General features: G+C 38.7%; 3 protein-coding genes across 3 annotated transcripts in view; all 3 read right to left on the bottom strand.

Moving 5' to 3' along the window:
- Window positions 1–1,289: 1,289 nt before the first annotated feature.
- gnb5a (guanine nucleotide binding protein (G protein), beta 5a) lies at window positions 1,290–7,886 on the bottom strand. Its single transcript, XM_027163879.2, has 11 exons — window positions 7,569–7,886; window positions 5,721–5,857; window positions 5,374–5,415; window positions 5,028–5,104; window positions 4,724–4,856; window positions 4,240–4,383; window positions 3,785–3,876; window positions 3,652–3,700; window positions 3,010–3,106; window positions 2,409–2,575; window positions 1,290–2,051 (listed from the first exon to the last, which is right to left on the bottom strand). The coding sequence occupies exons 1-11, from the start codon at window positions 7,678–7,680 to the stop codon at window positions 2,040–2,042; spliced, it is 1,062 nt and encodes a 353-aa protein (XP_027019680.1). The 5' UTR covers window positions 7,681–7,886; the 3' UTR covers window positions 1,290–2,039.
- A 232-nt stretch (window positions 7,887–8,118) lies between these two features.
- On the bottom strand, window positions 8,119–27,890 carry myo5c (myosin VC). The gene is made up of 41 exons (XM_027163878.2): window positions 27,584–27,890; window positions 27,106–27,216; window positions 25,693–25,861; window positions 24,822–24,966; window positions 24,297–24,453; window positions 24,060–24,203; window positions 23,389–23,470; window positions 23,103–23,210; window positions 22,909–23,015; window positions 22,543–22,808; window positions 22,300–22,381; window positions 22,034–22,174; window positions 21,823–21,945; window positions 21,633–21,716; window positions 21,062–21,196; window positions 20,051–20,148; window positions 19,880–19,966; window positions 19,121–19,232; window positions 17,848–18,059; window positions 17,498–17,663; window positions 17,256–17,402; window positions 16,310–16,474; window positions 16,036–16,129; window positions 15,877–15,940; window positions 15,580–15,760; window positions 15,400–15,493; window positions 15,199–15,262; window positions 14,755–14,835; window positions 13,800–13,980; window positions 13,424–13,517; window positions 13,269–13,332; window positions 12,979–13,147; window positions 12,807–12,891; window positions 12,631–12,729; window positions 11,513–11,667; window positions 10,529–10,618; window positions 10,304–10,454; window positions 9,836–10,139; window positions 9,372–9,546; window positions 9,215–9,295; window positions 8,119–9,042 (listed from the first exon to the last, which is right to left on the bottom strand). Exons 1-41 carry the CDS (start codon window positions 27,608–27,610, stop codon window positions 8,890–8,892), a joined length of 5,247 nt encoding a protein of 1,748 aa, XP_027019679.2. The 5' UTR covers window positions 27,611–27,890; the 3' UTR covers window positions 8,119–8,889.
- A 6,272-nt stretch (window positions 27,891–34,162) lies between these two features.
- The window catches only part of myo5ab (myosin VAb), a 22,386-nt gene continuing 4,387 nt past the window's right edge, over window positions 34,163–52,161 (bottom strand). Inside the window, exons 9-40 of the mRNA XM_027163877.2 lie at window positions 52,148–52,161; window positions 51,250–51,515; window positions 51,034–51,115; window positions 50,787–50,927; window positions 50,007–50,132; window positions 49,808–49,891; window positions 49,554–49,679; window positions 49,309–49,406; window positions 49,026–49,112; window positions 48,196–48,304; window positions 47,908–48,119; window positions 47,658–47,814; window positions 46,889–47,128; window positions 46,530–46,724; window positions 46,235–46,328; window positions 43,403–43,551; window positions 43,175–43,288; window positions 41,526–41,663; window positions 40,952–41,008; window positions 40,406–40,618; window positions 39,812–39,852; window positions 39,540–39,620; window positions 39,264–39,453; window positions 39,042–39,135; window positions 38,766–38,912; window positions 38,174–38,328; window positions 37,914–38,003; window positions 37,298–37,448; window positions 36,399–36,666; window positions 36,118–36,292; window positions 35,936–36,016; window positions 34,163–35,322 (exon numbers count right to left, since the gene is read on the bottom strand). The exon at window positions 52,148–52,161 is cut by the window's right edge and continues 93 nt beyond it. Coding sequence (XP_027019678.2) covers window positions 35,170–35,322; window positions 35,936–36,016; window positions 36,118–36,292; window positions 36,399–36,666; window positions 37,298–37,448; window positions 37,914–38,003; window positions 38,174–38,328; window positions 38,766–38,912; window positions 39,042–39,135; window positions 39,264–39,453; window positions 39,540–39,620; window positions 39,812–39,852; window positions 40,406–40,618; window positions 40,952–41,008; window positions 41,526–41,663; window positions 43,175–43,288; window positions 43,403–43,551; window positions 46,235–46,328; window positions 46,530–46,724; window positions 46,889–47,128; window positions 47,658–47,814; window positions 47,908–48,119; window positions 48,196–48,304; window positions 49,026–49,112; window positions 49,309–49,406; window positions 49,554–49,679; window positions 49,808–49,891; window positions 50,007–50,132; window positions 50,787–50,927; window positions 51,034–51,115; window positions 51,250–51,515; window positions 52,148–52,161 — 4,328 coding nt within the window. The 3' untranslated portion in view covers window positions 34,163–35,169. The remainder of the gene's footprint in view (window positions 35,323–35,935; window positions 36,017–36,117; window positions 36,293–36,398; window positions 36,667–37,297; window positions 37,449–37,913; window positions 38,004–38,173; window positions 38,329–38,765; window positions 38,913–39,041; window positions 39,136–39,263; window positions 39,454–39,539; window positions 39,621–39,811; window positions 39,853–40,405; window positions 40,619–40,951; window positions 41,009–41,525; window positions 41,664–43,174; window positions 43,289–43,402; window positions 43,552–46,234; window positions 46,329–46,529; window positions 46,725–46,888; window positions 47,129–47,657; window positions 47,815–47,907; window positions 48,120–48,195; window positions 48,305–49,025; window positions 49,113–49,308; window positions 49,407–49,553; window positions 49,680–49,807; window positions 49,892–50,006; window positions 50,133–50,786; window positions 50,928–51,033; window positions 51,116–51,249; window positions 51,516–52,147) is intronic.

Below are 52,161 nucleotides of genomic sequence, written 5' to 3'. Positions count from 1 at the left end.
TGTAAAATTGTCATGAGTAATATATTTAAGTTTGTGGACTTCACACTGATCTTCACACCCATGTGTATTCCAAATGTACACGATGTCCTGGTATGAAACCAAAAGGGTCACGATAGGTTCCAGCATAACAATGAGCACCATGACGTCATGGTGTGTTAAGCTCTGAGTGGAAGAACTCGAGTGTCCTGCACTGAACCCTGACTCTGAGTCTGGAACACCAACTGAACCTCAGACCTTCTCACTCTTACATCATCAGTGTCTGGTCCAACATCTAGTGAAAAGCCTTCCCAGAAGAGTGGGTTATTATAACAGAAAAGACAGGACAAAGAAGATGGTGTATGTTTGTAATTCTGTCTCAAAATACACTGGAGTAAAGAGAGGATGAAGAGTATAAGATATATGAATGTATACATGAAACATGCTGTAACTATTTACATTGATAGATTTTATGTGTATTAAATGGTGCTTTTTTAAGTGAATAAAGCATCTTAATAATCATGGGAGTAAAATATTCTGAAAAAAAAACTACCTTTACTTTTTGTTAATGTGATAATTCTAAAGATGTTCTTTATATCCTTAAATGAATCCTGCTACTGAACAAAGCTATTAGACCAACACAAATTAATAATCGTACTTAACATTGGTCAGATAATGATCAGATTCTCAGTTCTTGGATTTTGGACAATAATTCCTTTCATATTTCCTTTCACATTTAGATATCCAAGACCTTGATATATAAATGTTCCCCCCTCTAAATCCACTGTAAATGTTATTTGGAAAGAAAGCTTAGACAAGAAGTTCCATAAATACAGTATATAAATTCTCCCTATCTTCAGTAACATTACAAATCAATAGAAATAAAAGGAAAACTCAGATACATCAGACATGTTTTGACATGTAAAACACATTTATTTATCTATAATGATGACACTATTATTATTATTATTATTAATATTAATATTATTGTGGACAAATATATATATATATATATATATATATATATATATATATATATATATACACATTTCTACAGTAGTAACTGTTCTTCTAGTGCAATATGATTATTCATATGAATAAATGTTAAAGAGCACATTATAACTGAGAAGGGATTTTTTGCATATTATATGAAATCAAAAATCTGCACTTCCAGCTGGTTGCTTTTGCTGTTATAAACTAGCATCTAAAATTGTAAATGAACACACGAGTCTCCTACAAAGAGCCACACAGTGGTAAGTGCAGCTCATCTCACATCACATCAATGTTTTATAGACATTATCACAAGACAGAGATACATTTGCAATTTAGATATGTTTAATGACTTATGTTATATCTGTCTAGACATAAAGGTAACAAAAAAAAAGGTCAGTTACAGGAGTGTGTACGAGGGCTGGTTATTAATATAGTGATGAAGTATAGAAGAAAGAAGAATACAGTTCTAGCTGAAATCCATGTATTCCAATTCCATGTAACGTCCATGTACGATCTTGCTATTTTAAATATGTACAATTAAAAAATTACAATAAAATAAAAACAAAAATTAAAAATAAGGCAACTGCCGCTTTAAATTATAAATAAGACAAAACTTCTTCACAATTGTTGACGTCGATATATTAACTTATTCTCTTCAAGCTCTAGCTGTTTATTTCACTGGTAGTTGAAGATAGCAGGTGACAGGTATAAACACAGACAGTGTGAAGTGATAGCGCATTATTTATAGTGTTGTTTAGAAATTGCATGCACTTCATGAATTAGTGAGAAGTATTTACTTTGATAATCTGCCCATAGTATAAGATTTCAGATAAAGCTAGTGTTTCTGGCCAAGATTTGGTCCTGTATTTATCAAAAAAACAAAAAAAAACAAACAATAACAACTAATAAACATTGTGCTCTTGTCTGTAGACTACAGTCTTTCTTTAATCCTGTTCTAATCTACTGTGCATTTCTTATAAATCCAACACGTTAAGTTAATAGTTGTTCTAGTGAATGTTGCTGTTGATGTCAATGCCAGTGAGAATCTAGCAGGCAAAGCAAGCTGCTGTTCAAGCCCAGACCTGCGAAGGCAGAGGAAGAGTGTGAAATCTCACTGATGTTGCTGTGGCACACATTCAAATAGATCAGAAGTTAAAACGGCAACTTTGCTCATGTTGTAGCAGTAATAACGTCCATGCAATAACTGCTCTTTCAGCCTGATTCAGAGACTGAATTACAGTCCAATTCAACCACAGTGAGAAGATTTAGAGAACAAATACATTTTAATCATGTAAATGCTCAAAAACTAGAAAAGGGTATTTTCCTATTCTTGGAGGCTTGTACTCTGTATTAAAGCACTTTATATACAAGCCTCCATTCATTGTTTGCTTACAGTTAAATATTAAATAAAAAATCTGGAATATACTATACTCCTTTACCCGTAAAGTGTGGTCCCAGGACCCTGAGCAGAAGGATGTCCCATCTGGAGAGATGCGAAGAGTACTGACTCGGTTCTCGTGTCCGAACAAAATGGATACTCGGGTCCCCTTCAGAACGTCCCACACGTTGATGGTGTAATCGTTGTAGCCACCAAACAGTAGTCTGCCTGCAAGACACAATACGCATCAATGCTAGATTGTAGATTGTGTAAATGTAAGTCACTGTGAGGAAACGTTCATTTTAGTGACTCTTGATTTAATACATGTTTATTTTGTTATACCAAGGATATAAAATTAGATCACATTTCTATTTCTGGCATTTAGCAGACACCCTGAGTGACACTATCCAGAGTGACTTACTTTTTTTTTTTTTCCAATTTATACAACTGAGCAATTGAGGGTTAGGGGCCTTGCTCAGGGGCCCAGCAGTGGTAGCTTGGTGGACCAGGGATTTGAACTCATGACATTTAAACACCTTTACCACTGAGCTACCACATCCCCACTACGGTGTTCTTTTTCTTTAAAAAGGTTGCTGTGCGTGTGATATCTGTGTAATAGTGAACATGTTGTTTAGCGCACAAGTGTTAAACACAGCACTTACCACTGAGAGAGAAATCTACACTGGAAGCTCCAAATATGATGCTCTCCTTGGAATAAATGGCCACTTCTCTGTCGGCCCTCAGATCGTACAAACGGCACTGATGACAGTAAATCAGAATGATCATAGTCCTTACAATCAGAATGACTGCTTTTATAGATCAGTTTGTTAGGCAGTGTTAGGTCAGTTTTTCTGCAAAGCACCGTTTTGAATGAATATTTATTCTTTTTTAATTCAGAACACAGAACACGTCATATGGTCAGATTCGGTTTCTGTGTTGATTTGATGTATATTTGTCATCATATTCTTGTTGATATGTTTGTCTACAGACTAATCTGAACGTTCTGGCAGATGCAGCCAGATTTCAGGACACAAAAACAGCCACTAAGATCAATGATCAATGAATCAATAAGCTGCCATTCTAGTGGGATTCTCTGTTTATCACCTAACAGTGAAAACAGTCTCAGTGTTGTTCATGGCCAAAAAGATGAATACAACATTAGCATAACACAAGCTCAGGAGATCCTGCTTTTTTGCATGTGTCTTCTTTGTCATGTGGGTGATGTCTACTAGATGATATCACACTGAAAAAAATACACTGTAATGTTTTAGTTTTTTTTTTTTTTTAAAAAGGAGAAAACTCACAGTAGCATCATCTGAACCAGAGGCAAATGCGTCTCCACTTGGATAGTATCTATTGTAAAAAATAAAAGCTTTTCTTTAGAAGCAGTGCGAATACTGTACCTTTTTTAAGTGGAGAGAAAGAAGGTGAACTCACCGCACACTGTTAATATCTGACTCATGGGTTTCAAATGACTGGATGCATTGTCCTGTGCGCATGTCCCATACATTTGCCTTCTTATCACAGCCCTGAGATATTGGTAGAAAAATGAAAAAAGGCCATTACACAATCACAATAGTACTTACTGAGAGGGGGAGAGAGGGGGGAGAGGGAGAGAGAGAGAGAGAGGAGGAGAGGGGGGGGAGAGAGATAGAGAGAGAGAGAGAGAGAGAGAGAGAAGGAAAGGAGGGGGATGGATATCTAGATCGCATGAATTATTGGAGGAGCGAGGACGATCGAGCGCTATCGAGAGATCTAGTCTAACGATCCTTCTTTTGTCTCTCTATCCCTCTTCTCTCGTCTCTCTCTCTATCTCTCTCTCTCTCTCTTCTCTCGAGAGAGATAACAGTAAGAGTGATGAACGTGTTTCTGATGTAATTTGGTAATCTAACCCCAGAGACAAAGGTGTTGCCAGTCTCAGACGGAGCGAGGTCCAGGCAAAGCACATCAGCTGCATGACCATGAAAACTCTGGAGCAGCTGCCCACTTTCTACATCCCACAATGCACATGTTCCATCACCACTCGATGTCAGGATCTGAAATTAAAAAAAAGCCATAGCAATTACTTACATGCAGAAAATTTTATAGCAGAGCTCTTACAGGTTCATATCTCATAATGTTTAAGATGCAGCATTATAGAAGTATTATGAATTATATAAATTCATATATATATATATATATATATATATATATATATACATATATATATATATATATATATATATATATATATATATATATATATATATATATTTTTTTTACAGTTTTGGCTGTATAGGATTCTTATATTATTATAAATGCTGCTTAAACTAGGATCAGATTCATTTTATTCAGTGCCAATTTAAAAAACAAAGGAAAAAGACAATTATTTTGGACCTGCATGTCTGAGTTGGTGAAGCTGCAGGCAGACAAGTAATTGGTGTGCATTGCTACGGACTTCTTCTTCGCTGCCAGGTTCTCGTTCTTATCCAGAGATAGTGGGTACACAGAACACTTGTTGTCAAGTCCACTGCAATACACAAACAACTTGCTTTAGAAGGTTTTCCAACTTAACAATTAGAAAATTGCTCAGCTAATTATCTTCACAGCTGGAACAACTGGCCCTACTGGAACACTTTAAATTAGTTAAGTAAATCATTGAGTTGTTTACAAAAAGCCCTAAAGGGGTCCAGGTCCTTACCCACATGCTACTGCACATCCAGAAGGGGCATATGCACAGGCCATCACCCATGTACATGGCATGGTCACCGCATGCTCCTATGAAAAATAAAAGAGAAGTAATCTGCTAAATATCTGCTGAGAAATTCTTCTAGCATTGAATCACGATAGTGAGTAGGAAAGCCTAAAATTAGTATTAAACTAAAGAAACAAGAATAAAGATTAAAGATTAGGAGTAGATCAGCCTTAAATTACTGTAAATCAGGCAGATTTAATCATTGTTAAAATATTTTTACATCAGTCTCTAATGGAACAAACAAATGAATTATTGAGGAGTTGAAAGACTTGCTGTAATTCATGTACTGTACCTTGTTGGTTGTAAATGCATCCCACACAATCACCTTTCCATCCTAGAAGATAAGAAGTGTACATAACGTATAGACTTCCTAAAAGCATAAAACATGATCATGTAATCTATTAATAATAAGTCTAATATGTGGTAATAGGCCTTTTTGTTTGCAGAAAAGATTGAGGGATCACAGACAGCTCTTGCAGTCAGCCTGCAGCAATTAGCCTGCTGATAATGACACTTCCTGTGGAGCAAGAATCCGAAATGGCTTCCTGTAGGACCCTATAGTGCACTATATATGATGTAGAAGCCATTTATTCCTGCCATATGGAGAGTTAAATGCTGGACTAGGATTTATTTTTGTACCTGGGACGAGCTCACAATTCTCCTCTTGTCTTTACACCAGTCCATGCAAAGCACTTTATTGCCGTGTCCTTTCAGAGTTCTCCTTGTCTTCATGACGAATTGGCCCAGAGACTCCACCTTCTCTGCCACCTGGTGCACTGGGTAAGGAAGCAGGTGTTAAATGCACTGTAGTTTATGCTTCCCTTAATTGATGTGAGCTTGAAAACCTGCTGTCCAAATATACTTATGCTCCACTCAGACTCAGCATGCTTACTCCTAAGCTTAGGAAAATAATATAATGTATAAAAAGGGTAAAGGAATATCTTGTGTGACTTTAATGTCACAAAGCTATTGCCAATGGCTGGGACATTCTACCATTACAGCAGCATGATTAGCTGTATTTACAGGTTAATTCTTTATTTTTTACAGAGCTGACTAGTTGTTTGTTTCTTGTTTGTGTTTTTCCATCAGTGTTTAATTGTTTTACAAGGTTACATGGTTGTTTGTTACAGGGTTGTTTAGTTGATTGTTAAAGAGCTTTTAGGCTAATATTGGACATTATTGATTAAATGATGTCGTAGAATGTAGGAAACCATGTATCACTTTCAGCATCGTGACAAACACATTATTATAATAAAGAAATGATTTTTATTTAATTATTATTCTTAGCTAGAATCTTACAAACAATGTACCAGCTGAACCAAGTCAAAGAAAGCTGACAGTATTTCGACATTATTGCAAATAGATGAGAGGACATATGTTTTGATTTGGTCATGCTTTTAGAAAGGATCTAGAGGATGAAACATCCTGTTTATCTTTTGATATACAGTTTTTACATTTAACTGAGTAAATGGGTTTCAGTATCAGGATTGCACAAATACGGTGAGATATAAGAAATGCAGAATCATTATTTGCAAACTAATGTACTGTCCCTTAATGGCAATGTTACTGTACTTTAAAGCTACAGCTAAAGCTCAATCTGACTATACATTTTTTTATTTTATTTGGCATGCAGAATGACAAAACAGCCTGTTTGAGGGGAACCGTAATGTCATTGATATTAAAGATTTGTGCAAAAAATGCTGTAATAAATTAATATTTGGTCTTAAATTTTCTTTGGGAATTTTGCAAATTGTGTTTTACGTTTCTGCATTATGTCTGAGCAGCTGTCTGTTATTTAAAATGTCTCTTTATTTACTAACATTTTCAGTAACATAGTGTTTAATAGAAAAAGAACGGCATTGTATATATATTTAAAACCATGTTTTTGTTAATTTATTTGTATTTTGCAATAGGATCGCAGTTGCATTATATATAAACAGTGCATGCATAATATATATATATATTATGTGCATGCATTCATGATGGGACAAAAAAGCTTTTAAGACAAATCCGTTTCATTAATACGTAAACATTAAAACATCTAAACTAGTAATCTGAACATTACTCATCACTCCTTACTCATGATAGCACTTTAGTGCCAACTAAACACTGCACTAACATGCAGCAGAGTTCTAGTAGCTAGTTTATATAATAAATACCCCCCCCCCCCATCACACACACACACACACACACACACACACACACACACACACACACACACCATAATGCACAGTATTAGACGCGTTATTACGTGTAGCTCATGTTCACAGTGCTGATGCTCTTCAGGCGCTATAAATAACACCCAGGCTCAGTAATGTGGCCTATAAAGAGACGATTTTCTTCCCATCAAAACATTTTTGACACAAATTAATGTTCCTTCATCTGTTATGGATATATTAGACCAGGGACGTGATCGAGTGCATGTGTGCTGATGGTCTCATGATCGAGTGCATGTGTGTGCTGATGGTCTCATGGTCTCGTACTCACACTCCACATCATGCAACTTGGCCCGCTCCTCTTCCAGCTTCGACTTCAGCGTCTCCGACTCAGATTTCAGCTTCGCTACGGTTTCATTCGGCTGCATATCCTGAGCAGCCATATTTACCTCCTGGATGAGAGGTTTACCTCCTGGATAAAACGTTGACCTGAGCAAAGCGCGTTATTTTCACTAGTTGTAGTATTATATTTAATATATATCCCGAACACGACCTGATGGAGCTTTGACAGGATGCAATAGAGCGCGAGAGGCGGATGCAGCTGATGTGACGTCATGGGAAAGATAACCTGTTTCCAGCATCCTGTGAGGCGCTCGCGCTCGCCATAACACCCGGAATACATCAGTATACTAAGAGCATTTATATTTAAACAGCCATCCTTCCTGCACCATGACTCCTGATTCACCCACTTTAGAATACGTGTGCTTTACTGTATATACGTTGTTATTGTTTAATAATATACACAATAACTACGTCTTCAGAGGCTTGACTGAGATGTGATGAATATTTATGGCTTGTAATGGCGGAAGGTAGTAAAGGGATTCAAGCAGAAGCAACATCTGATTTATTTTATACAGTGTGCAAGTTATTTTATTAGCCAAAACGTTTAAAATGCTTTATAAATAATGTAACACAAGTCGAAGTATCTAACACTTTCATGTAGTTAAAAATGGTTCAAGTGACTACGTTAAATCATAATAATATATCATAATCCATAATACACAATATGGACAATACTATGTGGACAACTTAGCATACAATTTCCCTTCACTGGAAATAAGAGGCTCAATCCCTGTTCCAGCATGACAGTTCATCTGTGCACAAAGCGAGAACCATTGTTCAGGAAGATTGGAGTGGAAGAACTCGAGTGACCTGAGCTTACCAACAGCTCCTTTAGCTGAATGAGCACGGATCCCCACAGCCACACTCCAACATCTAGTGGAAAGCCTTCCCAAGAAGAAAGGAGCTTATAACACAAACAGGGGACTAAATCTGGTATGAGAACTTCAGCAAGCATGTATGGGTGTGATGCCCAGGTGTCCACAAAGTGTTGCCTATATAGCATACATATATTTTGTTCATTTATAGCAATTTGCTGCTGGAAATGTTCCATAAAATACCTTTTTTATTTTTTAAATATATATAAATCACATAATTCACAAATATACTTTGAAAAGTCAGCATTTTGTATATGACAGTCTAAAGTCTAAAATAGCAGGAAGAATAACCAACATTTTCATGTATTAATCAAAAATAGTGATTATTTCATAAAAAGCATGTTGATAGCTGGAAAGTTAGTGCAATGTCAGGGCTCATACACGGGTGACAAAGCTCAGGTGAAGGCTGTTGGGCACCTGCAGGAGCTCCAGAGCTTGTGTGGATGGGCAGAATGGGAAAGTAACTTGGAAGCGATACTGTGTGTCCATCATCAACTGATTCGAGCCCTCACGCTCCTGTAGCAGTGCCTGTTAATAAAGCAAAATAAAAAAGAAAGTTGGACCAAATAGCCAAGGCTCTCTATCACATTGATGATCAGTACTGACCAATGACACGTTTAATAAAACAAAAAACAAACAAACAACAATAACTGTAAAATGTCTTCACGTGGTCAGCTAAAATTGGGTATGAGAAACTTACCTGAACTTTCCGCACAAAAGACGGCGCAACTCGCTTTTCAAAGTCATCAATGGGAGTGTACGAGTTGAGGATCTTCACAATCTGAAAATGCGTAGAGGAAAAGTGAGTGAGTATAAGCAGACTTGGCAAATCAACAGTGATGAAAGTGTGAGGATACCTGAACTGGTGAGAGCTCGTGGCATCTCTGCTGAATCTCAGCTGCATCATCGTCTGTGGATTTGTTCACCTGCAGAAGCCAGGCGGATTGTGACAGCGGTGCCAGAGTGTCCATAATGTTGTAGCCCTGAAGGCCTTTATCCCTCAGCCACTCTTCTAAGTAACTGATATTACATCTGTTAGGGGTTGGATTAAGAATATATTAGGCTTATATTGGCTTATAAATGTTTCTTTTTCATATAATGGCATCGGAACACTATCCTAAAGAGTCACAAAGTACTCTGTAATATATTGTGCATTGTCCAAGAACGGTACAGGATTACAATAAAAAATACTTCAGAGTGTTTCATACACATTACAAACACAGCAGTTTTGAACGATGCACTACAAATGCAAAACATACAATTATTAATATTTTTCACTCTAATACTACGTAGTTATTATCTCCTTCCTAATCCCACTCACCTGATCTGCATGCCCTTGCGGCAGGAGCAGAGGTCCTTGCGGAGGAGGATGCTGTTGAGTGAGGTAGCGCCGATCAGGTAGAAGAGCTGGCGAAGGGCCTGACTCTGCAGCTGCTGATCCATGCCCTGCTGTGCTATGCAGCTGTGGAAGTCACTCAGCAGCTCTAGGATTGCGGAGATGCTGTAGCTGTGGCCCTCGCCTTCTCGGAGCCCATCTCCCAGTATGCTGTTGGAGCGCTTACGGAAACCTGTGGGCTTCATGCTTGAGATGCCCTGAAGGCTCTCATGCTCCAGCATCCCAGAGACTGGAGTAAAAAAGTAAGGCACCAACATCACTGAACATTCATAATTGGGCATTTAACATTTAGATTAATAACAGATCTGTTTGTCTTTATGTTGCTGAAAAAGAACATCCTCAAAAGAAAACTAATCTGAGGTCAGAGAAAAAAAAAGACATCCATTAACGTACCAATCATAGGGAAGAGGGCATCTTCCATCACACTGATAAACTGGTGATAGATCTGAATGGCAAGATCACTGAAGATCTGTCTGTGATCTGACAGGTCAAAGTTCTGAAGGCAGTTCTTATTCTGACGAGGTGTATTGTGCTTCATAAACTCCTATGGATAAGAGAATAAGATTTTTGATTTCTAATAATGCTTCTGATAGAACTTATAATAGAAATTGCACTCACTTCTTCTCCACTGTACTGTTTGAGGCAGTTGAGCAGGTAGTATGTGTTGGAGAGCCAGAAGGACAACATCTCAAAGTTTTCTTGATGGTTCTAGGAAGAGGAGGACAAGCTGACATTATGTCCTTAACTACTTCACTACTATATTGGGATTACAGGGTACATCTAATCAGAGTCAAAGTGTCCTTCAGAATTATTAATAATAAGAAGGCCTGCAAGACGAGAACACAATGTGTTCTAAGAAATCTAAGCAGATAAAACTCAGTTTAGCAAACAGGGCAATAAAGTTTTTAGATTGTACTAGGAAACGGACCCATGAGAACACTGAAGGAAGAGAAAAAAACCCAAATGTTACAATTTTTATGATTTTTTTCCTTGCAGCAGCTCACAAAATGCAATAACTGAACTTAAAGTGTTAATAGAACAACTGTTGGCAATGTGTTGTGTGGTCACAAAAAACAAACCTCTCACAAAGGCTACTGCAGATGAGGAAAAAAAACCCAAGATAGCCACTTTAAAATATGGTTATAGATAATAATATATAGTCTTTAGGGCTGTTTTGTGATGATCAATGTGAAGAAATATCAGGACAATTCTGCTCTGGTTGCCTCTGCCAGAATATTCACACTTCCATACTGTATAGATCCATAGACACTCCCAGTCAATAGAAACAAAATGCATGTTATGCAGTGTATTGTTTTTTTTTTTTTGCTCCCTAATGAAAACATGTGGTCTAAAACTAAGAATATATAAGAATATTTTAAATATAAGAATATAAAAGGAGATTAAAATGTTCTGCATGAGGGAGTGGATCATGATTTATGACCCTGTTAGGCATTACAGGAAGAGACTCTGTGCCGTTATGCTCTCTTGGGTATGTGTCATAAAATATAAAATTTAAGCATACCATTTTTATACTTCTTTTTTGTTCATTTTAAAAGAAGCATACCAGTGCTTCTGGATGAAAGAGCAATCCGGAGGTCTTACCGTGGTGACTTGTTTGATTCCAGAGATGATGGCATGCATGAGGGACTTGAGCTTTGCTCCATCATTCAGATAGTCAGCATGCCGAATGCACATAAAGAGAAGATGGGCTGCCAAACCAGGGATCATATTCACCACCACACCCCTCGGCTTCAGCTCTGCAAACCACACATATTCAAGCTTCAGGCCATTTAACTCACAATCAATCATCATTGTTTCTTCATTTTTTGTTATTAATTGTATGTATAGCATTATATTTAGTGTGGACACAGTCAAACGTGTAACATTATGTTAGTATTAAGGACACAATAAGGAATCGGGACACTGAATGCCTCTAGAACAGAATAATTAGTGGCAGTATGTAGGACAATTCTTCTGTTCATATTGAAGATTTTTCTCACCGTGCTTTTCATCCTCCACTGTAATTAACAACTGGTATTTGTTAATTACATTAATAAAAACAATATGGGAGTAGGCTCCAAAAATAATGCATCCCCAATGCAGAAAATACGGCGAATGCTGACTTAAACTATATTACATTTTTTCATTGCTCGGGGGTTTAGGTTTTGTACTTCTCACCCCTATTGTTAGACATTGGCCATTGATACAAAAATTTCCATATGTAAGCCATGCCATGAATTTCAGCTTTGTTAAGCTCATGACAATTGGGACTGGGAAAAGGCAGCTCAGAGGTTAAGAGGTAATTTGGACTACTGATCAGAAGGGTGTCACTGCTGGGCCCTTGAACAAGGCTCTTAACCCTCAACGGCTCAGTTGTATAAATGAGATAAACCTGGGTCGTTTTGGATAAAGGCGTTTGCCAAATGTCATAAAGTGTATTACGTTTCTTCTTTTACTGTAGTGAGAGTTTCTCTTTTTTCTGTTTTTGTGACTTTTGAGACGGTTCCCTACCTTTTCCAGGTATCATGACTGATATACTTACAGTTCAGGCCTGCACTATTTAGCACTATTAAAAATCTCACATATGAATCGGTTCAAGCCTCCTTTACAACTAGCTAACACATGCTGTTGGTTGGCAATCAATCTAATATAACATGAATGTTGTGAAGTATAAAAATGTCACCTGTATAGAGACAGGAATGAGCAGAAGTGGAAATTACCATGTATTAATGTTTGCACAATCCGACCTTCATGCTCTTTCTTATACTCCAGCATGCCAAGGTATTCTTTTGGAACAGCTGGTCCATCTTTCTCACTGACTGTTGAGAAAATAGTGGACACATTATAAATGTAAACCCAGGTCAGCAGATCACAGCCTGACAGATCGGCATCTTACCTTTCACTGGTGCCTGAAGAGCTTTGATTTGGTCCTGCAGCCTCTTTATGGTTCTGTCTTTCATATCTGATTGCTCTTCAAAGTCCTGTGAACAAAAGATATATCTAAAAAACCTAACCTTACCACTGACAAAATGAGCTGGGAAAGCTCTCAGGAAGGCGTAAACACACACCATGTTCTCAGCCGTAAGGCGTGAAGTCTCTAGTCTGAGTTTGGTCTTGGCTTCGTTGTCTGTTTGCTGGTGTCTCTTCAGCTGCCCGATCTTCTCCTCTAGCTCCTCTAGCCTCTTCTCCATCTCCTCCCTTTCCCTCCCATTATCTCTGTTCCTCTCTTCCAAAAGCCTGTGTGTAGAAATCCAAACGTAACATACTTGCACACACGTACAGTAATACACATACTGTACATGCATATGAATTCAGTAACAGGTTTTATGGATTAAAAAGATGGAGGCATGGCGGTTACCTTTTTTGGGAGCTTTCCTCTTCAAGCTTACGCTGAAGCTCATTAGATACTCTTATATTATTTTCTGTCAAACAAAATGAAAAGAAATGCAATATATTAACAGGTAGTAATGACAAGATTGTAAGGAAGCAGTACTTTCCCTGTGAAGAGCTCACCAGTCATCTCAGTGCGTTGTTGTTCTAGCTGTGTTTCCAGCTCCTGTCTGTGACGCCGTAACTCTGTTACCTGTTGCTTCAGTTCGGGAATAACCTACATGCAACACAGAAATGGTCAACACAATCTTAACTAAATTATTTAACAAGCTTACATTTTCACAGAACAGGATATATTTATACAAAAATTATAATTTATTCTGTAATTTGAATGATGTTTGCCAGAAATTCTGGGCTCATTCTTCCACAATCTCTAAGGGTTTTGGCACTGCTTTGCTTTCCTTGCTCCAACACCTTCCAATAATTCACCTCACTTCACCTTTTAAATCTTTCTACAGCTACACCAGAGGTGAGAATAAAGAACACTGATATACAGTACCATGTTTTCAGCAGTGAGCCTGGCCACCTCCTGTCCAATGCTGTGGTTCACATCACTCTTCTCCTGAAAGAGGGCTTGTAGCTGCTGGTTCTCTCTCATCAGGTGATCGTTTTTAAAAACCAGTGTCTCCAGTTTACTTTTGTAATCTTCCCTTTGCTCACGTAAATGATTCTCCACGAGCCTGACCCAGGAAGAGACACAGAGCATTCACAGTTAAAAACAAAACAGTTAAAGAAACTATGAACTTTCAGCAAGTTCTTTATCATGATCAAGGTCACAGTGAATCTGAAGCCTTTTCCTGGAACTCTTGGCATAATGCAGGAATACACCCAGTATTGTACTGCACGCACACACATTCAGTTTAGCATATAGAATTTACCTATTAGCCTGTTTTTGGATAGTGGGAAAATGAAGAACCGGATAAAACCCACACGGACACTAACCCTGAACTGACAAAGTACAAAGTATCCTGAAGTGATGAGGTGGCAACAATGACTGCTGCAACACCAAGGTGCAATAACATTTACCTGATCTCCAATCTACCATACCTGGAGATTATAGTTCCACAAATCAAAATTTGGATGATTTCCTCTACTTTTAAATGAGCTCCATAAAATGTTTTCTGTCATTTATAAGAATAGAGTTAAAGAATCTGAAGGTAGATGTTTATCTAGTGAATCTAGTAGTTTATCTGTAAATATTTATGTGCAATATATATTTTTGTAGAACAAATTATTTAGTCAAAAGGTCCTAACCTGGACCATCAATCTGATTCAGCATGGATGCTAACAAAGTCTTACAATCTTTATCTTAATTATTGTATGGTAAATGTTCCAAAATCAGTCATTCAGTCACATTCCTAATTTAGATGTTTAATGAAATGTGTTTAAACTATTAGTGGTAAGCACAAGCACACTACAAAAGTTCCACATTAAGATGTTTATGTTTCTCAAACCTGGTGGTGTTCTGCAGCTCATTAAATGCAAACAGTAGATCTCCTTCATCATCAGCAGGTTCTGTGGCCTCTTTACTCAACCTGTAATAAAGCCAACTTTCAACATGTGTTCACGCACTGGAACATTCATTTACGTTTCAATTGCAATGAGCGGCATCAGAGGACAGAAACAACTCATACAGTAGACCACAGTTCATAAGGCCTAATGGGCCTGGGATGTTTCGAGTCTAGTTTTTTCTAAATGAACCTGCTTTGATCATGAGCTAATGAACAAGATAGAGATCCATAAGAGAGATCAGGTACGTTACAGCAGTCGGAAAAACCTGAAATTCTGCAGCACTGAAAGACTTGCAGTGTTTATTTACAGTGTATAATAAGGAGACAGGCATCTCAATCAGAATCCTCAAAAAAAAAAAAAAAAACATAAAAAAAGTTGATCATGACCTGAGAATGAGCTCCTCTTCGTTTGTGTCACCAATGAGCTGTCTGGTAATCATATTAATTTTTGCTGAGAAAAAGAAAAACAGTCTGTAATAATTGGACTTTGACACAGTTTTTCATAGTTTTCTCATGTGTTTTATTACGCTGAGTAAATCATATTTAGAGAAAACTACTCATCCAGATACTGTATGTATCAGACACTACCTCTGGTCTGTGCCGTTTTCTCCCTGATCATTCTCTCTGCTTCAGTTTTTTCATTTTGGAGACTGTTAATCTCTTTATGCAACTCTGGTATCACCTACACAAATAACACATTAAGAAAAAAAATGCATTTTTCTAATAATGACATACAGACATCTTTCACTTGTCAGTGACGGAATCTACCTTGACATGTTTGGCGAATTGACCGAGCTGCTCCTCGAGTTCTTTTTTGATCTGTGTGTCCTCTTCAGCCTTTGCCTCCAGCTGGATCTTTTCTTCTCTCAGCCTGCGATTCTCCTCCTTCAATGCTGCAATCTCTTTATCCAAGTCCTCCTTCTGCAGCTCACTGTTGTGTTCTGCAACCCTGTCATTCCAGGTAAAGAAAGCTTTTCTCAGTGTCAACATATAATAAGAACTGAAGGAAATTTAAAGCTTCATTATGCTACTGTACATGTGTTTTGTAAACGTGCTTGTCTTTACTTTCTCAGTCTCTCTTCTCTCCCCAAGTCCTCTATGAGCTTTTTCTTCAGTCCTTCAAAATTGCCTGTGGGAAAAAAAAGATTTTTTTGGTCATTGAGTTTAAAGTGAAATGTAGATATTATTATGAATGAAAGTAGATCTATGTTAATCTACAGGTACCTGTCATTTGTTGTATGGAATCTTTGAGTTTGGTTTGGAGAGCCTGATTCTCCAGACTGACTTTATCCCTTTCATCCCGAAGCTGAGCGATCACCTTACAGAATACAATATTGGTTACTATATTAATTCATCACATACACTGAATGATGTACCTTTTTTATAATTAAAGAATATATGTTCTGAATGAAGTATCTCTCATATAATTTAAAACCGTTTCACAGAAATCCATCCAGACAATATTTAGTGAATTACATAATCTGTAGCTGTCAGGTACCTGACCGCTTTCCTCTTCCCTCTTCTTCTCTCTCTCTTCAATAGATAGCCTCTCATTGGCTGCTTTGCTAAGCTCCACCTCCAGGGACTGCACCTTGTCCAATTGCTGAGCATGAGCATTGGCCAGTCTGGTCAGTCTCTCCATCAGACCACGATTCTCTTTACTCTGGGGGAAAAAAAAGAAGAAAAATAGATAACAGAAGTATATATGTATATACAGTATCTTTCCACGGATGGTTAACTAGCATTTCTGTTCATGCTTCTCTAGGATTAAATCCGCAGTTACATCATTGGTTAAATCATACAGCTGGTTTGCTTTCTTCCCATAGTGCATTCTGGTGCCATTTCTACCCCTTGATTAGTGACACATAAGCACCATACATAACCACATTAAGTTATTCAGCAGTGCAGCAGTCTCTTTTGTGTAGCATTGGACCAGACAGGCTAGTAGCCATGGGCATCAGAGACACCGAGTTCACAGAGTCCTTCCCTGGACCACATTTGTTTTGTGGCACCAATCACTGAATAAACGGAACGCTCCTCAAGACCTGCTGTTTTGGAGATACTCTGACCCGGTCATCTAGACATCACAATTTGGCTCTTGTTAAAGCCACTCAGATCCTTACACTTGTCCGTTTTTCCTGCTTCCAACACACCAAGTTCGAAATCTGACTGTTCTTGCTGTCTAACATATCCCACTAGTTGGCAGGTGCCACTGTAGAGAGATATTCAATGTTGTACACTCAGCCATAACATTACACCACTGACAGGGAAAGTGAACAAGTTGTTCAAAATTCTACTTTTCCTTGATGAAAAAATGAATCTTATGTGAGTTACACACGAATCCTGGGTTTATTCAAATACATTTTTATGCAGTGTATATTTATATGTATCCTGTAATAAATGTTTGTAAATGCAGTTTCTAAAACTCAGGATCATGAGCTCACCTGTTCCTCCAATTTCTTCCGCAGCTGCTGGACTCTGTAAGAGAGTTGCACGTTCAGGACGAGTCGGCGCATGGTCTGGAAGCGGCGACGCACCAGCCAGGCCCGAGCATACTTCTGTAGAATCAGAGCCTTATGCTCCTCTACCATCTACATGAGTAACAAAGACATAAACACACAAACTTTAACATTCAATATTAGACAAATATCAAACATTTTGGTGAAATCAGACTTTTCTAAGAAACCTTTTTGTAGCGCTTGCGGGCAATCCATCCCCTTGTATATGCCTGAATAGTGACTGCAGCCACCAGTAAAAGCTGGTAAAGCCGGCGTACGAGATAGCCACGACAATGCCTCTGGATGACCACAGCTGCCCAGCCCTGCTTCAGAGCTGCTGCTGTAACCATGTGTCTGGAAGAAACGCATATGACACATATCTCTAAACACACAAACACTGAAATTCTGGTGCTGTCTAATTCATTGTAAAAGAAATCCTGTTTGACAATTCAGTATTGCATCTAATATAAGTCAAAGGTACTGATGTGTATCTTTTAACAATCTGCAATGTCAAGTTAAAGAATCCAGAATAGCTCACCTGATCTGCCTCTTGCCATGGATGTACTGCTGGATGATGATGGCAGCTTGTCTCATGCGTAGATATCTGCGTCTCTGAGCCCAGCCCCTCACATGCTTCTGGATGGTAACACATGCAGCGCGCAGATAATCTAAACGCAGCTTCTCCAGATATGCCACCTGTCCTGCCCGGAAGAAGATTTTGGTCCGTCCAAACTTGTACTGATTAGAGTCCTGTTGCAAATAACACATCAATGTCAGACTGCGAGATTCTGACTCCAATTTTTCTTGTGTAATATTAGCTGAAATGAGTTGCATAATTAAAGGCCAGTGCCACTGTCTGACAATCTGTTATAACCATAATATGTCATGCTGAAATGTACCGAATATTTTACACTCAAAATCTCTTTTATTCTAATGCAATTCATTTTTATAGTGCTTTTAACAATTCCCAAAGCTTTACAGAAGTATAGAAACAGAAGAGAGGGAAAAAAAAGAAATAAGTATATAATAATAACAACATGAAAAAAATAAGATTAAATAAATGAATACATACAATTAAAGTTTAAAATTAATTTGTAAATATTAATTTAAAATTTAAAAAACTATATCTCTATCCCTAATGAGCAAGCCGGAGGCGATGCTGCAAGGAAAAACTCCCTGAGATGATATGAGGAAGAAACCTTGAGAGGAACCAGGCTCAGAAGGCATCCTCCTTTGGGTGACACTGGACGGGAAATAATGTAAATGTAAATAATGTCCTTTCTACAAGTTTATAATAGTGCAACTGAGAGCTCCTGAGGAACTAATGGGTCAGTGCAAACTGAGTTCACCACAGACCCAACACTTATTCCTTCCTGTCAAAGTCTTCAAATTATTGCTGATAGTCCAGACCATACAGCTGACTGAAGCAACATTGCTTAAAAAGAAGGCATGACAGTCTCTGTGTCACTGGTTGACCATACAGATCAATCCCTGGGAGCATGACCACCGGGCCACAAGACTCCAACCAGGGCTAGAACATCAGGATTGACGATTGATCTTATGCCATTTGAGGCCAGAAGTAAAGACATTAGACATCTGTTTCAGGTCCATGTTTTGACTTAGATGACATTTACGAGATCATTATATTACATTTGAAGACATAGGAAAAAATGTCATTTGTTTCTTCAGTCTGAATTGTCTATCACCCAATTATTTATTTTTATAGCAAATTGAAAACAGATGAAAGGTGAAATCAAAGCGAATGGTGAATAATTGGGAAAAAGGAGCAATGTAAATGAAGGGCTTCTTACAGGAATGAGCCTCTGCAGCACTGTTTTACATGTCTGCTTTTTCTCCCCCAGTCTGAGCTCGGCCTGGCTCATCAGAATACTGTAACGGCTGTAGAACTCAATGTAGGTCCACCTGTGATACAAGGGCAAATTCAAACAAGTGCACACTTGATGCATCCATATCGAATTACTCAGCATTTGGAAAGTAATGTTCTAATATTCATAAATTATATAAATTTCTATATAAATAATAAATAAATAAAATAAATATATAAATATTAATAAATATATAATGTTATACAAATGATGTTTTTCTTTCCAAAACAAAGGTTTTGAGACTTTCAGGCTACCAAACATAAATTTTACAAAAGGTGTAATGTAGTGGTCCCAGTGTAGATGTCTACTGGTCCCACCATCTCTCAGGGTAAGAGAGAAGGTACTGTATACAGCAAGACTCTTTTCTGTTCTGGCAACAAGGTGGTGGAAATAACGTCCCCTAGATGTCGAACAGCTGAGTCACTGGGTGTCTTCAAACGACAGGGGAAGACCTACCTCTTCCTGAAACACTTAAACTAGCACTAGTAGCCTTATTGTTTTATATGTTTATTACAAACAACAAACCTGAACATAGATTTAGGTTGATAGTATCTTAAGTCTGTAACCTAGTGAATCCGTGTTAATGTATTTATTGATAGACTTGAAAGCACTTTTGTACGTCGCTCTGCTTACCATAAATGTAAATGTGGTGATGCAGTGATTAAGAGTGATTAATGTGTGTACCTAGATGGGTAGCTCTTAGCACTAATCCGAACAGTCTCTAGTACTCCACAAGCCCGCAGCTGCTGCACCACACGCACAGAGTCGTATCTGTGGCCACACACACACATCAGGAACATGAAACAAGTCAGGAATAAAAGAAAAATGTTTCATACTATATCAGAATTTACTCACTCAAAGGGCAGCTTTTCTTCATTAGGCTTAATGCAGCGGACATAATGCGGTGTTGTGGCATTAAGAGTTTCCATTAACAGATACAATGAACTTCGAAACTGAAAATATAAACAGATAAAGAGAGGAAGATTTCATTTAAATTAGAGTTTCTTTCAGAACAGTACAAATACTTTGTTACTCTATTTAAGTAGAAATTTCATGTATTTGTACTTTACTTCGCTAGTTAAACTTATGTCAACTTTCACTTTTACTCCACTACATTTCCTAGATAAAATGTATACTTTTACTCCGTTATATTTCCACTAAGCATCTCCGTTACTGGTTACTACATAAAGTTAATCGGCTGAAAGCTGCAAAGAGGCAACCAAAAGCAGTGAAATTTCACTATTCTTATTACCAGAGTTGATAGCACAAAAAAAATATAAATGCAAATAATCCATTCAATACTTAATAAAAATAACATTTATTAATTTGGTCTTTGTCTTGTGAATATTTTTTTTTTATTAATTACTGGATTCATAGGACACACTGTTTGCAGAGAATGCACATGAACTGATTTGATTCAAGACTGGCATCATTACATCATGCATAAAATTTTGGTGTCCACTTTTGCCATTTAATAACACCATAACTTTTGGCTTACTATGTAGTCATATAATATATAACATAAAACTCTTCTTGTTTTAAATTCTCACTGAGGGCTAAAACCCCTAAAGAGATGAACCACCCATAAAGATGAAATCCTAGAACGGCCCCTGCTCTTATGCCTACGAAAAATTTTACTTTTCACTTTTACTTCAAATACTTAAGTACATTAAATATCAGAAAATTACTTTTGATACTTAAGTATTCTTAAGTATCTTAATTTGTCATTAATATATCAGATACTTTAATACTTTTACTTGAGTAATATTCTAAAAGGTAACTTTCACTTCTACCAAAGTCTTTTTCTAGTACGATACTTGTACTTTTACTCAAGTATTGCTTTCTAATGCTTTATACAACACTGACCTTATCTCCTACAGTGGTTCTGAGTTGCTTATTGGTTGGTTTGACTCCAGGTCGAGCTGCTTTCACTTTGACACCCTTCACTGTATGCACAGAATTGTGGTCCTCTTCAGTAAAGAAACCTGCCAAGAGAAGAAACTGACAGCAAAAGGTTTCAAACATCTTCAGCTGTATAAATTTGAGACAGTTTAAGAGCAAAAGGCATGAAAAATCTCTCATATTTGTACTCTGTACATTCAGATGCTTCTCTTTTTTCCTAGTCTTAGAACTTGATACATTTGGTTTCATGGAATTCAGCTTTAAAGATTTAGAATTTTGACACATTTTTAGGTGTATGGGTCTTAGAAAATGAGTCCAGAAAGAAAATGCACAAATAACCAAAAACAGGATAAAAGACTGATATAAAAAAGCTAAATGCAAAGCTCAGTAAAGGTTTTATGCTAAATACAGTTATATGTGTTTACATTAAATTATTTAAATTCTACTCTGAACAAAATATTGCTCTTTTAAACTCTGAGATCATCCAAGTTATTAATTCATACAAAATTGTTGTGGGGCAAGTAACAGTTTGTACCTTGCTGGCTCTCATTATGTCCACCAACTCTTCGTAGAGTGTATCTCTATTCTTCTCCAAGAAACCTTTACTCTGATATTCTACCTGGGAATTGAACAGTCACTTTAACAGCAGCTTCATCAACTCATACAACTGATGAAAATGTAGCAACTGCAGGATCAACAGACAGAGGTACAGTATGTCTTCTCACCCGGTCTGCAAAGTGATGGATCACAAATGCCTCATTGGACAGACGAGGTTTCTCAAACATAGGCTTTGAGCTCAGATAATTATAGAGCTTTTGCAACCAGTTGTTATCTGTACCCTGAGGAAACTGTTAAGCAAGACAAAACTGAATAAAAATGTGTATTTGTATCAAACTGCTGTCAAAGCCTGATAAGTGTTTTTATAGATTTCTTCACCAGACACTCCTCATCCAGCAAGTCCAGGATGCCCATTTTGGCCTCAATAAGATCAATGACCGGTTGGTTGTCAGAGAAATCAATCAGCGTCCAGGGGATGTCCTCCTTCATGTACTCCTCTTGCTCTAGTTTAAACACGTGCTAAAATTAAGCAGCCAGAGAAAAATGAAAAGTCAAATGCCCGATTCCCTTCTGCATCCCTACTTCAGTGCACAACCTGAGGTGGGATTTAAAACAAAGCGCACAGAAAGAGGTGGGAAACATACCAAATTAAACTGTTGTTGGAGTTTCTCATTGGCATAGTTGATGCAAAACTGCTCAAAGCTATTCACATCAAAGGTTTCAAACCTGTTCTCAAAAATCAGAAAAAGATCCATTTCACACAACCTAAATTACGTAGGCTATGAAAGTAAAGAAGGGATTAGTGCATAATTAGGATCTTTAAAAGTGTTTAAAAATTGTAAAATATACAAAACTAATCCCGACAGTAAAAAGGAACTATATCTTGCCCATAGATATCCAGCACACCGATAAAAGAGTGCTGTTTTCCAGGCACACGCAGGGCCTGGTTGATCCTGTGGATGATACAGTCAAAGAGATAAGCATAAAGATGCTTGGCCAGTGCATCGCGAGCATTTATGGCACGTTCCATTGGCTGTGGTTTGATCACAGTCTCAGATGCCAGGACAATACGCCGAGAACATAACCAGCGACACATATCTTCTACTCTGACTTGAAGCAGGTCACAGAACACAACCAGGTGAGAGTCAGTTGACTGGAAAACAGAGAACAATTTGATACTTCGATGGTGAATATCCAGACAGGAAGAACATTCACTGTATACTAAGTCTTAAGATACACGTCATGTCCCTTACATTGATGGATGACTGGTCTGAGCCGACTGCTTGGATCACCACGTTTCCCAAGTGCAAAATTCCTGCCACCATCTTGAACACATCACTCTGAAAGTCACTCTTTAGTCCTAAAGAAGAAAACAGAACTTCAGAGTGCGATGCGATGAATGTGCAACACATCATTAATCATTACGAAACGTATCATATGAAGTCACCCAGCAGATTGAAAGTACGGCAGGTTTCAGCCATGTCAGCACGATCGTCAACTCCCTCGATCTCCGTCTGCCCTCCCATGCAGATGTAATTAAACTTGTCTGCACTCACTTGAATATTAACAAAATAGTATATATATATATATATTTATTATACATATTATGTATATATTATGTATAATATATATAAATATATTATATATATTATGTGAACATCACATACATAATTACTGTTTTAACAAGATAACAAATAAGAGCAAAAAGAGACTTAAACAGCATAAAGACTCACACAGTCTCAGGCTCTTAAACTGTGGTTGGTCTGCACAAGCACACATCTGATAGAAGATGTGATAGTTTCTTTCATTCTCTGACTGGAGGCAGACCAAAAAATAATAGGCTATTAAGAAAATCTCAGTATGACCATTCAGTGTAATTCAAATAATGACATGTAAAATATAATGCATCAATAGGGCTGGTAGTGATATTAGATGGGGTTCAACAGGGTTTATGCCAAGTTTACTCCGGCTTCAAAGTATAGTAATAAAAATGCTGTAACACATTTGTTCGAATAAAACGACACTATATTACTGATTGCTCAGTGGTGAATGCATTAGCCTACTAAATGGAAGCTTCTGAGTTCAAAACCACCACTTAACTCTCAACTACTGTAAGGTGCTCTGGACAAGTGCATCTGTCAAATTCTGTAAAAGTCGCATACGGCATCGGCTATTATTTCCTTTGTAATAATTTATATATCTCTTATGACTATTTGTGGTTCTTTTATGCTGAGTTTCACAAAAGTCTAAAATAATCCACCTTAAAAAAAATTTAATAGCAAATAATTTGGTGCAGATCCCAAAAAGGACACCTTAGACTGATATCTTTTTATTGTTGAGAGTAATGTGGCGCTTAGCTCTGCAATTCAAGCTACCCATGAGCACAATTTGTAAACATATTTACCTGAAAAACAACCCTAGACTTTTCTAGAAGGTATGTCCTCATGTTAGCACCGATGATCTGGTATCTCCGGTCGAAGCTGATTTCAGTGTATTTCCCAAAGCGGCTACTGTTGTCATTCCTGGTGGTCTTTGCATTACCGATTGCCTGCAAATATACAGCAAAAGTAAACAACTTAGCTTTAGTATTAACTTTATCTAACAATATATAATAACTGTTATTGATAATGCACCACAGTACTTCAGTGATGGGGTTCGATGCCAAAACTTTGTCCTCCACCTGCGTGTTGCTGCTAGATTTGCTGACCATTGCAAAGTATCTCATAGCATAGCGAGCAGACACAGTCTTCCCAGCTCCAGACTCCCCACTGACTATGATGGACTGATTCTTGTTGTTCCTGTATTAATATAAGAATTAACAGAAAAGAACCCTGTATTTGTTTTATAGACAGTAGTAGATACAATGAATACAAATCAGTATTCATTGCATATGCAATCAGAATTGAAGTCATTTAAAGCAACTGTGTAATGACTTCGGTGTGTAGTGTAGTTTGCAGGGTGCTAAAAGTTGTGCCTTATGTGGCAAAACTTTAGTACATCTGAGATACATGATTAGAAATGTTAACTATCCCCAGACTAACTAAACTGTTCATGTGTTACTGATGTTACAGCGTATAATTTTATCATATTTTGAGTGGTGATGCCATATATTAGTTTTAATGGAACATTTTAACGCCAGTGTACCAGAATGCTGGAATCCACTTACCTTGCCATCTGTTTATAAGCTTCTTCCGCCACCGCAAATATATGAGGGTCCAGATCTCCCATGTTCTGGCCAGAGTAAGCACGGATGACTGCATCTCCATAAATGTGCAGCTGTTTATATGGGTTTACGGCTACAAGGATAATGCCTAAGATGCACAGTATGCAAGTAAGCAAGATAGACATCCGAGAGATAAACATATAAATAAGTGAAAAGATGACTTGATGAAGTATATCAAAAGCTAAAATAAAGCAGTATGATGTCCTGCTACATGCATGTGGCAAAAGTAGCAAAGACACATACAAGATTTTGGGCCAACATAAGACTTTTTTGTAAAACCTAATGCCAAACTGAAACTGCAGATTACCCAGTTGGTAGACTGATAGTGTATTGGGTCATTCAAAGGTTGGATTTAACTGACTGAATACATCCTGTGTGAGAGCAGTTTTGGTAAAGTTGCAGAACACTCAGTTTTTCATAAGAGAGAGCCTGTATTTTTTCTAAAAAAAAAACAAAAAAACAGATTTTTTTCTCTTTTACTGTAAATAAATAAGCTTTAGGTGGCTAAGAAGGCACATTGTTTCCCACTGGATATGCTGAAACTTGATAGCAAACTAAACACAGCTATGCATTTCCAAGCATTTTGTCATCTCCTACACAATATCCCTTGGTATGACAATTCTATAAGTTTGCAAAGGTTCAGTTTTCTGACTGTTTGTAGAGAAACCTGTGAAGCACAACAAACTGTTGAGGAAAAAGGTATTGAATGCAGTTTCTCACAAGGCCCAATAATAGCTTGTGTGTCTTATCTACTATGTGAGCTTATAAAATGATTACTCATGGGAACTAGCTACTCGCATCCTATTTTACCTACCACAGTATGTGTAGATGATTTTAGAGTCCACAAATCTGACCCTCAGGTTATGCAGCACAGCCGGTTCATGAAGGTAGCTCAGAGCGGTTAGGTCATTCTCCCCCACCAGGATATCTGGGTTACGGAGTGGAGGTAACTGACCATCCAACTCTACAGGGTACTGGATCTCCTGAGGCATAGAAAGAGCCAGAAGATCAGAAGTCTGATCAGACCACAACAGCCGTGGACAGAGATGCACTAAATGCTCTTTGAATTAAATTAAGAAATGAATTAATTAAACATTTATGTGGAGAAACGTTAAACATAAAAGGTAAAACTACGTATGGATTAACAAATCAGCACCCTTAATATGTATCTAGGATTTAAACACACCCAAAACAAAGTTAACCAGTGACTGTGCCCATTAAATAGTTGTGTACAATCAAATTTAAAGGTACTGCATTATATTATTTCATGCCAGTCTTACTGTATTATGAATGATTCATATATTGACTTAATAAGTCATGTTATTGTGTAAATAAATAGATTTTAGATAGATTTAAAATTTTATAAAACATAGCAGTAAAACAAACACAAGAAATAAAGCCTCCTTTTCCTCCAGTCTACTGAAGTCTTTTAAACAGGCACTGTGAATTATTAACTTTTCCTTCCCTGCATTACATTATCATGGCTTCAGCTGAACGAACACTAATCCCCAGATACACTCGAAAATATATAGTCTTCCCACAAGTTTAGATAAGAAGAGGGGGAATAAATCTGGTACAGGATGTTCAACAAAGCACATACTTGAGGGTCAGGTGTCCCCAAACTTTTTGCCCTTTATATATGTATGTATGCATGCATGTATGTATGGACAGACAGACAGACAGATGTACATATGTATGTACAGACAGACAGACAGAAACATGAACAAACAGACAGATAAACAGACAGACCCAGATGTATGTATGTATGTATGTAAGTATAGACAAATGAACAGATGTACATATGTATATATGTACAGACAGACAGAAACATGCACAGACAGACAGATCTACATATGTATGTACGGACAGACAGACATATTTACAGATAGACAGATATATACAGACAGATGTACATATGTATGTATATATGCATGTATATATGAATGTATGGACAGACAGACAGAGAGACAGATAGATAGACAGATAGATAAATAGAGACAGATAGATAGATGTACATACGTATGTATGTATGTATGTATAGACAGACAGACAGACAGACATACGTACATATGTATGTATGCATGCATGTATGTATGAATGTACAGACAGACAAATCAACAGACAGATTTACAGATATATAGACAGACAGATGTCCATATGTATGTATGAACAGACGGACAGACAGACAGATAGACTGATAGACAGATAGATGGATGTGAGTGCTTACAGTTCCATCCTCTAGCTGCAGGTGTAGAACTGGATCTCCAGGTGTGTAATCTCTCAGGAGCTCAGCTGACTTCCACACCTGCTCTGTGTCCGGAACCCAGACTCTGTTATACTGCAGTAGAGGCAGCACTTTTATACACACACTGGTATACGTAACAGACAATCTATTAAACTCCAAATATAGCTAGAAAAAAACCCCACAGACAACCAAACCCAATCCAATAACCAAACCCACTACAAACCCACTCCAACAACCAAACCCGTGATTACGACCTGATTCCCAGCTACGAGTGTCTACCATATGCTGCATGAAAACTTTTAAAGTAAAAGTTTAAAACACTAGCCTTATTAAAATATATTTTAAGATGATTTTCATATGAGAGTACATAAACTGTATACAATACAGTAGGTCTGTAAACTGTGGAGTTACTATATTATTACATTTGTAAACATTTAGACACTTCCGTTGTAGCCCCTACCTGAGTGTACAGCTCCGACAGCGCCATGGCAACAGCACTGATTCACACGGGCTCGTGCTGATAAAATCACATTAAATTTGCACCACATTAAAAATAAAGAGTTACACGTTAGATCTCGACGTGTTGTTTCACTCCACTCCACTTCACTTTAGTGCACCTGTTGTGCTCGTGACGCCTCCAGGTCTCGTGACGCCTGCTTGCTGTAGGTGTGTTCAGTTTGCACAAGCACTGAGGAAACAAAAGAAACAGGATCCGAGCTCGTGCGGGACACGAACTTTCCTCTGGCGCCACATTCTTCACTTCACTATCAGATACAATTCAATATGGCGTCTTTAAGACAAGGCGTTACTAATTCCAAAACCAAATAAAAATACTCTATATTTAGAAAATTGGAGACCCATTAGTCTATTAAATAATGATGCCAAACTATTTGCTTTCATTTTTGCCAAAAGACTGAAAAAAGGATTGGAAAATATTATAGATGAGGAACAGACTGGATTTAATCAAGGAAGGCACATTACTATTAGATTAATCCTAGATATGATAGATTACAATGAATATGTCTTAGATGAAAGTTTCATCTTTTTGATCGATTTTCACAAGGCATTTGATACCATAGAGCACAACTTTTTATTTAAAGCAATTGACTTTTTGGGGTTTGGCTGTTATTTTCAAAAAGCTATCAAAACTCTATACAAAGGATGTACCAGTTCTGTAAAATTAGCAACATCTGGAAGATTTGAAATAAATAGAGGGATTAGACAGGGATGCCCGATCTCGCCCTTTTTGTTTTTTATTAGCAACACACATCAAAAAAGGACATTTTCAAGGAATTACAACATTAGGAAAAACATTTAAGTTGTGTCAATTTGCAGATGGCACTGCCTTCTTTGTGGAAGATAGGAATGAAATCAGTAAAGCAGTGAAATGTATAAAAGATTTTTCAGATGTATCAGGGCTAAGAATGAATGTGAATGTGAGTTCTGTTTCCTCTTAAAGATTGTAATTTGCCTAATCTTTGTAATATTACGATTGCAAATCAAATAACATACCTGGCAGTTGTTATATGTAAAGATGAATATTTGTGTAATAGTTTAAACTTTAATCCAATTATTAACAAAATGAATAAGAAGTTTAATATGTGGTTACAAAGGGATTTGTCAATTCAAGGGCTGGTGCTTTTGTCAAAAGCCGAAGGAATCTCTAGATCAGTATATGTGTCATTATCATTAGACATTCCCTCTAAAGTTACAAACAATTAGATAAAATGCTTTTTGATTTTATTTGGAAAAACTAGCCTCATCATCTGAGAATAGAAATTTTGTGCAATTCCAAAGATCATGTTGGTTTAGAAGTGTTGAGTTATGATGCTTTAAACAATGTATTTCAAATAAATTGGCTTATTCAATATTTAAAAGATAAAGATAGTATTTGGAAGTCCTTTCCCAACTATATATTTAAGCAATTGGGTGACCTCTCATTTTTATTAAAGTGTAATTATTCAATCGAAAAAAAATACCGGTTAAGCTTGCAAAATTTCATAAACAAGCTCTCATGGCATGGACACTGGCCTATAAGCATAACTTTTCACCTAGGAGATATTATATTTGGAACAACAAAGACATCCTATACAAAAATAAATCTCTTTTTTTAAATACTGGGTTGAAAACAATATTAAATTAGTTAGTCAGCTTTTAAATAATGATGGAAATTTATTGACATATAGAGAATCTTAATAAATAAATAAATACTTTAATAAATTTAAAATACCTGTTAGACCTAAAGAATTTGCTGTTGTAATGGATGCAATTCCCCCAAAAGTATTGATACTTTACATTGAAATATAAATAAAAAAAATATATTGGTAATATTTTACAAAATAGAGTCTCAAATAACTATATTAGGAATTTATGTAATAATATTGTTTATCCTCCAGCTCGTTTTTTTCTGGTCTTCTGGTCGTCTTTCTGGTTTTTGGGGATGTGAATTGGCATAACGCTTGGAGAACAGTGGATAAATTCTATGTTAATAATAAAGTAAAAGAAGTCTCTTTTAAAATAATGCATAGAATATACCCGTTAAAACATGTGGTGGAATGTTTTAAATTAGATATTGATTACTCCTGTAATTTCTGTAAAGGTGAAAAGGAAACTATTTTTCATTTGTTTTTCCTTTGCCTACATACAAAAATATTTTGGATTTATATGGAGAATTTAATTAAGGAAAAATTGAACATTGAATTGCAGTTGAGTGGACTGGATATAATGATATACGTTAATGATCATGGGATTGAAAAAGAGAAGGCATATTTCATACAATTGTTAATAATATGTTAATAATTTAACATTCATAAAATGAAGTGGTCTGACTCCAAACCAATTTTTTTTGCTTTATAAATGACTTCAAATTTTATTGTTCTGTTTTGTGTAATTGTTGAAGCAAAAATTCAATTCGAACTTATAATATTGTAAGCAGATCTGATGTATAGGGTAGCACTCTTTTCCTTTTGTTTGTTATAATTTTGTTCTTGTCCTCTTTGGTTTTGGTTGCTGTGTGTTTGTACTTTGAAAAAGATCTCTCATTGTATTGTTGGTTTATGGCATTAATAAAAAAAAAACAATTCAATATGGCGTCATGGTTCTGTGTTTACACGGTTCGGGGACAAAATCTCTTTTCCTCACTTATTTAAAAAAAATTCTCCAACCAAATAAAATGTGTAATCAAAAAATCAAAGACAGAAGAATAACCACATATCAAGCAAATATTTTTTTGTTTATTTGTACATAAAGAAATGGAATTGAAATATGCATTAAAAACATGACCACTGCCTTGTTTTCATATAAACTTACTTTTTTTCTATAATACTCTAATACATATGCACATATTATAAATTCATTCCACTTTATACTTGAAGAATCACAATGGATATGGTGCCTATCCCAGGAACACTGTGTGCGAGGAAGGAATACACCCTAGAATACACACATTCAGACATTCAAGCGCCAAACTAGTGTCTATATTAGTGTGCTTTAACTCTCTACATTTGATTATATTGTCTTCTGGTAAAGTAGGTTCCTGTCTTTTGTATACTATCTGCTTAACTCACTTTGTTCTAGAGTAGTGTGATTTGAATCGTGTTATATTCTATAGCATTGTTGATTTTTATAGTGTTGGTTTTTGTTGTTCTCTCAGCTGATTAATCAGGAGTAGTTTCAGTCTCCCTTAAGGTGTGAATTGGGGGCAGGGCTTACCTATTTAAATTGAAGGTTCTCCGCTACAGACGCTAGCGTCTGTAGCGGTCTGTTTGTTAGTAGCTCTCTCTCTCTCTCTCTCTCTCTCTCTCTCTCTCTCTCTCTCTCTCTCTAACATTACTGTCTAGTACTGTTTTGATATATTCTACCATACCTCAATTCTCACTCTTGTTTGACTACAAATATGTGCCTTAAACCCATCTCTGTACTCAAGGCCTACTCTCGCAGACGCTCTCATCCACAAAGCAGAGGTCACAATCCCAATAACCTCATCTACCCTCCTCTGTTATGTAAGTCTCAAACAGTAGTGGTAGGTGGGCTCTGGAATTGTCAGTCTGCGGTAAAGAAAGCTGATTTTATCTCTGCTTTAACTTCCCATTACTCCTTTGATTTTCTTGCTCTAACAGAAACCTGGATATCCCCACAGAACACTGCTACACCAGCTGCTTTATCCTCTGCCTATGCTTTCTCTCACTCACCACGAGAAACAGGCAGGGGTGGTGGTACAGGTTTATTGTTGTCAAAGAAATGGTGCTTTAAACCTCTACTCTTTAATTTAACCATCTCTTCTTTTGAATTTCATGCCATTTCAGTTACCTCTCCTATCAACCTTGTTATCATTGTTGTCTACCGCCCTCCTGGTCCCCTAGGAAACTTCCTGGAAGAAATGGACTCACTGCTTAGTGCTTTCCCTTCCGATAGCTCCCCCCTGACAGTGCTTGGTGACTTCAACCTCCCCTCTGACAAGCTACATTCTTCTTCCCTCCTGTCTCTTCTCGACTCTTTCTCCCTCACACTCAACAGCTACATCCCCACACACAAAGGAGGCAATGTCCTGGACCTGGTTTTCACCCGTCCTTCTCCAGCTACAGATGTGACTGCTACCCCACTCCACGTCTCTGATCATCACCTGGTATCCTTCACAATCACTCTACCTATCTTACCTAAAACTACCTCTCACCCCCTTGCTCTTACTCGCCGCAACCTTCACTCTGTCTCACCTTCATCTGTAGCTTCTGGCACTCTTTCTTCCCTTCCTGATGCTAAGTCTTTTTCCTCACTACCCTTAGACTCAGCCACAGATACTTTCCTCTCATCTCTTTCCTCAACTATGGACTCCCTCTGCCCTATGTTCGCTAAACCCAAGAAAACTTCTTCTTCTGCTCCTTGGCTTTCAGATGTGCTGCGCAACAATCGAAGAGAGCTAAGATCATCAGAGAGAAAGTGGAAGAAATCACAACTTGATGCAGATCTTGATTTTTACAGAACACTTCTTGTCAAGTTCTCCTCAGATGTGACTTCTGCCAAGACTTCCTTCTACAAGGAAAAGCTTGAAGCTTCCTCACATGACCCTCGGAAATTCCACAACATCATCTCTTCTCTGCTCAACCCCCCGGCTCCACCTTCTTCATCCTCCCTGACTGCAGAAGACTTTGCTTCTTTCTACCAGGAGAAGATTGAGGAAATCTGCCGGACCTTCACTTCAGCCCCGACTGCACTTACATCTCAGAGTATGGATTCCCCTACACCTTCGTTGTCACATTTTTCAACTGTGGCAGCAGAAGAGATTTTACAACTCATCCAGTCCTGCAATCCTACCACCTGCCCATTGGATCCACTCCCTACCACTATGCTCCAGACCATCTCACAAGACCTCTTGCCCTTCATTTCTACTATCGTCAATAGATCCATAGCATCTGGTCAGGTACCAACTACTTTCAAGAGAGCAAGGGTTATTCCCATCCTAAAGAAACCTGCTCTGGATCCATCAGACATCAGCAACTACAGACCGGTATCACTTCTCTCATTTCTTTCAAAAATTCTTGAACGCATTGTCTATAATCAACTGTCTGTCTATCTCTCACAGAACAACCTCCAAGATCCCAAACAGTCTGGCTTTAAAGCAGCTCACTCTACAGAGACAGCCCTTTTGGATGTCTCTGAGAAGCTACATACTGCTAGATCAGCCAAACTATCATCCGTCCTTATCCTCCTTGACCTTTCAGCAGCGTTTGATACGGTCAACCACAAGACTCTCTTATCCTCCCTCAAGAGTCTTGGGATTTGCGGATCAGCTTGGGAATGGTTTGCCTCCTACCTGGAAGGACGCTCATATCAAGTAACATGGAGGGGAGTGACATCTGCTCCACGCAGACTCTCCACTGGCGTCCCACAGGGCTCAGTACTTGGTCCTCTTCTTTTCTCCTTGTATACTCACTCTCTTGGTGAAGTTATTTCATCACATGGGTTCTCTTACCACTGCTATGCTGATGATACACAACTTATCTTCTCTTTCCCACCCTCAGATGCCACAGCTTCTGACCGGATCTCAGCATGTCTGGCAGAAATTTCATCATGGATGACTGCTCATCAGTTAAAGCTCAATCCTAGCAAAACTGAACTGCTGTTCATCCCAGGTGATCCATCCCCAGGTCACGATCTTGCTATATCCTTGCACAACGATCTGATCTCCCCTTCAGCCACAGCTCGCAACCTTGGGGTAACCATGGACAATCAACTGTCCTTTTCCTCTCATGTTGCAAATGTGACTCGCTCATGTCGGTTTCTTCTCTACAACATTAGAAGGATTCGGCCATTTTTGTCCACACAGACTGCCCAGGTACTTGTTCAGTCTCTTGTCATTTCTAGACTGGATTACTGCAATGCACTGCTGGCAGGTCTACCTATGAACGCAATCCGTCCTCTGCAAATGATCCAAAATGCAGCTGCCCGGCTTGTTTTCAACCTGCCAAAGTTCTCGCATACCACCCCGCTACTGCGATCCCTCCACTGGCTTCCGGTAGCTGCACGCATCCGGTTCAAAACACTGATGCTGGCCTACAAAGCCAAAAATGGACCAGCCCCCTCTTACCTCAAAGCCCTCATCATTCCTCGCACTGCACCCCGCAACCTCCGATCTACCAGCACTGCTCGACTGGTTCCACCATCTCTCAGGGTAAGAGGCAAGTATACTACAAGACTCTTCTCTGTACTGGCACCAAGGTGGTGGAATGAACTTCCCATAGAGGTCCGGACAGCCGAGTCACTGGCTATTTTCAAGCGGCGGTTGAAGACCTACTTATTCAGGAAGCACTTCAACTAGCACTTCTTTCCTTATCTTTTGCATTAAAAAAAAAAAAAAAAAAAAAAAAACCTTTGACACTTTTTCATTGTAACTTTGAACAAATGTTTTAAACTCATGGTATCTTAAGTATGTAACCTAGTGAACCAGCATTAATGTATTCAGTGTTAGAGATTTAAGCACTTATGTACGTCGCTCTGGATAAGGGCGTCTGCCAAATGCTGTAAATGTAAATGTAAATGTAAATATTAGGGAGGAAACCACAGAACCCAGAGAAAACAACTGTGACATGAAAAGAACACATAGGGCAGCAAAGCTACAAAGGTGACAAACAAAAAAATTTGCTGTATAGGCTCTAGATAGTCTAGAAGACATCATATATTATCATTTAATAAATAATCATTCATAACTTAATTCAATAGAAATCCCACACACACGTTCAGTTACAATGCCAGGTGAGAAGAATCACGAGTGGGATGCCAGTCCATCACAGTGCATCATTGTACACACGCTAATCACACCAATCTAGTGAAATTTCACTACGTTCATTCACTTATGAAATACTTCAAGTAGAAACACTATTCTTCTTTTGGCTCTTAAAAATAATGTAGGCAACAGAAACATTATAAAACTTAAATGTCAGATTAACAAACACAGACTAAGAGAATAAAGTCCCGATAAATCACATAGTACTGATGCAAAAAGGCCAAACGTTTTTACACCTATGAGGCAAAGCTGACTGCTTTGAAAGTAGATTTATCCAGGGATCATCATACTCGATCATACAGCTGGACCTTCCACAGACCATTATTACAGTTATCACTGTTGACACTGTTTACATCACTTCTTTCATTTCTTCAGGAAGCAAAATATTTTTGGACTTGTAGCATTGCATTAAACAGCCAAGTGGACAAAAAGGTCTTAAAGTCTGCTCTGGTTATCTGTTTAAATCCTCTTGGGAAAAGGTGGTGAATAACAATAAGAAGGTGTTGGTCAACACAGATATTTTATTATGGCTTGTAGCTAAATATACCATTTTCCCCCCTATTTCCCCCTATTTACTTTAAAACAAAATATACTTTGTCAAGTCTGGTGCATTCAGTAAGGACAGATATTATAATATTATACTGTTTTTATTATTATTAATGCTGGAAATATACTGTACTGCTTTTTAAATTTATTTCACAGTATATTTGCAATGAAAGTTTCCCTTAGGCTTCAAGTGAATTAAATTATGATGCTCCTGGTGGTTGTTATAGTCTGGTGAGGAAGCTGAGGTTGAGGCTTTGGGGAATCTGAAGGCTCTCTAGCGCCACAGGAGAAGGGTTAAAGGGAAAACTGTAAGGAAAGAGAATTTTGCTGTCCATGAGCAACTGAGGAGACTCCTGGCGGTCCTTTAAGAAAGCCTGTGTAGAGTGGACACAGAAAAAATAATCACTGTTTAACATGATTAATCAATTTATCTATAGGTTATTATTTTATTATCTTTAAGTAATAGTCTATTACACTTCATAGCCACAGCATTTATGGGAGTAATCACAGGCCTGGTATATCTGCTGCATGTGATTTAGACATGCTCTGTGAGAAAGCAGGTAGATGTCCTTGAAGGCCAGATTATATCAGGACTGATCTAATACGGCCGTGCTGTTTATTTATGATTAACAGAAATGGTTTCTGATCAGGGGTTGAAATCATTTAGTTCTCAAAGTCTTAGAATTTGTAGATTTTTACCATATTCCCTGTCCTATTAAACATATATGACAATTTGTGTTAATTTTTTTTTAACCAATAAGCATGAAGTTCTTCTTCACTTGTAACCAATTACTACAAAGCACTAGCAGTTTGCCATGAACTTTATTTGATGTTTTGATTGTAACACTTTGGTTGTTGGGGTTCTTCTTAACAGCCGTAATCTATATTACTCACTGTGTCTGTAAGTTTATTTTGTCTTCAAAAGGTAATATTTTTCACTTTACAGGCACACACACACACACACACACACACACACACACACCTTACCTGTACAGATTTAATGAACGATGCAGACACTCTTTCCTCAAACTCATTTACTGGTGTGTACAGGTTGAGGAGCTTCTCAATCTGTTCAAAGTAAAAAAAAAAAAAAGTCAAATTTGTATTTTTGCAATAAAAAAGAACTGACATTTTAATAAAACTAACTTAGTTTGTGAGTGGATGGAGACCTGAGTGGCAGTGAGCGCTGTGCACATTGTGGCGATTGCCTCTGCATCTTCCTGACTCTTTTTCTTGATCTGCAGCAGCTGAGCAGCCTGGATCAGAGGCTCCAGAGTTTCCCGCACCCCGCCTCCCTGCACTCCCTTATCCATCAGCCACTCCTCCAACTGACTCACATTATACCTGCACAGAGAAAGTTTAATATTTGAAAAATAAAAAAAATAAAAAAAAATAAAAGCTTGCATTAAGCAGACAATATTTCTACTCTGTACCCCCTAGTGGTCAGTACCTGATCTGCAGTCCTTTGCTCCAAGAGCACATGTCTTTGCGCAGCAGCAGGTTGTTGAGTGTTGTGGCACAGATGACATAAAATGTTTGCTTGAGCACTTGTCTGATGAGTTCAGAGTCATTTCCGTGCTGGAATAGAGTGGAATGGAATGAATCCAGCTGTTTCAAAATTGACTCCAGAGTGAAGGTGCTAGAGGATCGCTTCCTCAATCCTGTGGGTTTGAGCCCCAACACTCCAGGGATGGTGTCCTGCTCCAACATGGCTGCCACTGGAGACCAGGAAAACAGGAATGAGCAAGTAAAAAAGGAAACCCATCGTAGAGTGAGAGAGAGAGAGACAGTGTGAGAGAGATGGAGAGAGATAGAGAGTGAGAGAGACCGAGAAAGAGACAGAGAGAAAGAGAGAGAGAGAGAGACAGAAAGAGAGAGACACAAAAAGAGAGAGAGTGAGAAAGAGAGAAAGAAAGAGACAGACCAAGAAAGTGTGAGAGAGAGAGAGAGAGAGAGAGAGAGAGAGAGAGAGAGAAAACTGCAAATACATACAGAAGAAGATATTGTGTTGGTTTTGGGAAAATCAGATTGGTCAGGTGTTGATTACATTTCTAACACAGCAGCTATAACAGTAGCTGTCTTTTTATAAGACAGAAACTTTAAGAGAGAAAAAAGAGAGAGGCTGGTGTTGGAAACACTGTTCATAACAGAAAGTGAATGTTCCATAATAATAACTAAAAACAAAAAAAATGTGAATGTTTTTTACATTAGTAAAAAATGTCATTGCTTTCTGCGATGGAAGAGGAATAAAACACTTCAGGATGCTAGTTAGGAGAAAATAGGCAACTTCAGGCTTGTAATGATTGCATCACAGCACAGTGAAGAGATGAAGAGATCCTTGGCCCTTACCGATCATAGACTGAAGGACGTCCTCCATGCATCTGATGAGCTGCTGGTAAATCTGGATGACCAAATCACTCAGAACCTGCCTATAGTCAGTGAGGTCAAAGTTCAACAAGCACTGTTTGTTCTGCTGGGGAGTGTTGTGTTTTGTGTACACCTGAAAGCAGACACCCATAGTTATAGGTGAGACATAGGTGAGACATATAGGTGAGACATATACTAAACACACAGCTTTTCAGCACAACTTTAACTAGATTCTTCACAGCATTCACTGCTTACATTCACTGAAACAAGTCTGCACTTTAAATCACACTAATCATACTGGTCAATCATACAGAATTCACATATTATATTTGGTGCTATATATCAATTCCATTGCTTCTTATATAGTGAATAATTCCAATAAGTATAATTCCATTTTTATAGGAATTTTATTTGTATTCTATTTTGAATGTATTTTATGACATTTGGTAAGTTAAATCTGAAAATTGAATAAAATCTGAATTTGAAAGGCAACAAGCGTGTGACACACAAACACGCACACACAAACACACGCACACACACACGCACGCACACACGCAAGCACGCACGCACACACGCACGCACACACACACGCACGCACCTCTTCACCACTGTACTGTTTCAGGCAGTGCAGGAAACGACAGGTGTTGGCCAACCAAAATGAAACCGTATCAAAATCACTGCTTCTTTTCTGCAAAAAAATATCAGTTACATATACAGGTTGAACTTCTATCCTTATTGCACTAATAAAATTATTACAAATCAGTACCAGACACCACACAACACTTGTGTTATCTTGTGTTCTGTTGTGTTATCCTTTACTTAAACCGCTGTAAATAGCCCATCATGTTGTAATCTAACCTTTAGCACATTTTTGATGCTGCTGATTGAGGAGTTGAGCAGCGTGTGAACTCTCTGGTCATTGTTCGTGCAGTCAGCATGGCGGAGGCACATGAAGAGGATATAAGCTGGTAGGCCTGGGATCAGGCTCACTGCAACCCCCCTGGGCTTTAGATCTGTCATAAATATAATCTGTTATAATCATTGGGCATTATTGTTCAGGTCGACAACAACAACAAAAACATTTACTACAGAGAATTGTAGGAAATTACAGGACTCATTAAACTTGGGTCAGACTTGGGGCACATGAACATAAGTGTTTTAAAATACAGCTGTGTCAGGACAACAAACACCACTAGGTGTGAAGGACTGGCCTGAGAACAGTTGTCAGTGACACTGATTGTTGTATAGGAACGCTGGTAGCCATGGAAACAATGACAGACAATTTGAGTATCAGAAGCTCTTTAGCATAGAGAGCTTAACCTTAAAGATTACAAATCTTATAATTCAAACAGCATTAAAGGTTTGGTGTGAAGACTGTTCTGGGTTCACGCTATCTCCAGTGAATCCCAAGGTACTTCTACATGCCTTTAACTGTGATACATTATCTCACCTGTGATTAGCGTCTTAAACAGCTTGGCCTCATCCTCCTTTCGGTACTGCAGCATGCCCTGGCAATGCCGCTCTTTGCGCAGGATGTTGACCTCTGACAGAACTTCACCCACTCCATTGCCTGTACATGTCTGGTCCAAAGAGGTATCTGTAGACACCAGTACAATAGTTCACTAAGACAGTACATTTTTATAAAAAAAATACACAGTATAAAGATCACTAAAGCATTTTATTGTGTATACAGATTTGTAAATGTGCCAAGTCTGATTAAACTCACTGTCTGACTCCTCAAGCTTCCTCATATAAACCTTTAGCTGTTTTTTCAGCTTGCGAATGGTTCGGTCCTGTTTGTCCATTTGTTCCATTAGCTCCTAAATTAATTTGGAATATAATTCAATATTTTCATTGTATTATGACGTAGAGCTCGGGAGCTGATTGAGACACACCCACTAACTCCCAAAAAACAATTCACAATTTATCCATCTGCTCCTGCACTCACCAGATTATGACGGGTGAGACGGGTGATTTCGTTCTGGAGGGCTGCGTTTACATGACCAGTCTGGAGTGTATCAGAGAGAGGATGCTGTGGCTGATCTCTCTTTTCTTTCAGGACCTGCAACTCAGCTCTCAGGACCTGCAACTCCTCTGTATGACTCTGTCTTTCAGCCTGTAGCTGAGACTCCAGCACCCTGTATGAGTGATACAGGTGGAAATCAATTAAAGTATGAAAACATTGTAAATGCTATAGCAGAGATTGATGCTCTTATGTCCTCACCTGTTAGTTTCTTTCAATCCCTCATATACCATCCACAGCTCTCCATCCTCATTCAGCTCATGCAGATCTAAAGTTGGGGATCTGAGTATGCACAGAGAGAGAGAGAGAGAGAGAGAGAGAGAGAGAGAGAGAGAGAGAGAGAGAGAGAGAGAGAGAGAGATAACAGGACAGTGTGTGTGTAGCGAGGCAAGCTTGTCATTTTTAAAACTAAATTAAAACTAATTCAGACACTGAGGGACTATATGGTTAAAGAGAGGTGTGTGTAGAAATACCTGCTGGAGTCACTTGAGTTACTTTGAGTCACTGCTGCTTCCTACAAGAGGATGAAGATCTTTAAACGGTGAGTTTCTTATGAGAAAGCAACAGGAGTAATATAAATAATATGCATGTAATGTCTTCGGAAAGAAGATACGAGATTTCACTATACGTTTGTGTAGCATGTTATTTTAAGCTGGAATTTTATGTAATGATGTCAGTCCTTTGTAAAATTCTTTCACCCTTTGGTCAAGAGATCTCAAGATCTAATCCCAATAATGCATTAAGGCATCCATGACACCAAGAGAGCAAAATTATCTGTGCTCTCTGGTTAGAATGGATAGTGTACACGTTGACATCAAGCACAGCAACATTACCCACTATGAGTGTAAACCCAGGTATGGATAGCACTTTTCTCAGGTGTGTTATCTGTTACCCTCTCCAGCTGGAACTGGAAGGTGACCAAATTGTGAATGAAATGTGAGAATTCCAATGTGACATAACTTTAATTTTCATATTTCATCTAGACCGCACAGTGGGACGACGACGACACACCGACTGTGCGGAATCTCAGCTGTAAAGGTAAATGCAGCTCTATTTATGCACAACACCTTAAACTTGTAGCCCTCTAGATTGATCAGCTGAGTGCGCAGCATAAGCACTTCCTCTTTGCGCATTTCCATCTCCTCCGTAGTGGAGCTCAGCTGCTCTAGAAGCACATTATAGGCTGGTGTTAATCTTGAGCTTTTCCCCGCAGTGAGAGATGCACGCAAATCATTCAGATCCTTCTTCAGCCTCTTATTTGCTGACTCCAGCTCCTGTCGCTGGTAGGAGAAAGAGGTGGGTGGCAGGAAAAAAAAAGCTGCGTTCAATATAGTTGTCGAAATAAAACTAAGCATCCTGATTTTATTCCTGGCTTGAGTGAGGCACTTAAACAGAGATTGCTTCAGGGAAATCGTCCCAAAGCCGGCAAATAAAAAAAACACATTAATCATAAGAACAGTGTAATAATTAGCCATAGTCATTATAGCCAATATCTAACAGTGATATATCCAGTAAATATGTAGGCAGATTTTTATCCCTAAAGGTCTTAAGATTAATTACAAAAAACTGCAGTCTTTAATAAAAAAGGAAGGAATTGCTCTGTACGGTTTTACCTTCTGAGCCTCATAGTCTCGGTCAGCTCCTAATGTTCTCCGACACTCATCCAGGTCCTAAAACAGAATACATAATATACATTCATGATCCCTTTAAGCCTATATATCGAACCATACTAGTACTAACAACTAGTTTATTCATGATTAAGCCCATGCAATTTCAAAACCCAATAATTTCAAAAATTTGTTAAAATTGGCCAAAATCTCCGACAGGGATCAGAGAGTAGACCATCCGTCCCAGTCAATCACTGTGACCCTAGCCATGGGGTGAGCATCGGTGAGCTTATATATGAGGAAAAGATGCAGTTAAGGCAATTCCTCAGAGTCTGTTACTCTGCCCTGTGGCTTAGCACGAGCAGCAAGTCAAAAAGGCATGGTTGGCTGGCTTCAAGTGTCTCAGAGGAATAACGTTAGCCTCCACCCTCCCTGAATGCTAACAAGTCTACTGAAGCACCAAATTCAATTCAATATCAGTATCAAAGTGGCTACCATAACTAAAAATATTTCCATTTGGATTCCTTTTGAAACAAAATCTAGCAGTCTGGGCTCTAAGCCAGTTCCAGTGTATGTGCACCTTGTCATGTTCCTGCTGGAGCTGCTCCTCCCTGGAATCCCACTCTCTCTGCAGGTCCATCTTCTCTTGCTCCAGCTCAGCAACTCGCTTCTGCAGCTTCAGCAGGAGAGACAGATCCACACTTCCCTTTATCTCGTCCTGCAGCAGATAGCACAGACATGGACTTACAAGAGACTATCAACAGCACACTACTGATCCATCCATTGCATGCAATGTCATATAGATACTGTACTGGTCAAGATAAACACTGCCCATGCAAATATGAGACTATATTTCCATAATGGAGGTATTTACTATCCTGAACGTTTTCTTTAATTACTGATGAACCTAACATTTTAATAGTTTAATAAGCATGAAGCAGTTTAATGACACAATTCCTTAACATCCCAACGAAACTGCTAGATCTGAATCCATATGTTGACATATTTCTTTCTGAATCAAGCTGAACTGCTTGACTTCAAACACAACAGACAAGAGAATTTGATATACATCACACCACTGACTAATCTAGAAAAGCAAACTGACAGTAGCAGAACAGCAAAAAACTGAACAAAACCCTTTTCTGACTTAATTACTGATTGAGATGTGGGACTGTGAACTAAGAAAACATGGTATTAAATAACCCCAAGTTGGTAAAACACCTCTGACAATACACAATGACTTCCTACACATTCCACCGGCTTCAAAACAAATAAGCTCCAACCATTTTCCCCACCAAGTGAAGTCCGTTACGCTACTGCTACTAACAAATATGTGACGCTGTAGATCTACAAATATGTGACGTGACGTACGGCAAAGTACGGTGACCCATACTCAGAATTCGTCCTCTGCATTTAACCCATCCAAAGTGCACACACACACACACACACACACACACACACACACACAGCAGTGAACACACACACACCGTGAACACACACCCGGAGCAGTGGGCAGCCATTTATGCTGCGGCGCCCGGGGAGCAGTTGGGGGGATTTGGTGCCTTGCTCAAGGGCACCTCAGTCTTGGCCGGCCCGAGACTCGAACCCCCGACCTTACACAGTAAAGGACATACAGTATATGATACTAAAGGACATTTAATTGGATCACAAAAGTTATGAATCATCACATTTTCCGATCATTTTCCAGGGATGTAATGAAAGCTTACTTTCCCCTTCCATGCTGATATCTGTAACACTAAGGGACTGGAACAAAAAACCCACTTTTATCAGTACACAGGTGTCTGCTGGCAGTATGGAAATCAACTTTATGGACATTTTTGATCAGTATAAAGAAATGAATTATTCTATTATTTTAAGTCTGATATAAAACGTGTCAGGACTCGGTGTAAGACGTTTCTTTCAGTGTAAGACGTTTGATTTTTACCTCTACTGTGATGACCTTACACAGAATTTTAGTGGTTGTAAATTTAAGATCATCTCGGAGAGCAGAAATGCTTTTGAGATCACCATTTATAGTGAAGATCTAAACACTGGAGTAAATGAAAAACTGACTATTTCTGTTAAAAAAAAAAAGACATATTCTTATAGCACCGAGTGTCATCTGAGCCATTACCCACCACTGTGGAGTGTGACACAAGAAGAGAACAAAGATTTAAACATCATCTTGATTCCAGCTTCAATAAATTCCAGGTTAAAACAGACACTTACCTCTGGAACCTGTATGCTGACCTCTGACCCTGTACACTCAGAGCATTGAGTGTATTCTGATTCATTGCTGCTGAACGCAGAGTCTTTTCTTATGTGACCTAGGTTTGTAGCATACTGAAAGGGGGAAAGAAAAGCACATTTTATCTTCTTCAATTTTCTCCCTTACGTTTCTTTCAGCTTTAATTATCCTGCTGAGATTGCAGAAGTCTTTAAATGAACAGCACTTACTGTTGTAGCCTCTTGCTCTGATCTCAGATCAGCGTACTGGGCCTCCAGTTTGATGTGTTCAGTCACAAGGTTCTGGTAGCGTGTACGCTCTTCATTAAGCTCCATCTGCAGATGCTCTGTGTATTTCTTATGAGCTTCCTGCAGCTGATCTATAAATGTGTGTGAGTGTTTAGTAGGAATAAAAGAAAAAAAGACATTACATTTTTTTTAAGTCAATGCTAGTAAAGCAACTAGAACAAATACTACTGCTCTCTTTATCGCCACTCTGAGCCAGGCTATTGTGTGAGGGGTCTTGTTGAGAGAAGAACAGTGGCTCCAAATGGTTAGAAAAATGACTGGCTTGAATCAATGCAGAAATGTTGATTTTAGACAACCAGCTAAGTTAATACCATCCATCCAAAGTCAGTGTAAAGACTCAGGGCTCAAGGCACACTGGACAGGATGGCAACGACAGGTCACAAACACACACACTAATGTACATACTAAAGACATGTAGAGATGCCGATCAGCTTACAGCATGTGTCTTTGACTGGGGGAGGAAACGCCACACATGCAGGGTGAAGACAGGAATCGCATCCACAAACGTGTTAACCATGCTAACCACTGTCCCGAGCCATCAGAGAGGCAAAGCGCGCACATGCCCAGACAATCCACAGCCACTTCCAGGACAGCAGAGACACCCGGCGCATGTGGCAGGGCATACAGGCGATCATGAACTACAAGACAGCTTCACCTGCCTGTGATAGTGATGCCTCACTCCAAGACACGCTGAACGACTGCTATGCTCGGTTTGAGGTACAGAACAACGTAATGGCAAGGAAGACCATCCCTCCCCCCGACAACCAGGTACTCTGTCTATCCACAGCCGACATGAGGAGAACTCTCTATGCAGAGTTAACCTGCCGAAGGCTGCTGGACCAGACAGCATTCCTGGCACGGTGCTCAGAGAATGTGCAGAACAGCTAGCGGATGTCTTTACTGACATTTTCAACATTTCCCTGAGCAGTGCCGTTGTTCCTACAGGCCTCAAGGCTACCACCATTGTCCCCGTCCCAAAGAAGTCTACAGTGTCCTGCCTCAATGACTATCGTCCCACCCATCGTTATGAAGTGCTTCGAGAAGCTCCAAGCTACCAAGTCCAAGGTACCATCCTCACTGGACCCCCTGCAGTTTGTGTATCGTCCAAACCGCTCCACAGACGATGCCATTGCCACAGCCCTTCATTTAGCCCTCACCCGTCTGGACAATAAAGACACTTATGTACGAATGCTGTTCATAGACTTTAGTTCAGCATTCAACACAGTCAACCCTCAGCACCTGATTGGGAAGCTGAGCATGCTGGAACTAAACACCTCCCTCTGCAACTGGATCATGGACTTCCTGACTTTGAGACCTCAGTCAGTTCGGATCGGAAACAGCATCTCCAGCACCACCACACTGAGCACTGGAGCTCCTCAAGGCTGCGTGCTCAGTCCACCGCTGTTGACTCTGCTGACTCATGATTGTGCAGCACTGCACAGATCAAACTATATATTGAAGTTCGACGATGACACGACTGTGGTGGGTCTCATCAGCAAGAACGACGAGTCAGCATACAGAGAGGAGGTGCAACAGCTAACTACCTGGTGTAGAACCAACAACCTGTCTCTGAATGTTGACAAAACTAAAGAGATGGTTGTTGACTTCAGAAGAGCACAGAGCGACCACTCTCCGCTAAACAACGACGCATCATCAGTAGAGATCGTCAAGAGCACCAAATTTCTTGGTGTTCATCTAGCGGAGATCCTCACCTGGTCACTCAACACCAGCTCCATCACCAAGAAAGCCCAGCAGCATCTCTACTTTCTAAGAAGGCTGAGAAAGGCACATCTCCCTCCCCCCATCCTGACCATGTTCTACAGAGGGACCATTGAGAGCATTCTGAGCAGCTGCATCACTGTCTGGTTTGGGAACTGTACGATCTCGGATCACAAGACCCTGCAGCGGATAGTGAGGACAGCTGAGAAGACTATAGGAGGCTCTCTTCCCTCTATCATGGACACTTACACCACACGCTGCAAATCCAATAGCATTGCGGATGACCCCACACACCCCTCACACACACTCTTCACCCTCCTGCCATCTGGAAAATGTACGGAAGCATTCGGGCCCTCATGACCAGCCTGTGTAACAGTTTCTTCCCACAAGCCATCAGACTTCTCAATAACTGAACTGAACTGTACTGAGCACAACATACACACACATCATCTGTATGGACTACACAGACCTACACCAAATACACACACTTCTAATATACATCCATCAATCTGTTTACAACCTGTTTTGCACACTATTTACTTTTTTGCTCTTTGCACACAGTCTAACATTTATCTAACATACTGTACAATATCTGTTTGCTGTTTTTGCACAATCCTATACATTATCTCAGGGACCTGCTGCCAAGAAACTGTATTCATTCTAGTATTACTGCACGGAATATTGTCTGAACATTCAGTATTTACACTGGTTGGCACTGTTTCTGTTTGTCTTTTTTTTATTGTCTTGTAACTCTGCACTGCCTTTTGTTTTGCACTGTCTTGCACTGTCTTGTTGTCTTGTACTCCACTGTTTGCACCAGGTTGCAAAGTTGCACTTTATGTGGTTAGGACTTACTTACTAAGTCCTTAGCCCTGTCTTTGTTTTATGTAGCACCCTGGTCCTGGAGAAACGTTGTCTCATTTCACACTGTACTGCAACAGCTATATATGGTTGAAATGACAATAAAAAGCTTCTTGACTTGACTTGAAGTACAATCAGTTACAGTTACATCATGACTGTATGATGTACACCTACCAGTAATCTTTTGGCTTTGTTCCTGGATCAGCCTGTTTAGCTCATCTTTCTCAGACTTCAGCAGACAGTTTGTTTCTTTCAGCTCAGACAGCATCTGATTTGCAGGAAAAACAAGATTTTACCTAAGCACTGATGTTATTTTATTTTCTTAGGATCCAAAATAAACAGAATAAAATAAACTCAGACAGAGGATGTGCCAGATATTATGTTTGTTAAAATGATATTTACAGGCATTTAAATATAGACTACAGATGTATATAAAATTATAAAATTGTGTACCACCTGTACAACCCACCTTTCTGTTCCTTTCCAATTCATGCCGGGTCAATCCTAGCTCCTCTTGCAGAGCAGACACCTGGCCACTAAAACAGCGAGCTTCTTCCTCCACTCTGTGCAGAGCTTCTAGCTGAGTGCGTAATTTATCCGTCTCTGTCACACTCCAGCTCTCAACTGCACACAAGCGCTCTAAAAGCCCCCTGTTCTCTTTATGCTGGAGATTGCCCCCCCCCCACACACACACGCACGCGCACACACAGAAAACAAATGAATATGATCTAAAATTTAACACTCAATCAATATTTAGAAACTCATGGCTATGCTACATTCATTTTGTTTACTATATTTCACCAAAACCTATAAAGAAAAGGATCTTACCTGTTCATCCACTTTCCTCTGTAACTGCATTATCTTTTTCTCCATGCCTACACTGAGGTTCTTGTAGTGCTCGACTGAACGCGCCTCAATCTTGAGTCTCTTGAGCTGTCGTCGAGCCAGCATTCGGCGTACACAGCACTGCAGATACACAACAGCCTGCACAGTGCGCCTGTAGTGCAGCCGTGCTAGCCATCCACGCAGCCAGCGCTGCACCACCACCACCTTCTGCTCGTACCGGAGCTGAGAAGGACACACCATATCAAAGTGCAGAAAGCAAACCTTAGTTTTTAAGGTTTGGATCAAAACAAATGAACATATGAACTTCATATCTTTCAATAGTGATCCAAACTAGACATCTGCATGGATTTGTGTTAGAAAACTATACTTAGATAGCCAGATTTAATACTTGTTTTGTTCATTTTTGCCAACATTCAGTCACAGCAATGTGTGAAATCAAGATAAAAATCAAGAGATTATCGATCAAAATCTCAAAACGTAAAAATGTTAGGATGAAAAAAGCTGGGATGAATGACAGCTCAATAACCAAAATCCGAAGTTTAAGTCTAAGCACACAGGGCATCGATGTAATTATTGCCTTGCCTTATAAGAACCTCTTCGTTACTTCACTGCTTTTGAAATGAATGGTCGATAATTACAACCTAAATTCAGAATGAGTGAAACACTTATATATTCAATATTCTATAGAATAATTCCTGCAGTGAACTTGTAATTGTAACTTTTCTAGCATGAAGTAAACTCCATACTGTACCTGTCTATATCGCAGTCTGGCTCCATGTCCACGAAGCAGGCGTTGAAGGAGAACCGCTGCCTCTTGTTTCTGTTTGTAAATTCGCCTGGCTGCATACCGTCGCTGGTATTTCTGAATGACTACAACTGCCTTTGTCCTCCTCAGGGACTTAAACAAGCTGAGGAGAATGGACAGAATAGTGTTATCAGTGTGTAGAGATTTGTAGCATCCTCTATAGTATAATACAGACGCAAAACTTAAATTCACTCACGTCCGAGCCTGATGTCCACGTATTAATCTCTGCATGGTGACTGCAGCTCTGCGCAGATGCAGATATTTCTTGCGGGCGAGCCAGCACCGGATGGTCTTCTGGATCTGTACACAGGCCACGCGGAGTTTATTGGCTCGCAGTTTCTCCAAATATGCCACCTGCCCTGCCCGGAAGAAGATCTTAGTTTTCCCAAACTGGTACTTATCCGTGTCCTGAAGAGAGAGACATGCTGTTAACATTTAGCACACAACTACATTATTAATATCAGAGCATGAAGAATTGAGACACCTGTATCAGCTTTGCTAAAACATTCTGGCAGGTTAACTTCATGTCTGACATTACATCCTTCTGCTTCATCAGAACTCGGTACCGACTAAAAAACTCCTGATACGTCCACCTGAAAAAGAGCCTATACATTACACGATGTAGGAACATTTAAAATCTCCAGAAAGTGAATAACGCAGAAACTTAAAAAAAAAAAAAGACATTAATTTACACTTAATTATTATACATTTTAATACCTTGTCCTCTTGTATCACTCATGTTGAAATTGTGAATATTAATTTTGGTATTATTATTGTGCTAATCATCTATAAATCAGAAATAATTAAAACATAGAAAAGCTTTCTGGTCAAGTGAATTACAAAGCAATTAGAGAAGTTCACTCGTTTGCTTAAGCTGGTTGATTCACTAAGACTCAGCGACTGTACAAGCACATACAGATTAGTTTTTTTGGTAAGCATAATTCATATGTAGGCATTTCCCAGAACAAGTACAACAGAAAAACCTGTCACATCATCAAGTATACATTATCATCTTACTAATTTATATGCATGAAATACACTTAAATGTATAATAATTCTCAATTGAAGAATTTGTTGAAATAACAGCTATTGTTCAATTCCAAAATCTAATCAGTTCATCTGCAGGCCGTCATGTAATTCCTATAAACATTCAACCAACTGTTCTTGTGACATGGCGCTAATTAATATGGATGGACACATGCTTGGACAGATAGACAACCCAAAAAACATAATGCCATCACCAGCAGAGGAATAATTTTGACTAGCCACTTGTAATTCGGTGTATTTAAATGAGCATATTTTGTATAGCTGAACCTGGATGGGAAGCCTGCTGCAGAGATGCGGATAGTCTCCAGTACACCGCATGCCCGCAACTGCTGCACTGCTCTAATGGGGTTCATTCTAGAGAGAGAGAGAGAGGCAGAGACACACAGAGAGACACAAAGAGAGAGACACAGAGAGAGAAAGAGAGAGACAGAGAGAGAAAGAGAGAGACAGAGAGAGAGAAAGAGAGAGATTAGACACTTAAGGTACTCAAATATGAAACAAGAAAAGGGCCATTAAAAATAATAATAAGTTTGAAGTCCAAGGTACTAACACAAAAGGAGTTTTCTGATCATTGGGCTTTATGCAGCGCACATAGTGAGGAGTTGTGGTGTTTAAAGTGTCCATCAGCAACTGCAAAGAGTTTCTGAACTAAAAGGAAAAATTAAAAGAAATAAAACAAAAAAAAATATATTATACTTTGTCTAATACAATACAATTCTGCTCAGTCAGAGGACAGTGTTTGTAATGGAGGAAGTTTTATATACCAAAGTATCAGTATAAGGTCATCCCACATACCTGCAGTCCAACAGACTTCTTGTGCTCTCTGAAAGACTGACCCACTTGAGTCATTTTTGTGCGACTTGAGGCTACTTTGATTGGAGCTTTTTCCTCCTCTTTAAAGAGTTCCAGCAGCAAAGCAAACTAAAATGAGCATTAGAGAACAGATGCTTTTTAAGATAAAAAGACTCAAAGAATTCTTTTACACATTGCTGTTGGTCAGTCTGGAGTCTCAAATGTGGATCTACCCAGTGTTTCTGGGATGGACAAACCTTACTCGATTTCAGCACATTTATCTGTTCCTCATTCACCGTGTCTTTGTTTTTCTCCAGGAACCCATCACACTGATACACCACCTGAGGCAGAATCAAACAGAAACAGCAATAAAGATAAGCGAGATGAAAAACAGTAATGCAAAATCATAAAAGGGCCATTATCAATTTTATTGGAAAATTTCAATGAGTTATTTACCCTGTCTGCAAAATGATGGATGATGAATGCCTTGTTGGACAAGCGTGGTTTCTGAAAGTGATCACTCTTCTTCAGGTGGGTGTTGTAGAGCTTTTGTGCCCATGAATCATCTGATCCCTTTGGCATCTGAGGGTTTTGCGGCAGATTAAAAAATAACAACAGACTGAGTAAAGTGACAAAGCATAAAACAATATGATTTATTTATTTTGATTCCATCTGGGACACACAGATGAAATAATAAATAAATAAATAAATAAATAAATCCTGGACAGATGGACAGATAGACGGGTGAACCGACACATGAATGGTGAATGTTAGTGTGGGTGGTTGGTTGGCTGGATGGACAGGAGGATGGGCAGGTTTATGCTTGGGCAGGTGGGCAAATGGATGAGTGGGTGCATGCATGGTAAAAGGACGTAGAGAATGAATAGGCAGATGACACATGGATGGTTTAATGAATGGCTGGATGCAGGGTTGGTGGACAGATTGGTGGCAGGGTGACTAGATGAATGGGCTTGTTATAAAGAAATTTGAGGACGTGGTAGCTCAGTGGTTTAGGTATTGGACTACTGATCGTACAGTCGCGAGTTTAAATCCCAGGGCCACCAAGCTGCAACTCCTTAACCATCGGTTGCTCAGCTGTATAAATGAGATAAATGTAAGTCGCTCTGAATAAGGGCATCTGCCAAATGCTGTAAATATAAATGGACAGATGAGTGGTGAATTGGGTATTTGGATGGATTGATAAATGCAAAAATGTAAATAACACAAAATACTTACCATGCACTCCTCATCCAGCAGATCCAGAACTCCCATCTTTGCCTCAATTAGGTTAATACATGGCTTATTGTCATAGAAATCAATCAGAGTCCATGGAATTTTCTCTTTCAAGTATTCCTCTTGTTCCAGTTTGAACACGTGCTTTCAGTTTGAAAACAGTAACACAAAAAGATTTTTGATGTTTTTGACATAGCAATTGTCAGCCTTGGTTGATGCAAAAACCAGAGTGTAAATGCAACACACTTACCATGTTAAACTGCTGTTGGAGTTTTTCATTAGCATAGTTAATACAAAACTGCTCAAAGCTGTTTATTTCAAATGATTCAAACCTGAACACACAAATTAAATGATTCAACACCAATAAAGTTGCAAAACATCACCTGTAACAATAAGTTTCTTTTTGTGAAAAGCTGGTCAATAAATTGTTAAAGGGTACTAATGATAATAGAAATCTCTTACTTACCCATAGATATCCAGCACCCCAATGAACGAGTGCTGCTTGCTGGATGAATGCAGAGCCTTATTGATCTGAATAACTATCCACGTAAAAAGTTTGGCATAGATGTATTTAGCCAAAGCATCCCGGCCGTCCAGGGCCTCCGTTTTGGTCAGAGGCTTACTGAAGGTTTCTGTGGCTGTCTTTAGCTTTTTATGACACAGCCAATGGGCCATGACCTCAGGAGATGCCGAGAGCAGATCACAGCATATAGTCAAGTGATGGCTTTCAGCCTGAAATTAATACACAAGCATCTTTCAAGAACCAAGCCAAGGAGAAATAAATATTAAAAACACAAGCAGTGTACCATTTAAATGAGATGATAGTAAAATATTGTAAATGCTCTTAGAATATCTAGCATTGTAAAGAAAAACAACTGTACAATGGAAGTGGTGTTGCCTCAAAATTACACACTGCAAAATACCTCATGAGTGATTCACTTTCATTATACATGAACAGTGTGTTATGCTTCACAGAGCAATTTACATTTTCATTTATACCTATGAATAATTTAGCATCATCCATGCAAGAAGTAGGATGGGTTTAAGTCCCAAAAAAAGTCCAAACAGTCACTACCATTAACCTGAGCTCAGGATTGTAACTGCAGAACCTAGGCGTTGAACTACCATCAAATCTGTGATACTTCCATCTTGTAAAAACAGCAACAGTAACATTCTTTTATACTGCATTACAATGTGTTATATACCATAGATACCAAATAGCACACTCTTACAACACATGTAGTGGACTTTAAATGAATCCTTGATAACAAGGTTCAAAGAGCACAGACCACATTACTGTAGTAAAGTGCTTCAGCTCATTCAGTACATGGAGAGCGATTCAGAGCAATGTTACTAATACTCACTGAGACGCTGCAGT

This window comes from Tachysurus fulvidraco, chromosome 10 (assembly GCF_022655615.1).
Source record: "Tachysurus fulvidraco isolate hzauxx_2018 chromosome 10, HZAU_PFXX_2.0, whole genome shotgun sequence".
Classification (NCBI taxonomy): Eukaryota; Metazoa; Chordata; class Actinopteri; order Siluriformes; family Bagridae; genus Tachysurus; species Tachysurus fulvidraco.
This window is presented reverse-complemented; position numbering and strand designations above follow the sequence as displayed.

Excerpts from the sequence above, each read along its gene's own strand:
- gnb5a (XM_027163879.2), bottom strand. The coding sequence starts at position 7,680 with ATGGCTGCTCAGGATATGCAGCCGAATGAAACCGTAGCGAAGCTGAAA. Across the intron at positions 5,105-5,373 it reads ATGCATTTACAACCAACAAG|GAGCATGCGGTGACCATGCC; the intron begins GTACAGTACATG and ends TATTTTTCATAG. Across the intron at positions 3,877-4,239 it reads GCAACACCTTTGTCTCTGGG|GGCTGTGATAAGAAGGCAAA; the intron begins GTTAGATTACCA and ends CCAATATCTCAG.
- myo5c (XM_027163878.2), bottom strand. The coding sequence starts at position 27,610 with ATGGCGCTGTCGGAGCTGTACACTCAG. Across the intron at positions 21,717-21,822 it reads TCCATCACTTTGCAGACCGG|GTAGAATATCAGAGTAAAGG; the intron begins GTGAGAAGACAT and ends TTCAATTCCCAG. Across the intron at positions 17,664-17,847 it reads CATGGCAAGAGGCAGATCAG|ACACATGGTTACAGCAGCAG; the intron begins GTGAGCTATTCT and ends CGTTTCTTCCAG.